This window comes from Amblyomma maculatum, chromosome 1 (genome assembly GCF_055883805.1).
Source record: "Amblyomma maculatum isolate TAMU_Amacu chromosome 1, ASM5588380v1, whole genome shotgun sequence".
Lineage (NCBI taxonomy): Eukaryota > Metazoa > Arthropoda > Arachnida > Ixodida > Ixodidae > Amblyomma > Amblyomma maculatum.
The window spans coordinates 497,687,116-497,758,281 of NC_139344.1; the positions used below are offsets into that span (position 1 = coordinate 497,687,116).

A 71,166-nucleotide genomic window follows, 5' to 3' on the forward strand; every position below is an offset into this window, starting at 1 on the left:
GCACTTTTAGGCATGATGTGCAAAACGTGGTCATCCAGCTTGCGCGGGTTAGGCTGAGAACTGCGACTCAAGTTAGCACATAGCGGCTAAAGCGAATCGCAACAAGTTAATACACACAAAGCCTTACAATCACTTTTAGGCATGATGTGAAAAACGAGGTCATCCAGCTTGCGCGGGTTAGGCTGAGAACTGCGATTCAAGTTCGCACATAGCGGCTAAAGCGAATCGCAACAAGTTAATACACACAAAGCCTTACAGGCACTTCTAGGCATGATGTGCATAACGCGGTCATCCAGCTTGCGCGGGTTAGGCTCAGAACTGCGATTCAAGTTTGCACGTAGCGGCTCAAACGAAGCGCCACAAGTTAATACACACAACGCCTTAAAGGCACTTTTAGGCATGATGTGCAAAACGTGGTCAACCAGCTTGCGCGGGTTAGGCTCAGAACTGCGATTCAAGTTTGCACCTAGCGGCTCAAACGAATCGCAACAAGTTAATACACACAACGCCTTACAGGAACTTTTACGCATTATTTGCAAAACGCGGTCATCCAGCTTGCGCTGGTTAGGCTCTGAACTGCGACTCAAGTTTGCACGTAGCGGCTCAAACGAATCGCAACAAGTTAATACACACAACGCCTTACAGGCAATTTAGGCATGATATGCAAATAGGCGTCACTCAAGCTTGCGAGGGTTAGGCACAGAACTGCGATTCAAGTTCGCACATAGCGGCTAAAGCGAATCGCAACAAGTTAATACACACAAAGCCTTACAGGAACTTTTAGGCATGATGTGAAAAACGAGGTCATCCAGTTTGCGCGGGTTAGGCTGACAATTGCGATTCAAGTTCGCACATAGCGGCTAAAGCGAATCGCAACAAGTTAATACACACAAAGCTTTACAGGCACTTCTAGGCATGATGTGCATAACGCGGTCATCCAGCTTGCGCGGGTTAGGCTCAGAAATGCGATTCAAGTTTGCACGTAGCGGCTCAAACGAATCGCAACAAGTTAATACACACAACGCCTTAAAGGCACTTTTAGGCATGATGTGCAAAACGTGGTCATCCAGCTTGCGCGGGTTAGGCTGAGAACTGCGATTCAAGTTCGCACATAGCGGCTAAAGCGAATCGCAACAAGTTAATACACACAAAGCCTTACAGGCACTTTTAGGCATGATGTGAAAAACGAGGTCATCCAGCTTGCGCGGGTAAGGCTGAGAAAAGCGATTCAAGTTCGCACATAGCGGCTAAAGCGAATCGCAACAAGTTAATACACACAAAGCCTTACAGGCACTTCTAGGCATGATGTGCATAACGCTGTCATCCAGCTTGCGCGGGTTAGGCTCAGAACTGCGATTCAAGTTTGCACGTAGCGGCTCAAACGAATCGCAACAAGTTAATACACACAACGCTTTAAAGGCACTTTTAGGCATGATGTGCAAAACGTGGTCATCCAGCTTGCGCGGGTTAGGCTGAGAACTGCGATTCAAGTTCGCACATAGCGGCTAAAGCGAATCGCAACAAGTTAATACACACAAAGCCTTACAGGCACTTTTAGGCATGATGTGAAAAACGAGGTCATCCAGCTTGCGCGGGTTAGGCTGAGAACTGCGATTCAAGTTCGCACATAGCGGCTAAAGCGAATCGCAACAAGTTAATACACACAAAGCCTTACAGGCACTTCTAGGCATGATGTGCATAACGCGGTCATCCAGCTTGAGCGGGTTAGGCTCAGAACTGCGATTCAAGTTTGCACGTAGCGGCTCAAACGAATCGCAACAAGTTAATACATACAACGCCTTAAAGGCACTTTTAGGCATGATGTGCAAAACGAGGTCATCCAGCTTGCGCGGGTTAGGCTCAGAACTGCGATTCAAGTTTGCACGTAGCGGCTCAAACGAATCGCAACAAGTTAATACACACAAAGCCTTACAGGCACTTCTAGGCATGATGTGCAAAACGTGGTCATCCAGCTTGCGCGGGTTAGGCTGAGAACTGCGATTCAAGTTCGCACATAGCGGCTAAAGCGAATCGCAACAAGTTAATACACACAAAGCCTTACAGGCACTTTTAGGCATGATGTGAAAAACGAGGTCATCCAGCTTGCGCGGGTTAGGCTGAGAACTGCGATTCAAGTTCGCACATAGCGGCTAAAGCGAATCGCAACAAGTTAATACACACAAAGCCTTACAGGCACTTCTAGGCATGATGTGCATAACGCGGTCATCCAGTTTGCGCGGGTTAGGCTCAGAACTGCGATTCAAGTTTGCACGTAGCGGCTCAAACGAATCGCAACAAGTTAATACACACAACGCCTTACAGGCACTTTTACGCATTATTTGCAAAACGTGGTCATCCAGCTTGCGCGGGTTAGGCTGAGAACTGCGAATCAAGTTCGCACATAGCGGCTAAAGCGAATCGCAACAAGTTAATACACACAAAGCCTTACAGGCACTTTTAGGCATGATGTGAAAAACGAGGTCATCCAGCTTGCGCGGGTTAGGCTGAGAACTGCGATTCAAGTTCGCACATAGCGGCTAAAGCGAATCGCAACAAGTTAATACACACAAAGCCTTACAGGCACTTCTAGGCATGATGTGCATAACGCGGTCATCCAGTTTGCGCGGGTTAGGCTCAGAACTGCGATTCAAGTTTGCACGTAGCGGCTCAAACGAATCGCAACAAGTTAATACACACAACGCCTTACAGGCACTTTTACACATTATTTGCAAAACGTGGTCATCCAGCTTGCGCGGGTTAGGCTGAGAACTGCGAATCAAGTTCGCACATAGCGGCTAAAGCGAATCGCAACAAGTTAATACACACAAAGCCTTACAGGCACTTTTAGGCATGATGTGAAAAACGAGGTCATCCATCTTGCGCGGGTTAGGCTGAGAACTGCGATTCAAGTTCGCACATAGCGGCTAAAGCGAATCGCAACAAGTTAATACACACAAAGCCTTACAGGCACTTCTAGGCATGATGTGCATAACGCGGTCATCCAGCTTGCGCGGGTTAGGCTCAGAACTGCGATTCAAGTTTGCACGTAGCGGCTCAAACGAATCGCAACAAGTTAATACACACAACGCCTTACAGGCACTTTTACGCATTATTTGCAAAACGTGGTCATCCAGCTTGCGCGGGTTAGGCTGAGAACTGCGAATCAAGTTCGCACATAGCGGCTAAAGCGAATCGCAACAAGTTAATACACAAAAAGCCTTACAGGCACTTCTAGGCATGATGTGCATAACGCGGTCATCCAGCTTGCGCGGGTTAGGCTCAGAACTACGATTCAAGTTTGCACGTAGCGGCTCAAACGAATCGCAACAAGTTAATACACACAAAGCCTTACAGGCACTTCTAGGCATGATGTGCATAACGCGGTCATCCAGCTTGCGCGGGTTAGGCTCAGAATTGCGATTCAAGTTTGCACGTAGAGGCTCAAACGAATCGCAACAAGTTAATACACACAACGCCTTAAAGGCACTTTTAGGCATGATGTCCAAAACGTGGTCATCCAGCTTGCGCGGGTTAGGCTCAGAACTGCGATTCAAGTTCGCACGTAGCACCTCAAACGAATCGCAACAAGTTAATACACACAACGCCTTAAAGGCACTTTTAGGCATGATGTGCAAAACGTGGTCATCCAGCTTGCGCGGGTTAGGCTGAGAACTGCGACTCAAGTTAGCACATAGCGGCTAAAGCGAATCGCAACAAGTTAATACACACAAAGCCTTACAATCACTTTTAGGCATGATGTGAAAAACGAGGTCATCCAGCTTGCGCGGGTTAGGCTGAGAACTGCGATTCAAGTTCGCACATAGCGGCTAAAGCGAATCGCAACAAGTTAATACACACAAAGCCTTACAGGCACTTCTAGGCATGATGTGCATAACGCGGTCATCCAGCTTGCGCGGGTTAGGCTCAGAACTGCGATTCAAGTTTGCACGTAGCGGCTCAAACGAAGCGCCACAAGTTAATACACACAACGCCTTAAAGGCACTTTTAGGCATGATGTGCAAAACGTGGTCAACCAGCTTGCGCGGGTTAGGCTCAGAACTGCGATTCAAGTTTGCACGTAGCGGCTCAAACGAATCGCAACAAGTTAATACACACAACGCCTTACAGGAACTTTTACGCATTATTTGCAAAACGCGGTCATCCAGCTTGCGCTGGTTAGGCTCTGAACTGCGACTCAAGTTTGCACGTAGCGGCTCAAACGAATCGCAACAAGTTAATACACACAACGCCTTACAGGCAATTTAGGCATGATATGCAAATAGGCGTCACTCAAGCTTGCGAGGGTTAGGCACAGAACTGCGATTCAAGTTCGCACATAGCGGCTAAAGCGAATCGCAACAAGTTAATACACACAAAGCCTTACAGGAACTTTTAGGCATGATGTGAAAAACGAGGTCATCCAGTTTGCGCGGGTTAGGCTGACAACTGCGATTCAAGTTCGCACATAGCGGCTAAAGCGAATCGCAACAAGTTAATACACACAAAGCTTTACAGGCACTTCTAGGCATGATGTGCATAACGCGGTCATCCAGCTTGCGCGGGTTAGGCTCAGAAATGCGATTCAAGTTTGCACGTAGCGGCTCAAACGAATCGCAACAAGTTAATACACACAACGCCTTAAAGGCACTTTTAGGCATGATGTGCAAAACGTGGTCATCCAGCTTGCGCGGGTTAGGCTGAGAACTGCGATTCAAGTTCGCACATAGCGGCTAAAGCGAATCGCAACAAGTTAATACACACAAAGCCTTACAGGCACTTTTAGGCATGATGTGAAAAACGAGGTCATCCAGCTTGCGCGGGTAAGGCTGAGAAAAGCGATTCAAGTTCGCACATATCGGCTAAAGCGAATCGCAACAAGTTAATACACACAAAGCCTTATAGGCACTTCTAGGCATGATGTGCATAACGCTGTCATCCAGCTTGCGCGGGTTAGGCTCAGAACTGCGATTCAAGTTTGCACGTAGCGGCTCAAACGAGTCGCAACAAGTTAATACACACAACGCCTTAAAGGCACTTTTAGGCATGATGTGCAAAACGTGGTCATCCAGCTTGCGCGGGTTAGGCTCAGAACTGCGATTCAAGTTCGCACATAGTGGCTAAAGCGAATCGCAACAAGTTAATACACACAAAGCCTTACAGGCACTTCTAGGCATGATGTGCATAACGCGGTCATCCAGCTTGCGCGGGTTAGGCTCAGAACTGCGATTCAAGTTTGCACGTAGCGGCTCAAACGAATCGCAACAAGTTAATACACACAACGCTTTAAAGGCACTTTTAGGCATGATGTGCAAAACGTGGTCATCCAGCTTGCGCGGGTTATGCTGAGAACTGCGATTCAAGTTCGCACATAGCGGCTAAAGCGAATCGCAACAAGTTATTACACACAAAGCCTTACAGGCACTTCTAGGCATGATGTGCATAACGCGGTGATCCAGCTTGAGCGGGTTAGGCTCAGAACTGCGATTCAAGTTTGCACGTAGCGGCTCAAACGAATCGCAACAAGTTAATACATACAACGCCTTAAAGGCACTTTTAGGCATGATGTGCAAAACGTGGTCATCCAGCTTGCGCGGGTTAGGCTCAGAACTGCGATTCAAGTTTGCACGTAGCGGCTCACACGAATCGCAACAAGTTAATACACACAAAGCCTTACAGGCACTTCTAGGCATGATGTGCATAACGCTGTCATCCAGCTTGCGCGGGTTAGGCTCAGAACTGCGATTCAAGTTTGCACGTAGCGGCTCAAACGAATCGCAACAAGTTAATACACACAACGCTTTAAAGGCACTTTTAGGCATGATGTGCAAAACGTGGTCATCCAGCTTGCGCGGGTTAGGCTGAGAACTGCGATTCAAGTTCGCACATAGCGGCTAAAGCGAATCGCAACAAGTTAATACACACAAAGCCTTACAGGCACTTTTAGGCATGATGTGAAAAACGAGGTCATCCAGCTTGCGCGGGTTAGGCTGAGAACTGCGATTCAAGTTCGCACATAGCGGCTAAAGCGAATCGCAACAAGTTAATACACACAAAGCCTTACAGGCACTTCTAGGCATGATGTGCATAACGCGGTCATCCAGCTTGAGCGGGTTAGGCTCAGAACTGCGATTCAAGTTTGCACGTAGCGGCTCAAACGAATCGCAACAAGTTAATACATACAACGCCTTAAAGGCACTTTTAGGCATGATGTGCAAAACGAGGTCATCCAGCTTGCGCGGGTTAGGCTCAGAACTGCGATTCAAGTTTGCACGTAGCGGCTCAAACGAATCGCAACAAGTTAATACACACAAAGCCTTACAGGCACTTCTAGGCATGATGTGCAAAACGTGGTCATCCAGCTTGCGCGGGTTAGGCTGAGAACTGCGATTCAAGTTCGCACATAGCGGCTAAAGCGAATCGCAACAAGTTAATACACACAAAGCCTTACAGGCACTTTTAGGCATGATGTGAAAAACGAGGTCATCCAGCTTGCGCGGGTTAGGCTGAGAACTGCGATTCAAGTTCGCACATAGCGGCTAAAGCGAATCGCAACAAGTTAATACACACAAAGCCTTACAGGCACTTCTAGGCATGATGTGCATAACGCGGTCATCCAGTTTGCGCGGGTTAGGCTCAGAACTGCGATTCAAGTTTGCACGTAGCGGCTCAAACGAATCGCAACAAGTTAATACACACAACGCCTTACAGGCACTTTTACGCATTATTTGCAAAACGTGGTCATCCAGCTTGCGCGGGTTAGGCTGAGAACTGCGAATCAAGTTCGCACATAGCGGCTAAAGCGAATCGCAACAAGTTAATACACACAAAGCCTTACAGGCACTTTTAGGCATGATGTGAAAAACGAGGTCATCCAGCTTGCGCGGGTTAGGCTGAGAACTGCGATTCAAGTTCGCACATAGCGGCTAAAGCGAATCGCAACAAGTTAATACACACAAAGCCTTACAGGCACTTCTAGGCATGATGTGCATAACGCGGTCATCCAGTTTGCGCGGGTTAGGCTCAGAACTGCGATTCAAGTTTGCACGTAGCGGCTCAAACGAATCGCAACAAGTAATACACACAACGCCTTACAGGCACTTTTACACATTATTTGCAAACGTGGTCATCCAGCTTGCGCGGGTTAGGCTGAGAACTGCGAATCAAGTTCGCACATAGCGGCTAAAGCGAATCGCAACAAGTTATACACACAAAGCCTTACAGGCACTTTTAGGCATGATGTGAAAAACGAGGTCATCCATCTTGCGCGGGTTAGGCTGAGAACTGCGATTCAAGTTCGCACATAGCGGCTAAGCGAATCGCAACAAGTTAATACACACAAAGCCTTACAGGCACTTCTAGGCATGATGTGCATAACGCGGTCATCCAGCTTGCGCGGGTTAGGCTCAGAACTGCGATTCAAGTTTGCACGTAGCGGCTCAAACGAATCGCAACAAGTTAATACACACAACGCCTTACAGGCACTTTTACGCATTATTTGCAAAACGTGGTCATCCAGCTTGCGCGGGTTAGGCTGAGAACTGCGAATCAAGTTCGCACATAGCGGCTAAAGCGAATCGCAACAAGTTAATACACAAAAAGCCTTACAGGCACTTCTAGGCATGATGTGCATAACGCGGTCATCCAGCTTGCGCGGGTTAGGCTCAGAACTACGATTCAAGTTTGCACGTAGCGGCTCAAACGAATCGCAACAAGTTAATACACACAAAGCCTTACAGGCACTTCTAGGCATGATGTGCATAACGCGGTCATCCAGCTTGCGCGGGTTAGGCTCAGAATTGCGATTCAAGTTTGCACGTAGAGGCTCAAACGAATCGCAACAAGTTAATACACACAACGCCTTAAAGGCACTTTTAGGCATGATGTCCAAAACGTGGTCATCCAGCTTGCGCGGGTTAGGCTCAGAACTGCGATTCAAGTTCGCACGTAGCACCTCAAACGAATCGCAACAAGTTAATACACACAACGCCTTAAAGGCACTTTTAGGCATGATGTGCAAAACGTGGTCATCCAGCTTGCGCGGGTTAGGCTGAGAACTGCGACTCAAGTTAGCACATAGCGGCTAAAGCGAATCGCAACAAGTTAATACACACAAAGCCTTACAATCACTTTTAGGCATGATGTGAAAAACGAGGTCATCCAGCTTGCGCGGGTTAGGCTGAGAACTGCGATTCAAGTTCGCACATAGCGGCTAAAGCGAATCGCAACAAGTTAATACACACAAAGCCTTACAGGCACTTCTAGGCATGATGTGCATAACGCGGTCATCCAGCTTGCGCGGGTTAGGCTCAGAACTGCGATTCAAGTTTGCACGTAGCGGCTCAAACGAAGCGCCACAAGTTAATACACACAACGCCTTAAAGGCACTTTTAGGCATGATGTGCAAAACGTGGTCAACCAGCTTGCGCGGGTTAGGCTCAGAACTGCGATTCAAGTTTGCACGTAGCGGCTCAAACGAATCGCAACAAGTTAATACACACAACGCCTTACAGGAACTTTTACGCATTATTTGCAAAACGCGGTCATCCAGCTTGCGCTGGTTAGGCTCTGAACTGCGACTCAAGTTTGCACGTAGCGGCTCAAACGAATCGCAACAAGTTAATACACACAACGCCTTACAGGCAATTTAGGCATGATATGCAAATAGGCGTCACTCAAGCTTGCGAGGGTTAGGCACAGAACTGCGATTCAAGTTCGCACATAGCGGCTAAAGCGAATCGCAACAAGTTAATACACACAAAGCCTTACAGGAACTTTTAGGCATGATGTGAAAAACGAGGTCATCCAGTTTGCGCGGGTTAGGCTGACAACTGCGATTCAAGTTCGCACATAGCGGCTAAAGCGAATCGCAACAAGTTAATACACACAAAGCTTTACAGGCACTTCTAGGCATGATGTGCATAACGCGGTCATCCAGCTTGCGCGGGTTAGGCTCAGAAATGCGATTCAAGTTTGCACGTAGCGGCTCAAACGAATCGCAACAAGTTAATACACACAACGCCTTAAAGGCACTTTTAGGCATGATGTGCAAAACGTGGTCATCCAGCTTGCGCGGGTTAGGCTGAGAACTGCGATTCAAGTTCGCACATAGCGGCTAAAGCGAATCGCAACAAGTTAATACACACAAAGCCTTACAGGCACTTTTAGGCATGATGTGAAAAACGAGGTCATCCAGCTTGCGCGGGTAAGGCTGAGAAAAGCGATTCAAGTTCGCACATATCGGCTAAAGCGAATCGCAACAAGTTAATACACACAAAGCCTTATAGGCACTTCTAGGCATGATGTGCATAACGCTGTCATCCAGCTTGCGCGGGTTAGGCTCAGAACTGCGATTCAAGTTTGCACGTAGCGGCTCAAACGAGTCGCAACAAGTTAATACACACAACGCCTTAAAGGCACTTTTAGGCATGATGTGCAAAACGTGGTCATCCAGCTTGCGCGGGTTAGGCTCAGAACTGCGATTCAAGTTCGCACATAGTGGCTAAAGCGAATCGCAACAAGTTAATACACACAAAGCCTTACAGGCACTTCTAGGCATGATGTGCATAACGCGGTCATCCAGCTTGCGCGGGTTAGGCTCAGAACTGCGATTCAAGTTTGCACGTAGCGGCTCAAACGAATCGCAACAAGTTAATACACACAACGCTTTAAAGGCACTTTTAGGCATGATGTGCAAAACGTGGTCATCCAGCTTGCGCGGGTTATGCTGAGAACTGCGATTCAAGTTCGCACATAGCGGCTAAAGCGAATCGCAACAAGTTAATACACACAAAGCCTTACAGGCACTTTTAGGCATGATGTGAAAAACGAGGTCATCCAGCTTGCGCGGGTTATGCTGAGAACTGCGATTCAAGTTCGCACATAGCGGCTAAAGCGAATCGCAACAAGTTATTACACACAAAGCCTTACAGGCACTTCTAGGCATGATGTGCATAACGCGGTGATCCAGCTTGAGCGGGTTAGGCTCAGAACTGCGATTCAAGTTTGCACGTAGCGGCTCAAACGAATCGCAACAAGTTAATACATACAACGCCTTAAAGGCACTTTTAGGCATGATGTGCAAAACGTGGTCATCCAGCTTGCGCGGGTTAGGCTCAGAACTGCGATTCAAGTTTGCACGTAGCGGCTCACACGAATCGCAACAAGTTAATACACACAAAGCCTTACAGGCACTTCTAGGCATGATGTGCAAATAGGCGTCACTCAAGCTTGCGAGGGTTAGGCACAGAACTGCGATTCAAGTTTGCAGGTAGCGGCTCAAACGAATCGCAACAAGTTAATACACACAAAGCCTTACAGGCACTTCTAGGCATGATGTGCATAACGCGGTCATCCAGCTTGCGCGGGTTAGGCTCAGAACTGCGATTCAAGTTTGCACGTAGCGGCTCAAACGAATCGCAACAAGTTAATACACACAACGCTTTAAAGGCACTTTTAGGCATGATGTGCAAAACGTGGTCATCCAGCTTGCGCGGGTTAGGCTGAGAACTGCGATTCAAGTTCGCACATAGCGGCTTAAGCGAATCGCAACAAGTTAATACACACAAAGTCTTACAGGCACTTTTAGGCATGATGTGAAAAACGAGGTCATCCAGCTTGCGCGGGTTATGCTGAGAACTGCGATTCAAGTTCGCACATAGCGGCTAAAGCGAATCGCAACAAGTTAATACACACAAAGCCTTACAGGCACTTCTAGGCATGATGTGCATAACGCGGTCATCCAGCTTGAGCGGGTTAGGCTCAGAACTGCGATTCAAGTTTGCACGTAGCGGCTCAAACGAATCGCAACAAGTTAATACATACAACGCCTTAAAGGCACTTTTAGGCATGATGTGCAAAACGTGGTCATCCAGCTTGCGAGGGTTAGGCACAGAACTGCGATTCAAGTTCGCACATAGCGGCTAAAGCGAATCGCAACAAGTTAATACACACAAAGCCTTACAGGCACTTTTAGGCATGATGTGAAAAACGAGGTCATCCTGCTTGCGCGGGTTAGGCTGAGAACTGCGATTCAAGTTCGCACATAGCGGCTAAAGCGAATCGCAACAAGTTAATACACACAAAGCCTTACAGGCACTTCTAGGCATGATGTGCATAACGCGGTCATCCAGCTTGCGCGGGTTAGGCTCAGAACTGCGATTCAAGTTTGCACTTAGCGGCTCAAACGAATCGCAACAAGTTAATACACACAACGCCTTACAGGCACTTTTACGCATTATTTGCAAAACGTGGTCATCCAGCTTGCGCGGGTTAGGCTCAGAACTGCGATTCAAGTTCGCACATAGTGGCTAAAGCGAATCGCAACAAGTTAATACACAAAAAGCCTTACAGGCACTTCTAGGCATGATGTGCATAAGGCGGTCATCCAGCTTGCGCGGGTTAGGCTCAGAACTGCGATTCAAGTTGCACATAGTGGCTAAAGCGAATCGCAACAAGTTGATACACAAAAAGCCTTACAGGCACTTTTAGGCATGATGTGAAAAACGAGGTCATCCAGCTTGCGCGGGTTAGGCTGAGAACTGCGATTCAAGTTCGCACATAGCGGCTAAAGCGAATCGCAACAAGTTAATACACACAAAGCCTTACAGGCACTTCTAGGCATGATGTGCATAACGCGGTCATCCAGCTTGCGCGGGTTAGGCTCAGAACTGCGATTCAAGTTTGCACGTAGCGGCTCAAACGAATCGCAACAAGTTAATACACACAACGCCTTACAGGCACTTTTACGCATTATTTGCAAAACGTGGTCATCCAGCTTGCGCGGGTTAGGCTCAGAACTGCGATTCAGGTTCGCACATAGTGGCTAAAGCGAATCGCAACAAGTTAATACACAAAAAGCCTTACAGGCACTTCTAGGCATGATGTGCATAAGGCGGTCATCCAGCTTGCGCGGGTTAGGCTCAGAACTGCGATTCAAGTTCGCACATAGTGGCTAAATCGAATCGCAACAAGTTAATACACAAAAAGCCTTACAGGCACTTCTAGGCATGATGTGCAAAACGTGGTCATCCAGCTTGCGCGGGTTAGGCTCAGAACTGCGATTCAAGTTTGCACGTAGCGGCTCAAACGAATCGCAGGCACTTTTACGCATTATTTGCAAAACGCGGTCATCCAGCTTGCGCGGGTTAGGCTCAGAACTGCGATTCAAGTTCGCACATAGTGGCTAAAGCGAATCGCAACAAGTTAATACACAAAAAGCCTTACAGGCACTTCTAGGCATGATGTGCATAACGCGGTCATCCAGCTTGCGCGGGTTAGGCTCAGAACTGCGATTCAAGTTTGCACGTAGCGGCTAAAGCGAATCGCAACAAGTTAATACACACAAAGCCTTACAGGCACTTCTAGGCATGATGTGCATAACGCGGTCATCCAGCTTGCGCGGGTTAGGCTCAGAATTGCGATTCAAGTTTGCACGTAGCGGCTCAAACGAATCGCAACAAGTTAATACACACAACGCCTTACAGGCACTTTTACGCATTATTTGCAAAACGCGGTCATCCAGCTTGCGCGGGTTAGGCTCAGAACTGCGATTCAAGTTCGCACATAGTGGCTAAAGCGAATGGCAACAAGTTAATACACAAAAAGCCTTACAGGCACTTCTAGGCATGATGTGCATAAGGCGGTCATCCAGCTTGCGCGGGTTAGGCTCAGAACTGCGATTCAAGTTCGCACATAGTGGCTAAATCGAATCGCAACAAGTTAATACACAAAAAGCCTTACAGGCACTTCTAGGCATGATGTGCAAAACGTGGTCATCCAGCTTGCGCGGGTTAGGCTCAGAACTGCGATTCAAGTTTGCACGTAGCGGCTCAAACGAATCGCAACAAGTTAATACACACAACACCTTAGAGGCACTTTTACGCATTATTTGCAAAACGCGGTCATCCAGCTTGCGCGGGTTAGGCTCAGAACTGCGATTCAAGTTCGCACATAGCGGCTAAAGCGAATCGCAACAAGTTAATACACACAAAACCTTACAGGCACTTTTAGGCATGATGTGAAAAACGAGGTCATCCAGCTTGCGCGGGTAAGGCTGAGAAAAGCGATTCAAGTTCGCACATAGCGGCTAAAGCGAATCGCAACAAGTTAATACACACAAAGCCTTACAGGCACTTCTAGGCATGATGTGCATAACGCTGTCATCCAGCTTGCGCGGGTTAGGCTCAGAACTGCGATTCAAGTTTGCACGTAGCGGCTCAAACGAATCGCAACAAGTTAATACACACAACGCTTTAAAGGCACTTTTAGGCATGATGTGCAAAACGTGGTCATCCAGCTTGCGCGGGTTACACTGAGAACTGCGATTCAAGTTCGCACATAGCGGCTAAAGCGAATCGCAACAAGTTAATACACACAAAGCCTTACAGGCACTTTTAGGCATGATGTGAAAAACGAGGTCATCCAGCTTGCGCGGGTTAGGCTGAGAACTGCGATTCAAGTTCGCACATAGCGGCTAAAGCGAATCGCAACAAGTTAATACACACAAAGCCTTACAGGCACTTCTAGGCATGATGTGCATAACGCGGTCATCCACCTTGAGCGGGTTAGGCTCAGAACTGCGATACAAGTTTGCACGTAGCGGCTCAAACGAATCGCAACAAGTTAATACATACAACGCCTTAAAGGCACTTTTAGGCATGATGTGCAAAACGAGGTCATCCAGCTTGCGCGGGTTAGGCTCAGAACTGCGATTCAAGTTTGCACGTAGCGGCTCAAACGAATCGCAACAAGTTAATACACACAAAGCCTTACAGGCACTTCTAGGCATGATGTGCAAAACGTGGTCATCCAGCTTGCGCGGGTTAGGCTGAGAACTGCGATTCAAGTTCGCACATAGCGGCTAAAGCGAATCGCAACAAGTAAATACACACAAAGCCTTACAGGCACTTTTAGGCATGATGTGAAAAACGAGGTCATCCAGCTTGCGCGGGTTAGGCTGAGAACTGCGACTCAAGTTCGCACATAGCGGCTAAAGCGAATCGCAACAAGTTAATACACACAAAGCCTTACAGGCACTTCTAGGCATGATGTGCATAACGCGGTCATCCAGTTTGCGCGGGTTAGGCTCAGAACTGCGATTCAAGTTTGCACGTAGCGGCTCAAACGAATCGCAACAAGTTAATACACACAACGCCTTACAGGCACTTTTACGCATTATTTGCAAAACGTGGTCATCCAGCTTGCGCGGGTTAGGCTGAGAACTGCGAATCAAGTTCGCACATAGCGGCTAAAGCGAATCGCAACAAGTTAATACACACAAAGCCTTACAGGCACTTTTAGGCATGATGTGAAAAACGAGGTCATCCAGCTTGCGCGGGTTAGGCTGAGAACTGCGATTCAAGTTCGCACATAGCGGCTAAAGCGAATCGCAACAAGTTAATACACACAAAGCCTTACAGGCACTTCTAGGCATGATGTGCATAACGCGGTCATCCAGTTTGCGCGGGTTAGGCTCAGAACTGCGATTCAAGTTTGCACGTAGCGGCTCAAACGAATCGCAACAAGTTAATACACACAACGCCTTACAGGCACTTTTACGCATTATTTGCAAAACGTGGTCATCCAGCTTGCGCGGGTTAGGCTGAGAACTGCGAATCAAGTTCGCACATAGCGGCTAAAGCGAATCGCAACAAGTTAATACACACAAAGCCTTAAAGGCACTTTTAGGCATGATGTCCAAAACGTGGTCATCCAGCTTGCGCGGGTTAGGCTCAGAACTGCGATTCAAGTTCGCACGTAGCGCCTCAAACGAATCGCAACAAGTTAATACACACAACGCCTTAAAGGCACTTTTAGGCATGATGTGCAAAACGTGGTCATCCAGCTTGCGCGGGTTAGGCTGAGAACTGCGACTCAAGTTAGCACATAGCGGCTAAAGCGAATCGCAACAAGTTAATACACACAAAGCCTTACAATCACTTTTAGGCATGATGTGAAAAACGAGGTCATCCAGCTTGCGCGGGTTAGGCTGAGAACTGCGATTCAAGTTCGCACATAGCGGCTAAAGCGAATCGCAACAAGTTAATACACACAAAGCCTTACAGGCACTTCTAGGCATGATGTGCATAACGCGGTCATCCAGCTTGCGCGGGTTAGGCTCAGAACTGCGATTCAAGTTTGCACGTAGCGGCTCAAACGAAGCGCCACAAGTTAATACACACAACGCCTTAAAGGCACTTTTAGGCATGATGTGCAAAACGTGGTCAACCAGCTTGCGCGGGTTAGGCTCAGAACTGCGATTCAAGTTTGCACGTAGCGGCTCAAACGAATCGCAACAAGTTAATACACACAACGCCTTACAGGAACTTTTACGCATTATTTGCAAAACGCGGTCATCCAGCTTGCGCTGGTTAGGCTCTGAACTGCGACTCAAGTTTGCACGTAGCGGCTCAAACGAATCGCAACAAGTTAATACACACAACGCCTTACAGGCAATTTAGGCATGATATGCAAATAGGCGTCACTCAAGCTTGCGAGGGTTAGGCACAGAACTGCGATTCAAGTTCGCACATAGCGGCTAAAGCGAATCGCAACAAGTTAATACACACAAAGCCTTACAGGAACTTTTAGGCATGATGTGAAAAACGAGGTCATCCAGTTTGCGCGGGTTAGGCTGACAACTGCGATTCAAGTTCGCACATAGCGGCTAAAGCGAATCGCAACAAGTTAATACACACAAAGCTTTACAGGCACTTCTAGGCATGATGTGCATAACGCGGTCATCCAGCTTGCGCGGGTTAGGCTCAGAAATGCGATTCAAGTTTGCACGTAGCGGCTCAAACGAATCGCGACAAGTTAATACACACAACGCCTTAAAGGCACTTTTAGGCATGATGTGCAAAACGTGGTCATCCAGCTTGCGCGGGTTAGGCTGAGAACTGCGATTCAAGTTCGCACATAGCTTCTCAAACGAATCGCTACAAGTTAATACACACAAAGCCTTACAGGCACTTCTAGGCATGATGTGCATAACGCGGTCATCCAGCTTGCGCGGGTTAGGCTCAGAACTGCGATTCAAGTTTGCACGTAGCGGCTCAAACGAATCGCAACAAGTTAATACACACAACGCCTTACAGGCACTTTTACGCATTATTTGCAAAACGTGGTCATCCAGCTTGCGCGGGTTAGGCTGAGAACTGCGAATCAAGTTCGCACATAGCGGCTAAAGCGAATCGCAACAAGTTAATACACAAAAAGCCTTACAGGCACTTCTAGGCATGATGTGCATAACGCGGTCATCCAGCTTGCGCGGGTTAGGCTCAGAACTGCGATTCAAGTTTGCACGTAGCGGCTCAAACGAATCGCAACAAGTTAATACACACAAAGCCTTACAGGCACTTCTAGGCATGATGTGCATAACGCGGTCATCCAGCTTGCGCGGGTTAGGCTCAGAATTGCGATTCAAGTTTGCACGTAGAGGCTCAAACGAATCGCAACAAGTTAATACACACAACGCCTTACAGGCACTTTTACGCATTATTTGCAAAACGCGGTCATCCAGCTTGAGCGGGTTAGGCTCAGAACTGCGATTCAAGTTGCACATAGTGGCTAAAGCGAATCGCAACAAGTTAATACACAAAAAGCCTTACAGGCACTTCTAGGCATGATGTGCAAATAGGCGTCACTCAAGCTTGCGAGGGTTAGGCACAGAACTGCGATTCAAGTTCGCACATAGCGGCTAAAGCGAATCGCAACAAGTTAATACACACAAAGCCTTACAGGCACTTTTAGGCATGATGTGAAAAACGAGGTCATCCAGTTTGCGCGGGTTAGGCTGACAACTGCGATTCAAGTTCGCACATAGCGGCTAAAGCGAATCGCAACAAGTTAATACACACAAAGCTTTACAGGCACTTCTAGGCATGATGTGCATAACGCGGTCATCCAGCTTGCGCGGATTAGGCTCAGAAATGCGATTCAAGTTTGCACGTAGCGGCTCAAACGAATCGCAACAAGTTAATACACACAACGCCTTAAAGGCACTTTTAGGCATGATGTGCAAAACGTGGTCATCCAGCTTGCGCGGGTTGGGCTGAGAACTGCGATTCAAGTTCGCACATAGCGGCTAAAGCGAATCGCAACAAGTTAATACACACAACGCCTTACAGGCACTTTTACGCATTATTTGCAAAACGCGGTCATCCAGCTTGCGCGGGTTAGGCTCAGAACTGCGATTCAAGTTGCACATAGTGGCTAAAGCGAATCGCAACAAGTTAATACACAAAAAGCCTTACAGGCACTTCTAGGCATGATGTGCAAATAGGCGTCACTCAAGCTTGCGAGGGTTAGGCACAGAACTGCGATTCAAGTTCGCACATAGCGGCTAAAGCGAATCGCAACAAGTTAATACACACAAAGCCTTACAGGCACTTTTAGGCATGATGTGAAAAACGACGTCATCCAGCTTGCGCGGGTTAGGCTGAGAACTGCGATTCAAGTTCGCACGTAGCGGCTAAAGCGAATCGCAACAAGTTAATACACACAAAGCCTTACAGGCACTTCTAGGCATGATGTGCATAACGCGGTCATCCAGCTTGCGCGGGTTAGGCTCAGAACTGCGATTCAAGTTTGCACGTAGCGCCTCAAACGAATCGCATCAAGTTAATACACACAACGCCTTAAAGGCACTTTTAGGCATGATGTGCAAAACGTGGTCATCCAGCTTGCGCGGGTTAGGCTCAGAAATGCGATTCAAGTTTGCACGTAGCGGCTCAAACGAATCGCAACAATTTAATACACACAACGCCTTACAGGCACTTTAGGCATGATGTGCAAATAGGCGTCACTCAAGCTTGCGAGGGTTAGGCACAGAACTGCGATTCAAGTTCGCACATAGCGGCTAAAGCGAATCGCAACAAGTTAATACACACAAAGCCTTAAAGGCACTTTTAGGCATGATGTCCAAAACGTGGTCATCCAGCTTGCGCGGGTTAGGCTCAGAACTGCGATTCAAGTTTGCACGTAGCGCCTCAAACGAATCGCAACAAGTTAATACACACAACGCCTTAAAGGCACTTTTAGGCATGATGTGCAAAACGTGGTCATCCAGCTTGCGCGGGTTAGGCTGAGAACTGCGATTCAAGTTAGCACATAGCGGCTAAAGCGAATCGCAACAAGTTAATACACACAAAGCCTTACAATCACTTTTAGGAATGATGTGAAAAACGAGGTCATCCAGCTTGCGCGGGTTAGGCTGAGAACTGCGATTCAAGTTCGCACATAGCGGCTATAGCGAATCGCAACAAGTTAATACACACAAAGCCTTGCAGGCACTTCTAGGCATGATGTGCATAACGCGGTCATCCAGCTTGCGCGGGTTAGGCTCAGAACTGCGATTCAAGTTTGCACGTAGCGGCTCAAACGAAGCGCCACAAGTTAATACACACAACGCCTTAAAGGCACTTTTAGGCATGATGTGCAAAACGTGGTCAACCAGCTTGCGCGGGTTAGGCTCAGAACTGCGATTCAAGTTTGCACGTAGCGGCTCAAACGAATCGCAACAAGTTAATACACACAACGCCTTACAGGCACTTTTACGCATTATTTGCAAAACGCGGTCATCCAGCTTGCGCTGGTCAGGCTCTGAACTGCGACTCAAGTTTGCACGTAGCGGCTCAAACGAATCGCAACAGTTAATACACACAACGCCTTACAGGCAATTTAGGCATGATATGCATTTGCATATCATAACCCACCGCCGGACACCCACCGGTAAAAATGGGTACAAGCGTCCCCCGGCCTGGTGCTCGGCTTTTACAGGGGTGTGCGTTTGGGAGAAGCTCCGTAAACCCCGCTGCGCGCCCCTCCTCCGCAGTGGGCCCAAACCCAGTTTCGAACCTCGCAGCCTGCAAAGGTGGTTCTGTTTGTCTTGCAAAGGTACTTCCTTTGACCCTCACCTGAAGTGCTCCCTTAGAGCCTCAGCTGCAGCAGTCCTAAAAAAAAATTATTCGGGAGGTACCGGGTTCGATCCCTGGTGCCGCCGGGTACCCACCGGTTATAAAATGGGTACAAGCTATCCCCCGGCCTGGTGCTCGGCTCTTCTGGGGTGAAATGCTTGGGAAAAGGGGTCACGGCCCAAATAGTTGCGCCGATGTGGCAGTGATTCGTTCCGCCATCGGACAACAATAAGTCCGCCTTGCGCGGCAACAGCCCATTATGTGGCCCTTTTTTTTTTTTTTTTTTTTCGTTTTGTTTTTTTTTAGGACTGCTGCAGCTGAGGCTCTAAGGGAGCACTTCAGGTGAGGGTCAAAGGAAGTACCTTTGCAAGACAAACAGAACCACCTTTGCAGGCTGCGAGGTTCGAAACTGGGTTTGGGCCCACTGCGGAGGAGGGGCGCGCAGCGGGGTTTACGGAGCTTCTCCCAAACGCACACCCCTGTAAAAGCCGAGCACCAGGCCGGGGGACGCTTGTACCCATTTTTACCGGTGGGTGTCCGGCGGTGGGTTAGCATGCAAATGCAAATAGGCGTCACTCAAGCTTGCGAGGGTTAGGCACAGAACTGCGATTCAAGTTCGCACATAGCGGCTAAAGCGAATCGCAACAAGTTAATACACACAAAGCCTTACAGGAACTTTTAGGCATGATGTGAAAAACGGGGTCATCCAGTTTGCGCGGGTTAGGCTGACAACTGCGATTCAAGTTCGCACATAGCGGCTAAAGCGAATCGCAACAAGTTAATACACACAAAGCTTTACAGGCACTTCTAGGCATGATGTGCATAACGCGGTCATCCAGCTTCGCGGGTTAGGCTCAGAAATGCGATTCAAGTTTGCACGTAGCGGCTCAAACGAATCGCAACAAGTTAATACACACAACGCCTTAAAGGCACTTTTAGGCATGATGTGCAAAACGTGGTCATCCAGCTTGCGCGGGTTAGGCTGAGAACTGCGATTCAAGTTCGCACATAGTGGCTAAAGCGAATCGCAACAAGTTAATACACAAAAAGCCTTACAGGCACTTCTAGGCATGATGTGCATAACGCGGTCATCCAGCTTGCGCGGGTTAGGCTCAGAACTGCGATTCAAGTTTGCACGTAGCGGCTCAAACGAATCGCAACAAGTTAATACACACAGCGCCTTAAAGGCACTTTTAGGCATGATGTGCAAAACGTGGTCATCCAGCTTGCGCGGGTTAGGCTCAGAACTGCGATTCAAGTTTGCACGTAGCGGCTCAAACGAATCGCAACAAGTTAATACACACAAAGCCTTACAGGCACTTCTAGGCATGATGTGCATAACGCGGTCATCCAGCTTGCGCGGGTTAGGCTCAGAATTGCGATTCAAGTTTGCACGTAGCGGCTCAAACGAATCGCAACAAGTTAATACACACAACGCCTTACAGGCACTTTTACGCATTATTTGCAAAACGCGGTCATCCAGCTTGAGCGGGTTAGGCTCAGAACTGCGATTCAAGTTGCACATAGTGGCTAAAGCGAATCGCAACAAGTTAATACACAAAAAGCCTTACAGGCACTTCTAGGCATGATGTGCAAATAGGCGTCACTCAAGCTTGCGAGGGTTAGGCACAGAACTGCGATTCAAGTTCGCACATAGCGGGTAAAGCGAATCGCAACAAGTTAATACACACAAAGCCTTACAGGCACTTTTAGGCATGATGTGAAAAACGAGGTCATCCAGCTTGCGCGGGTTAGGCTCAGAACTGCGATTCAAGTTTGCACGTAGCGGCTCAAACGAATCGCAACAAGTTAATACACACAAAGCCATACAGGCACTTTTACGCATTATTTGCAAAACGCGGTCATCCAGCTTGCGCTGGTTAGGCTCTGAACTGCGACTCAAGTTTGCACGTAGCGGCTCAAACGAATCGCAACAAGTTAATACACACAACGCCTTACAGGCAATCTAGGCATGATATGCAAATAGGCGTCACTCAAGCTTGCGATGGTTAGGCACAGAACTGCGATTCAAGTTCGCACATAGCGGCTAAAGCGAATCGCAACAAGTTAATACACACAAAGCCTTACAGGAACTTTTAGGCATGATGTGAAAAACGAGGTCATCCAGTTTGCGCGGGTTAGGCTGACAACTGCGATTCAAGTTCGCACATAGCGGCTAAAGCGAATCGCAACAAGTTAATACACACAAAGCTTTACAGGCACTTCTAGGCATGATGTGCATAACGCGGTCATCCAGCTTCGCGGGTTAGGCTCAGAAATGCGATTCAAGTTTGCACGTAGCGGCTCAAACGAATCGCAACAAGTTAATACACACAACGCCTTAAAGGCACTTTTAGGCATGATGTGCAAAACGTGGTCATCCAGCTTGCGCGGGTTAGGCTGAGAACTGCGATTCAAGTTCGCACATAGTGGCTAAAGCGAATCGCAACAAGTTAATACACAAAAAGCCTTACAGGCACTTCTAGGCATGATGTGCATAACGCGGTCATCCAGCTTGCGCGGGTTAGGCTCAGAACTGCGATTCAAGTTTGCACGTAGCGGCTCAAACGAATCGCAACAAGTTAATACACACAGCGCCTTAAAGGCACTTTTAGGCATGATGTGCAAAACGTGGTCATCCAGCTTGCGCGGGTTAGGCTCAGAACTGCGATTCAAGTTTGCACGTAGCGGCTCAAACGAATCGCAACAAGTTAATACACACAAAGCCTTACAGGCACTTCTAGGCATGATGTGCATAACGCGGTCATCCAGCTTGCGCGGGTTAGGCTCAGAATTGCGATTCAAGTTTGCACGTAGCGGCTCAAACGAATCGCAACAAGTTAATACACACAACGCCTTACAGGCACTTTTACGCATTATTTGCAAAACGCGGTCATCCAGCTTGAGCGGGTTAGGCTCAGAACTGCGATTCAAGTTGCACATAGTGGCTAAAGCGAATCGCAACAAGTTAATACACAAAAAGCCTTACAGGCACTTCTAGGCATGATGTGCAAATAGGCGTCACTCAAGCTTGCGAGGGTTAGGCACAGAACTGCGATTCAAGTTCGCACATAGCGGGTAAAGCGAATCGCAACAAGTTAATACACACAAAGCCTTACAGGCACTTTTAGGCATGATGTGAAAAACGAGGTCATCCAGCTTGCGCGGGTTAGGCTCAGAACTGCGATTCAAGTTTGCACGTAGCGGCTCAAACGAATCGCAACAAGTTAATACACACAAAGCCATACAGGCACTTTTACGCATTATTTGCAAAACGCGGTCATCCAGCTTGCGCTGGTTAGGCTCTGAACTGCGACTCAAGTTTGCACGTAGCGGCTCAAACGAATCGCAACAAGTTAATACACACAACGCCTTACAGGCAATCTAGGCATGATATGCAAATAGGCGTCACTCAAGCTTGCGATGGTTAGGCACAGAACTGCGATTCAAGTTCGCACATAGCGGCTAAAGCGAATCGCAACAAGTTAATACACACAAAGCCTTACAGGAACTTTTAGGCATGATGTGAAAAACGAGGTCATCCAGTTTGCGCGGGTTAGGCTGACAACTGCGATTCAAGTTCGCACATAGCGGCTAAAGCGAATCGCAACAAGTTAATACACACAAAGCATTACAGGCACTTCTAGGCATGATGTGCATAACGCGGTCATCCAGCTTGCGCGGGTTAGGCTCAGAAATGCGATTCAAGTTTGCACGTACAGGCTCAAACGAATCGCAACAAGTTAATACACACAACGCCTTAAAGGCACTTTTAGGCATGATGTGCAAAACGTGGTCATCCAGCTTGCGCGGGTTAGGCTGAGAACTGCGATTCAAGTTCGCACATAGCGGCTAAAGCGAATCGCAACAAGTTAATACACACAAAGCCTTACAGGCACTTTTAGGCATGACGTGAAAAACGAGGTCATCCAGCTTGCGCGGGTAAGGCTGAGAAAAGCGATTCAAGTTCGCACATAGCGGCTAAAGCGAATCGCAACAAGTTAATACACACAAAGCCTTACAGGCACTTCTAGGCATGATGTGCATAACGCTGTCATCCAGCTTGCGCGGGTTAGGCTCAGAACTGCGATTCAAGTTTGCACGTAGCGGCTCAAACGAGTCGCAACAAGTTAATACACACAACGCCTTAAAGGCACTTTTAGGCATGATGTGCAAAACGTGGTCATCCAGCTTGCGCGGGTTAGGCTCAGAACTGCGATTCAAGTTCGCACATAGTGGCTAAAGCGAATCGCAACAAGTTAATACACACAAAGCCTTACAGGCACTTCTAGGCATGATGTGCATAACGCGGTCATCCAGCTTGCGCGGGTTAGGCTCAGAACTGCGATTCAAGTTTGCACGTAGCGGCTCAAACGAATCGCAACAAGTTAATACACACAATGCCTTAAAGGCACTTTTAGGCATGATGTCCAAAACGTGGTCATCCAGCTTGCGCGGGTTAGGCTCAGAACTGCGATTCAAGTTTGCACGTAGCGCCTCAAACGAATCGCAACAAGTTAATACACACAACGCCTTAAAGGCACTTTTAGGCATGATGTGCAAAACGTGGTCATCCAGCTTGAGCGGGTTAGGCTCAGAACTGCGATTCAAGTTTGCACGTAGCGGCTCAAACGAATCGCAACAAGTTAATACATACAACGCCTTAAAGGCACTTTTTGGCATGATGTGCAAAACGTGGTCATCCAGCTTGCGCGGGTTAGGCTCAGAACTGCGATTCAAGTTTGCACGTAGCGGCTCAAACGAATCGCAACAAGTTAATACACACAAAGCCTTACAGGCACTTCTAGGCATGATGTGCATAACGCGGTCATCCAGCTTGCGCGGGTTAGGCTGAGAACTGCGATTCAAGTTCGCACGTAGCGGCTAAAGCGAATCGCAACAAGTTAATACACACAAAGCCTTACAGGCACTTTTAGGCATGATGTGAAAAACGAGGTCATCCAGCTTGCGCTGGTTAGGCTCTGAACTGCGATTCAAGTTCGCACATAGCGGCTAAAGCGAATCGCAACAAGTTAATACACACAAAGCCTTACAGGCACTTCTAGGCATGATGTGCATAACGCGGTCATCCAGCTTGCGCGGGTTAGGCTCAGAACTGCGATTCAAGTTTGCACGTAGCGGCTCAAACGAATCGCAACAAGTTAATACACAAAAAGCCTTACAGGCACTTCTAGGCATGATGTGCAAAACGTGGTCATCCAGCTTGCGCGGGTTAGGCTCAGAACTGCGATTCAAGTTTGCACGTAGCGGCTCAAACGAATCGCAACAAGTTAATACACACAACACCTTACAGGCACTTTTACGCATTATTTGCAAAACGCGGTCATCCAGCTTGCGCGGGTTAGGCTCAGAACTGCGATTCAAGTTCGCACATAGTGGCTAAAGCGAATCGCAACAAGTTAATACACAAAAAGCCTTACATGCACTTCTAGGCATGATGTGCATAACGCGGTCATCCAGCTTGCGCGGGTTAGGCTCAGAACTGCGATTCAAGTTTGCACGTAGCGGCTCAAACGAATCGCAACAAGTTAATACACACAACGCCTTAAAGGAACTTTTAGGCATGATGTGCAAAACGTGGTCATCCAGCTTGCGCGGGTTAGGCTCAGAACTGCGATTCAAGTTTGCACGTAGCGGCTCAAACGAATCACAACAAGTTAATACACACAAAGCCTTAAAGGCACTTTTAGGCATGATGTGCAAAACGTGGTTATCCAGCTTGCGCGGGTTAGGCTCAGAACTGCGATTCAAGTTCGCACATAGTGGCTAAAGCGAATCGCAACAAGTTAATACACACAAAGCCTTACAGGCACTTCTAGGCATGATGTGCATAACGCGGTCATCCAGCTTGCGCGGGTTAGGCTCAGAATTGCGATTCAAGTTTGCACGTAGCGGCTCAAACGAATCGCAACAAGTTAATACACACAAAGCCTTACAGGCACTTTTACGCATTATTTGCAAAACGCGGTCATCCAGCTTGCGCGGGTTAGGCTCAGAACTGCGATTCAAGTTGCACATAGTGGCTAAAGCGAATCGCAACAAGTACCTGGTAATACACAAAAAGCAGACGTGCGCAGTCACGACACACAGGTAGCCGCGGCAGGTTGTTGCGTGCAAGCTTTTATTTTTTTGGTCAGCTCAGGAAGGGACTGAGATGGAGAGAGAGACTGCATGGGCACATTAGGGTATGGAAATTGGAACGAGAGTGAATAAAAGTCAAAGTAGCAGCCTGCACGGCGCCCGAAAACGCACGCTTGCTAGTGAAGTGGTAAGTCACTGACATGGCCAAATGTTTCGTAAGACTAGTGTCGCACCAGTAGTAGGTGGCATAAAAGTAGTTGGAACGGATAGACACACAACGCCAATGAAGTTGGTAATTATTACCTGGCCGCCCAAGAAAACAAAAGAGAGCAGCCACGTCTCGAGAGGCAGTGAAGTCAGCTCCGGCCAGCCAGGCAGGCAGGCGCCACACTTGGACCTTTACGCAGACATGCTTGGTGCAATTATTTTGCAAGCTAGCATGCACAAGAGCTCGTGGCATGCGGGAGTAAGAATGCCAAGCAAATTAATGCCGAAAATTTTTCTCCGTTCGCCATAGAGGTTCATCCACATGACCAGAGAGTGACAAAGGTTTCCACTTTGGCATTGCATACACCTGAAACGCAAAATAAAACGACATCGTAGGCAACTTAAGGCCCCTACTGCAACCTTTCAAGAATTAAAGCACGCGTTAGCACGTAAGTTAATGATGGCAAAGAACCATTACTACCAAGTTATTCTTCCTTCATATTTAAATACTTATCCTAGCAGATTTTGGAGACATCTAAGTAAGAGAAAGGAAGTGATAGATAGAGTGAAAACGGATGAAACTGTGTTACTTGATAGCCATAAAATTGCGGATTCTTTTAATCATTACTTTCAAAGCGTTTTCACATTGAAACCTGTCCTTACTAAACCGAAAGAATGTATAGATCCTAGTAGTATTCCTTCCATCTCAACAGAAGGCGTATTATCATTGCTACGCCAACTTGACACAAAGAAAGGCTGTGGAGTGGACGGCATTCGAAACACTTTTTTAAAACGCTATGCTTCACAGATTGCTGAGTATTCAGCCAACATGTTTTCAGTTTCCTTCCGTACAAGCGATTTACCTTTTGACTGGAAAGTAGCACGTGTAGTGCCTATTCACAAATCAGGTGATCGATCAATACTATCCAATTACCGTCCTATATCAATAACTAGCAGCTGTTGCAAAATTATAGAACACATTCTGGCGGGTATCGTTAGGGATTTTCTCAGTGACAAAAACATTTTATCACCTTTCCAACATGGATTCCGAAAAGGAATGTCAACAGTTACCCAACTTGTGTCAACTGTTCATGAATTATCCTCTGCCCTTGACAATTCCGGCCTTCGATACGGTCGCACACAATAAACTTATTCGTAAATTAGAGCTAATATGTCTTCCACAATATATAGTTCAATGGATAGAGGCATACTTGGAAAAGAGAAGTCAGTTTGTTGAGGTGAATGGTGCCATTTCCGAATCACTGTGTGTCACTTCGGGTGTACCGCAGGGAAGCGTGTTGGGTCCATTATATATATAAATGATTTGCCTGATGTTATTCCAAATTCTGTATCCATACGATTATTTGCAGATGATTGCATAGTGTTTAAGCAGATAAGGAAAACTTCTGATCATGGTATTCTTCAAGCCTCTTTGACAGCTATTGACAAATGGTGTGTGGAACGCAGCATGAAACTTAATGTCAAGAAAACTGTACTCCTACGTGTAACAAGGAAAAAACATTTTAGCCCATTTACTTATTCCCTACAAGGCTCCGATATTAAAGAAGTAGCAAGCCATAAGTATTTAGGGCTGACACTTACCAATCAATTGGACTGGTCACCGCATATCTCACAAATTTGTTCTTCGGCATTCTCGACACTCTGCTTCCTAAAACGCAAACTTAATCGCGCCCCCTCTAATATCAAATTTTTGGCATACAACACATTCATCCGAACTAAGCTCGAGTACGCCTCTATCATTTGGGACCCTCACACAAAAAAGAACATCACTGCTCTTGAAATGATACAAAGGAAAGCAGTCAGGTTTATTTTCCACAAGTACAGCAGATCTGATTCTCCCACACAGCTGATGGTAGAAAATGACATCCCGCTCCTTTCAGTCCGCCGCAAAATGAACACAATTTTGTTTCTTGGTAAGATTCTGTCACAGGAAGTTAATATTCCATTACCTAACTTTGTCCAACCTTCTACTGCCAGACGAACACGACACACTAGGGAACATATGCTGCAACCTGTCTTTGCCCGAACAAATTCATTTAAGTACAGTTTTTTCCCACGGACCATCTCTGATTGGAATTTGCTTTCAGAATTTCTTTTCCAAAGCAGTAATTTTAACAAGGCACTGGAAGGTCATTTGTTTGGTTAGGCTGCTCAACTTTTCAGTACTTTATATCTGTTTCCTTTGTTCATGCCGAATTGTGCTGTGTGTTATTGCCTATTTTTATTTCTTAGACTGTCAAATTGTTTAATAATTACTATTATGATTCCTTTTTTCTCGCCGAATTGTAGTGTGTATAGTATTTTTTTTTTTCTGTGTGTGATTGTTACCTGGTATGCCCCTCCTGCTTGGGTCATAAGGCCTGCAGTATTATGAAATAAATAAATAAATTTGCTTCTCTCCGTGCGCGAAGTTTGGAACGCCTCTAGCAGTAAGTAATAGCGGGTTAAGTCGCACAATCTTTTCATCACGCAGTATATCGTTTATGTACGTTTTATTGCAGCCGTAAACCGGTGGCATTAAGGGAACGGCGACAACACGCGTAGACAGGGAACGTAGAGCGGGAACATGACGCAAGCATTAAAATTTGGGCAGCCGTCGCAGTTTTCAGTCCCGCAAAAAACAGACAACGTGTCCACATCAACAGTGTCTGGCTAAAGGCTACTCACGTGTGACAATGCAGTGCAAGGAATACATGTGTACAAAGACGGTCACTAGCAAGCGATCGACACTCGCCAAGGTACGGATGATAGCTAGGCCTAGATTGAAAACCGCGCACGCTAGCTTTGCATGCTGACAGGAGAAGAGTGAACGCTGTAACGGCCCTTGCTCCGCATTTAGAATTTCGCTTCCAGCTGAGCAGTGTTCTTTTGGAAATAAATCGATAAGCTAGAGTTGGTGTGCCTTCAGCCAGACGTCGTGCTGCAAAAGCCTGTCTCAGGGCGGAAGAAACGCTTCGCATGCTTTGAAATCAACCTCACCTGAAGTACTCATTTAATATGAAATAAATATTAGGAAGAAGGCCGTCGCGCGAAGCAAAATCATGCACGTGCGCTCGGCAAGCAGGACAGGGGAAGTGAATGTGAGCCAAATTTTGCTACCTTGATACGGTGCACAAAGGACAAAGCTTCCCAGTAGGCGTATAAATGCATTACAGTAGCTGGCGCTTTATGCGGCCGCAGAATTGCACGGAGAAAACTCGAGCTCTTCGGTACCCAAGAGCGCGCGTGGGCGATGTAAACAGACCTGGCGCGGCAGCGGCGCCCTCTCGATGTCGCCTGGGGAAGTACGCGGCCCTCCGAGACAGTAGTCTGCGCAACAGATATCTCGGAGGCTGCAAGCACTTCCAATGCAAAAGTGAGCTGTCGATGTCCAGTTGCCCCTGAGCGGCCGCAAAGTTCCAGCTAGCGTCGAAGCGAAACGATTCGCAGCATTACGCAACCAGCACGCCTAACGACACATAAGGCGGGCACAATTAGCCTTCTGGGCCCAAAAAGACATGAAAAACAAGGTGATTGCAAATTAAGCTAACGCACGTCATTCGCTGATGCATAATATGCAGCTCTCCAATTAAGCGACCTTAGTGCACTGTCTTGGGAAACACCCGATGGAGGGAACACAGCCTCCGTTCAGAACGCGAGAAGATATGACGGTCCATGTTCTGCTAATAATCGAAGCATTAAATGGATAAATTGAGCAGCTGAAATCGAAATCGGCACCTCGCGTTATATTCGTATTCAAAGTGTATTTTTTTTTCTTTTTCCAGCTGACAACCGCTCCTGGCGAGACAATTTTTGCACTGTATTTACATTGAAAATACTGCCCAGCGTCCTCCTATCGAGAGAGGCACCAGTTTAATTGCGGTGAAAAATCTCGTAAACGATGCTTCCATACATAATCGCGCAATAGGCGCGGCGAATTCATGACAAGCAATCACTTATCGAAATATCGCATGCCGCTGCTCACCTGCAGTCCGTTCCGAACAGTTTCTTCTTCCACGAGCACCAACGGGAAAAAACAAAAACAAGGAAATAAAATAAAACAAGCGCGCGCATGAGAGGGATGAATGTGATCCGGAGCTGAGGAAAGCAACCAACGGCTGCCCATCCAGCACTTGGGTAGCCCTTAAGAGGGCTGTTTGTAGCGAGAAGCGGCCTTGCAGGGCTTGTAGCGAAGGAGGGCTGGCGACCACAACTTAGCCTCCGAAGCCGTACAGCGTGCGGCCCTGACGCTTGAGCGCATACACGACATCCATGGCAGTGACGGTCTTGCGCTTGGCGTGCTCCGTGTACGTGACTGCGTCACGAATGACGTTCTCGAGGAACACCTTGAGTACGCCGCGGGTCTCCTCGTAGATCAGGCCAGAAATGCGCTTGACACCGCCTCGGCGCGCCAGGCGACGGATGGCAGGCTTGGTGATGCCCTGGATGTTGTCTCGCAGGACCTTGCGGTGACGCTTGGCGCCTCCTTTGCCGAGCCCCTTGCCGCCCTTGCCACGTCCAGACATGATGAAGACGATGAAGAGAACGCGTCCGCTACGATCAGAGAAAGGAACGGGAATGACTTGTTTGCGCTCCTCCGGCGATCGCCAGAGTGAGTGCGGGCACGCCATTGGCTGGCTCCCTCGACCACTCACGGTCGATGCGCCGGCACGTAGCGCGCCAGCACCACTTACTCGTTTTGTAGGAGCCTCGGGCGAGCCAAAATAAGGGTAGAAGCCCAATATTAATTTTGCACGAGTGAGAAACTAAAAGCGGAGCCGCGACCCGTCTACTGCAATAGAAAATTGCCTTGCGCACGGTGGCTGTAAAAAAGTGCCCAGTGCGGCTTGCTTTCCGCTTTGCGAAGTAATCGCGTGTATTTTTCAAACTTTCGCGTTATTCTTCAATTCCAATTGCTCATAACCGTTTGTTTCAGTTTGCCTCGTACCAAGAGACGCTTTCTACGCCTGTTTCATATACGCTAATGCAATTTTCTTTTTACTTTTCAATTCTTGCTTACGCGGAAAAAATAAAAAATAAATACTACTATAGCTGTTTACATCAAATTCAGAGAACTCGTGCAGCCAGGCAGTGTGACAAGCACCGCAAGATATAGTATAAAAATAAATCGCAGAGTCCTTTCTCCCTGCTTTGTTTTCCGCGTTGCTGTTCGTTTCATTTCCGAAACCCGCCCAGGTTTGTCTGCTTCCGCTAATTGCGAAAACAGATATTGTAGCGTGCAAAAAAAAATTTTTTTTTTTTATTCCTATTGTGTCACTATTCAAAAACCAACAACCAGCAGCAACTGCTAAGGCAGCTCCCAACCTCATGCCGCTGATGGCGATTCGCCGCTTCCTGGTGATCTCCTGCCGTGCGCCAGAATGCTGGAATAGGGCGAGTTTTTGCGGCGGTCCAATTTGAGCTCCGCTTTTCTCCACAAGTACGGCACGCACGCAGTTGCAATTTTCCACACTAGTACGGACTCCTTTTAGGCCACTGGACAAAAAAGTTTAATGTCACTGCACCAATTTTCCAATGCGCTAGCGGGGCTTTTCTTTTCGCGACCATATGTCGGCAAGCGGGGCAAAAGGTGCTGCGACCGCCAAGAATCCCCAATACCGCTCGCGCGGCAGCTCCTGGCTCCCCTTATTTTTTTTTTTTACTTTCCCCTAGCTGCGAGCAGAGGAGACACACGAAAATACGAGCGAGCAGCGAGACCTACTACTCAGTCACTATTTTATCGCCTGGTCGAACTGCAATAGACATTGGACGCGGCAAATATACCTAACGTACTTCGTTCATAAAACATTATTCGCAACGCCTGTACGCGTAAGGCTTTGTAAACAAGCAGCTAGTACGCAAAAGTAGAATAATAATAATAATAAAGCAAACAAACACAGTCTGAGAGGGAAAATGGTTCCGAGCATTGTAGCGGATCGCTCACAGCATGTTTGCCAATGCAGGCATTGCGGTTGGCTCTGATAAGAGCCGTTGAGTTTGGCGCCGACGACGGGCTCAGTTGCGCGCCTACTTGGAGCTGGTGTACTTGGTGACAGCCTTGGTGCCTTCGGACACGGCATGCTTGGCCAGCTCGCCAGGCAGCAGAAGACGCACGGCAGTCTGGATCTCCCGGCTCGTGATGGTGGAGCGCTTGTTGTAGTGGGCAAGACGGGAGGACTCCGCTGCAATGCGTTCGAAGATGTCATTGACGAAGCTGTTCATGATGGACATGGCCTTGCTGGAAACTCCGGTGTCCGGGTGCACCTGCTTCAGCACCTTGTAAATGTAGATGGAGAAGCTCTCCTTCCTGCGGCGCTTCTTCTTCTTCTTATCGGTGGCGCGGACGTTCTTCTGCGCCTTTCCGGCTTTTCCGGACGGCTGAGGCGGCATGATGCGTTCTACGAGACCAACGGTGTCGAAAATGGTCCGCGCGGCGTTTTTATGCGGGCACCGTGGTGTTCAAGCGACCGAGGCGAGGCCGGCGCGCGATTGGTCGGCGCGCCGCGACCTCCTCCTCCTCGCGCCCGAAACGGGCCGCAGAATGCTGGTTCCGGCTTACACCGCAACGGGGCCGAGTAGAGGGGAAGGGGGAATGAAAGAGGGAAGAGGAAGGGGGAGTGAAAGCGTTGTCGTTGGTAGTCAATGTCCAGGACCCCTGGAGAAAAAATGCCAAACATGGAAGGGCAAATACTTGAGACAGTTATAGGGCCGTGTAATCCCCCCCTTCTCTTCCCCCCTCAACAAGAATCTCATTATTATTATTATTATTCCGGCTCATTCTGGCAGTGAACGTTGTCGCTGCTGCCCCTTGTCGATCTCCCCTGCGCAACAATGTCTGGACGTGGTAAGGGCGGCAAAGCCAAGGGCAAGAGCAAGACCCGCTCCAGCCGCGCGGGACTCCAGTTCCCAGTGGGCCGAATTCACCGTCTCCTGCGCAAGGGTAACTACGCCGAGCGCGTCGGAGCGGGCGCTCCCGTCTACCTGGCAGCCGTTCTCGAGTATCTGGCCGCCGAGGTGCTCGAGCTGGCTGGCAACGCCGCTCGCGACAACAAGAAGACTAGGATCATCCCTCGCCACCTGCAGCTGGCCATCCGCAATGACGAGGAGCTGAACAAGCTGCTCTCCGGAGTGACCATCGCGCAAGGCGGCGTACTGCCCAACATCCAGGCCGTGCTTCTTCCCAAGAAGACCGAGAAGAAGGCGTAAGCAGCGCTACGACCGTCTACGTAGGCACGCCAGCAGCGTCAGCTCGCGACTAACGGTCCTTCTCAGGACCAACCAAGCGCCTGCCTTGGCGGGGCATTGCTCTGCGATCCGTCTTCTCCGGACCGCTGAATCCCTCTCGACCAAGTTGCTGTTTGTTTATTTCGTGTCATTACCGGGCGCGGCGGTCTGCAATGAGTCCTCCGCACTGCACGCAAGTACGCTTACTATTGTGAGATTCGTTTACAGTGCAGACAGGCAAACATGGGAGGGAAGTGACATGACAGAGCGCTGAATGGTATATTTATATACTTTTATTGACCGATACAAACAGAATGGCGCACAGTGATTGAAACAACTAGTTGCATACCAATCGCAATATTAGTGTTTTGTTTTAATTTTCTTTCGCGGTTTCCGACACACGACCAATCACGCTTTAGTAATCCCGTGAGCGGCGATAATTTCCCTCCCCGTCTGCAGAACCCGCAGAACCCATTAGCGTGCCAAAAAAAAAAAAAAAACAACCAGACGCACACCCGCAGTCCCGCTTCTCATCACTGACGCGCTACGCGTGCGAGATGAAATAGTGTAAACAGGGGCAACTGCGACGCGAGCAAGCATGGAACGAAACCTGCGGTCTGATGTGATAGGGACGATTAAATGAATGGTGCGTGCACCTATTTAGTAGACGGCTCAGGGTACCAATCAAAACCACTTGCCTTTGCACAGGGACGATGCAGTTGAATGTTTCGCTGCTTTCCTCTAGCACGCATCGTGCGAGTGCAGCAGCTGTAATGTATGTCATCGACAAAGTGCGGCCAGCACGGAGCCGCAAGTGAAGGACGCGAGCAATCGCTTTCACAGCTACTCACCGGTTTCCAGCACGTACGAAACGAAACGTGCAGCATGTGAGAGAGAGAGAGGAACGTGGGTTCGGAGCTGTCCCGCTGTCCCGTGGCCAAAGCAGACGTTTTGGTGGTCCTGAGAAGGACCGTTGAAAAGCGTTGCTGCACAGGGGGCTCCGAAGCGGCTGCGCTTTTTAGGCGCGCTCTCCGCGGATGCGCCTCGCCAGTTGGATGTCCTTGGGCATGATGGTGACGCGCTTGGCGTGGATTGCGCACAGGTTGGTATCCTCAAAGAGGCCGACCAGGTACGCCTCGCTAGCCTCCTGAAGAGCCATGACGGCCGAGCTCTGGAAACGCAGGTCGGTCTTGAAATCCTGGGCGATTTCCCTCACCAGGCGCTGGAAGGGCAGCTTGCGGATGAGGAGCTCGGTGGATTTCTGATATCTGCGGATCTCTCGCAGGGCTACCGTTCCTGGTCTATAACGGTGAGGTTTCTTTACGCCTCCGGTGGCTGGGGCACTCTTACGAGCAGCCTTTGTAGCCAGTTGCTTGCGGGGAGCCTTCCCACCGGTGCTCTTGCGGGCAGTTTGCTTTGTGCCGTTGTCAGATGGGAGGAGGTTTGGCACCAGAAGGCACCGCACCTCAAGGTCTCACATAACCTATCTACCCATCATCATTCATACATCATCCCCGGCACTTCCCCCCCCTCCCGGATGTCCGGGAGGCGGAGGTATTTGTTTTGGGATGACGGCCATACCCTGGCAAGGGGGCAGTCGTGTGGTGACACGCACACAGCAGTCACCGAACACTATGCCAACTGCGTTTAAGGTCCCCGCTGTGCTAGCAGGCCAAACACAGGGAGACCGGACCTTCTTTGGACCTCGGATGTCCTGAAGGACAACACTAACTTTAAAGGGCTTCATATCGATACTGTTATGGTACGCCCAGAAACCTCGCAAATAATCGGTGGCCTGCTCCACATGTCTATGAAGTCTTGCTCGCTGAGGTGACGCTGCTCACGGCTTAGGTGAAACCAGACCTCCCTGCGGACTCGTGCGAGTACCTCATGAAGGCCTGGGACACTGCGCGAAAAAGCAGCGGCGCACCTGGCAGACCAGACTTGGTACATGCACTCAACGAGCAAGAGCACAAACTGTTTCACAGCATGCCTGGGTAACGGGTTGAGGTACCGGACAGTTTGATATGGCACTCCTGGAATGCTAAACAAGGTAGCCACTCGTCGAAGGAGGGCTGCTGGGAGAAGACATTGTGTAAAGATATGCACAAGGTCTTCACGACCACCACAGAACGGGCAGACTGGATGCAAGCTCGCTCGTGTGAATGCTTTGCTGCGGATGGGAAGCCGTCCGTGTGCAAAGCGATACATGAACGTTGCTCTGCTTGCATCCAAAAAGTCTGCCAGTATCAAATTCCAGCTTGGACGCATATTGGACAGATCTGTTTGAATATACCTAGGGGGGAGCTTCGGCGTCAAAAGATTGGCTAGATCTTTTAACGGTACTGCCAGAATATCTATGTCGGCCTGGAGGCCTCTGAGTCGCTCCAAGCAGTTAGCTGCTTGGGCGTAAAAGGGCGAAGGAGAGCCAGAACGGGGAACACAGTGGGAAAACGTGCTTTGCGAAAAAAGACGAAGGCGGGTGCTCAGGAAGAACGAGGTCAAGCTTCGAGTCAGGGACATGTCTGAATTCAGGGCTGTCTGGGTCCATCTGACGTGTAGCACTGCGGTTACTATGCCCAGGTCGGGTCCTAGCCATAGCGGCGGCAGACGAGCGTCAGACGCGAGCGACGGAAGCGCGCGCACTGAGCGGTGAGACGCGCTGCGCCGCTCCTCCTCGCCCTGTCCGCCTAGCTGATTGGTCGACGGAGGGACCGATGGCTTCCCTCCGTTCAGCGGCCCCGAGAATGCTGGAAATCGACACTTTTTGAGCGCGCGTTGGTTTCGCGCACCGCATGCGTGACAAACGTCTAGGTGTAACCGTGCTACACCAAGAGATTACGGTGCGCCTATCCTTTACCTTTGCCGGCCAAGCAAAAGCAGGCCTCTTGAGAGACGCGGGCATAGGCGGCAGCGTCGTCAGCGGCGCGTGTGCGCGCTGCTGGAAGGAGCCTGTGGGCCGGCAATTGCCTGCTCCCGGATTGTTTCCTTTTAAAATAAAATAAAACAAAATTTTAAATAATCGCAAACACCTCCCGGCGCACAGAGATAGGGGCCGTCGTCACAAGGTGTTAGCGCAAACGCTACGGCTGTCGGTATAGATCTCCGTTCGCCGTGAAGCTACGCGTGGTGCTTAAATTATTGAACGTTCAAGGTAGAGCGACGAAGCAAGAAAATAGCCCGAGAGCTAGGACGCTTTCAACTTGGTTGGTGTCGCCGCCGCTGGTATAAGCACAGATGGATCTGCAGACAGTGGGCAACAGATGTGGGTTTTATTACGATTGAACATGGCTGCCATTGCAGTGGTGTTTTTCTGTTTTCCTATTAAAGGCGACCTCGCACACAACAGCCTCTTTCCGAGACAGAAGCTCTAGTTGATACCGACAAGGCCTGTGCTGCAGCTCTATTAAGGTAGAGAGGAATCTAGCAAGATTGCGAGTGACGAGGTAAAGTGTCAGCAGCGCGATATGTACATGCTCTTCAGTACGGCAGACGTGCGCAGTCACGACACACAGGTAGCCGCGGCAGGTTGTTGCGTGCAAGCTTTTATTTTTTTGGTCAGCTCAGGAAGGGACTGAGATGGAGAGAGAGACTGCATGGGCACATTAGGGTATGGAAATTGGAACGAGAGTGAATAAAAGTCAAAGTAGCAGCCTGCACGGCGCCCGAAAACGCACGCTTGCTAGTGAAGTGGTAAGTCACTGACATGGCCAAATGTTTCGTAAGACTAGTGTCGCACCAGTAGTAGGTGGCATAAAAGTAGTTGGAACGGATAGACACACAACGCCAATGAAGTTGGTAATTATTACCTGGCCGCCCAAGAAAACAAAAGAGAGCAGCCACGTCTCGAGAGGCAGTGAAGTCAGCTCCGGCCAGCCAGGCAGGCAGGCGCCACACTTGGACCTTTACGCAGACATGCTTGGTGCAATTATTTTGCAAGCTAGCATGCACAAGAGCTCGTGGCATGCGGGAGTAAGAATGCCAAGCAAATTAATGCCGAAAATTTTTCTCCGTTCGCCATAGAGGTTCATCCACATGACCAGAGAGTGACAAAGGTTTCCACTTTGGCATTGCATACACCTGAAACGTAAAATAAAACGACATCGTAGGCAACTTAAGGCCCCTACTGCAACCTTTCAAGAATTAAAGCACGCGTTAGCACGTAAGTTAATGATGGCAAAGAACCATTACTACCAAGTTATTCTTCCTTCATATTTAAATACTTATCCTAGCAGATTTTGGAGACATCTAAGTAAGAGAAAGGAAGTGATAGATAGAGTGAAAACGGATGAAACTGTGTTATTTGATAGCCATAAAATTGCGGATTCTTTTAATCATTACTTTCAAAGCGTTTTCACATTGAAACCTGTCCTTACTAAACCGAAAGAATGTATAGATCCTAGTAGTATTCCTTCCATCTCAACAGAAGGCGTATTATCATTGCTACGCCAACTTGACACAAAGAAAGGCTGTGGAGTGGACGGCATTCGAAACACTTTTTTAAAACGCTATGCTTCACAGATTGCTGAGTATTCAGCCAACATGTTTTCAGTTTCCTTCCGTACAAGCGATTTACCTTTTGACTGGAAAGTAGCACGTGTAGTGCCTATTCACAAATCAGGTGATCGATCAATACTATCCAATTACCGTCCTATATCAATAACTAGCAGCTGTTGCAAAATTATAGAACACATTCTGGCGGGTATCGTTAGGGATTTTCTCAGTGACAAAAACATTTTATCACCTTTCCAACATGAATTCCGAAAAGGAATGTCAACAGTTACCCAACTTGTGTCAACTGTTCATGAATTATCCTCTGCCCTTGACAATTCCGGCCTTCGATACGGTCGCACACAATAAACTTATTCGTAAATTAGAGCTAATATGTCTTCCACAATATATAGTTCAATGGATAGAGGCATACTTGGAAAAGAGAAGTCAGTTTGTTGAGGTGAATGGTGCCATTTCCGAATCACTGTGTGTCACTTCGGGTGTACCGCAGGGAAGCGTGTTGGGTCCATTATATATATAAATGATTTGCCTGATGTTATTCCAAATTCTGTATCCATACGATTATTTGCAGATGATTGCATAGTGTTTAAGCAGATAAGGAAAACTTCTGATCATGGTATTCTTCAAGCCTCTTTGACAGCTATTGACAAATGGTGTGTGGAACGCAGCATGAAACTTAATGTCAAGAAAACTGTACTCCTACGTGTAACAAGGAAAAAACATTTTAGCCCATTTACTTATTCCCTACAAGGCTCCGATATTAAAGAAGTAGCAAGCCATAAGTATTTAGGGCTGACACTTACCAATCAATTGGACTGGTCACCGCATATCTCACAAATTTGTTCTTCGGCATTCTCGACACTCTGCTTCCTAAAACGCAAACTTAATCGCGCCCCCTCTAATATCAAATTTTTGGCATACAACACATTCATCCGAACTAAGCTCGAGTACGCCTCTATCATTTGGGACCCTCACACAAAAAAGAACATCACTGCTCTTGAAATGATACAAAGGAAAGCAGTCAGGTTTATTTTCCACAAGTACAGCAGATCTGATTCTCCCACACAGCTGATGGTAGAAAATGACATCCCGCTCCTTTCAGTCCGCCGCAAAATGAACACAATTTTGTTTCTTGGTAAGATTCTGTCACAGGAAGTTAATATTCCATTACCTAACTTTGTCCAACCTTCTACTGCCAGACGAACACGACACACTAGGGAACATATGCTGCAACCTGTCTTTGCCCGAACAAATTCATTTAAGTACAGTTTTTTCCCACGGACCATCTCTGATTGGAATTTGCTTTCAGAATTTCTTTTCCAAAGCAGTAATTTTAACAAGGCACTGGAAGGTCATTTGTTTGGTTAGGCTGCTCAACTTTTCAGTACTTTATATCTGTTTCCTTTGTTCATGCCGAATTGTGCTGTGTGTTATTGCCTATTTTTATTTCTTAGACTGTCAAATTGTTTAATAATTACTATTATGATTCCTTTTTTCTCGCCGAATTGTAGTGTGTATAGTATTTTTTTTTTTTCTGTGTGTGATTGTTACCTGGTATGCCCCTCCTGCTTGGGTCATAAGGCCTGCAGTATTATGAAATAAATAAATAAATTTGCTTCTCTCCGTGCGCGAAGTTTGGAACGCCTCTAGCAGTAAGTAATAGCGGGTTAAGTCGCACAATCTTTTCATCACGCAGTATATCGTTTATGTACGTTTTATTGCAGCCGTAAACCGGTGGCATTAAGGGAACGGCGACAACACGCGTAGACAGGGAACGTAGAGCGGGAACATGACGCAAGCATTAAAATTTGGGCAGCCGTCGCAGTTTTCAGTCCCGCAAAAAACAGACAACGTGTCCACATCAACAGTGTCTGGCTAAAGGCTACTCACGTGTGACAATGCAGTGCAAGGAATACATGTGTACAAAGACGGTCACTAGCAAGCGATCGACACTCGCCAAGGTACGGATGATAGCTAGGTCTAGATTGAAAACCGCGCACGCTAGCTTTGCATGCTGACAGGAGAAGAGTGAACGCTGTAACGGCCCTTGCTCCGCATTTAGAATTTCGCTTCCAGCTGAGCAGTGTTCTTTTGGAAATAAATCGATAAGCTAGAGTTGGTGTGCCTTCAGCCAGACGTCGTGCTGCAAAAGCCTGTCTCAGGGCGGAAGAAACGCTTCGCATGCTTTGAAATCAACCTCACCTGAAGTACTCATTTAATATGAAATAAATATTAGGAAGAAGGCCGTCGCGCGAAGCAAAATCATGCACGTGCGCTCGGCAAGCAGGACAGGGGAAGTGAATGTGAGCCAAATTTTGCTACCTTGATACGGTGCACAAAGGACAAAGCTTCCCAGTAGGCGTATAAATGCATTACAGTAGCTGGCGCTTTATGCGGCCGCAGAATTGCACGGAGAAAACTCGAGCTCTTCGGTACCCAAGAGCGCGCGTGGGCGATGTAAACAGACCTGGCGCGGCAGCGGCGCCCTCTCGATGTCGCCTGGGGAAGTACGCGGCCCTCCGAGACAGTAGTCTGCGCAACAGATATCTCGGAGGCTGCAAGCACTTCCAATGCAAAAGTGAGCTGTCGATGTCCAGTTGCCCCTGAGCGGCCGCAAAGTTCCAGCTAGCGTCGAAGCGAAACGATTCGCAGCATTACGCAACCAGCACGCCTAACGACACATAAGGCGGGCACAATTAGCCTTCTGGGCCCAAAAAGACATGAAAAACAAGGTGATTGCAAATTAAGCTAACGCACGTCATTCGCTGATGCATAATATGCAGCTCTCCAATTAAGCGACCTTAGTGCACTGTCTTGGGAAACACCCGATGGAGGGAACACAGCCTCCGTTCAGAACGCGAGAAGATATGACGGTCCATGTTCTGCTAATAATCGAAGCATTAAATGGATAAATTGAGCAGCTGAAATCGAAATCGGCACCTCGCGTTATATTCGTATTCAAAGTGTATTTTTTTTTCTTTTTCCAGCTGACAACCGCTCCTGGCGAGACAATTTTTGCACTGTATTTACATTGAAAATACTGCCCAGCGTCCTCCTATCGAGAGAGGCACCAGTTTAATTGCGGTGAAAAATCTCGTAAACGATGCTTCCATACATAATCGCGCAATAGGCGCGGCGAATTCATGACAAGCAATCACTTATCGAAATATCGCATGCCGCTGCTCACCTGCAGTCCGTTCCGAACAGTTTCTTCTTCCACGAGCACCAACGGGAAAAAACAAAAACAAGGAAATAAAATAAAACAAGCGCGCGCATGAGAGGGATGAATGTGATCCGGAGCTGAGGAAAGCAACCAACGGCTGCCCATCCAGCACTTGGGTAGCCCTTAAGAGGGCTGTTTGTAGCGAGAAGCGGCCTTGCAGGGCTTGTAGCGAAGGAGGGCTGGCGACCACAACTTAGCCTCCGAAGCCGTACAGCGTGCGGCCCTGACGCTTGAGCGCATACACGACATCCATGGCAGTGACGGTCTTGCGCTTGGCGTGCTCCGTGTACGTGACTGCGTCACGAATGACGTTCTCGAGGAACACCTTGAGTACGCCGCGGGTCTCCTCGTAGATCAGGCCAGAAATGCGCTTGACACCGCCTCGGCGCGCCAGGCGACGGATGGCAGGCTTGGTGATGCCCTGGATGTTGTCTCGCAGGACCTTGCGGTGACGCTTGGCGCCTCCTTTGCCGAGCCCCTTGCCGCCCTTGCCACGTCCAGACATGATGAAGACGATGAAGAAAACGCGTCCGCTACGATCAGAGAAAGGAACGGGAATGACTTGTTTGCGCTCCTCCGGCGCGCGCCAGAGTGAGTGCGGGCACGCCATTGGCTGGCTCCCTCGACCACTCACGGTCGATGCGCCGGCACGTAGCGCGCCAGCACCACTTACTCGTTTTGTAGGAGCCTCGGGCGAGCCAAAATAAGGGTAGAAGCCCAATATTAATTTTGCACGAGTGAGAAACTAAAAGCGGAGCCGCGACCCGTCTACTGCAATAGAAAATTGCCTTGCGCACGGTGGCTGTAAAAAAGTGCCCAGTGCGGCTTGCTTTCCGCTTTGCGAAGTAATCGCGTGTATTTTTCAAACTTTCGCGTTATTCTTCAATTCCAATTGCTCATAACCGTTTGTTTCAGTTTGCCTCGTACCAAGAGACGCTTTCTACGCCTGTTTCATATACGCTAATGCAATTTTCTTTTTACTTTTCAATTCTTGCTTACGCGGAAAAAATAAAAAATAAATACTACTATAGCTGTTTACATCAAATTCAGAGAACTCGTGCAGCCAGGCAGTGTGACAAGCACCGCAAGATATAGTATAAAAATAAATCGCAGAGTCCTTTCTCCCTGCTTTGTTTTCCGCGTTGCTGTTCGTTTCATTTCCGAAACCCGCCCAGGTTTGTCTGCTTCCGCTAATTGCGAAAACAGATATTGTAGCGTGCAAAAAAAAATTTTTTTTTTTTTATTCCTATTGTGTCACTATTCAAAAACCAACAACCAGCAGCAACTGCTAAGGCAGCTCCCAACCTCATGCCGCTGATGGCGATTCGCCGCTTCCTGGTGATCTCCTGCCGTGCGCCAGAATGCTGGAATAGGGCGAGTTTTTGCGGCGGTCCAATTTGAGCTCCGCTTTTCTCCACAAGTACGGCACGCACGCAGTTGCAATTTTCCACACTAGTACGGACTCCTTTTAGGCCACTGGACAAAAAAGTTTAATGTCACTGCACCAATTTTCCAATGCGCTAGCGGGGCTTTTCTTTTCGCGACCATATGTCGGCAAGCGGGGCAAAAGGTGCTGCGACCGCCAAGAATCCCCAATACCGCTCGCGCGGCAGCTCCTGGCTCCCCTTATTTTTTTTTTTTTTACTTTCCCCTAGCTGCGAGCAGAGGAGACACACGAAAATACGAGCGAGCAGCGAGACCTACTACTCAGTCACTATTTTATCGCCTGGTCGAACTGCAATAGACATTGGACGCGGCAAATATACCTAACGTACTTCGTTCATAAAACATTATTCGCAACGCCTGTACGCGTAAGGCTTTGTAAACAAGCAGCTAGTACGCAAAAGTAGAATAATAATAATAATAAAGCAAACAAACACAGTCTGAGAGGGAAAATGGTTCCGAGCATTGTAGCGGATCGCTCACAGCATGTTTGCCAATGCAGGCATTGCGGTTGGCTCTGATAAGAGCCGTTGAGTTTGGCGCCGACGACGAGCTCAGTTGCGCGCCTACTTGGAGCTGGTGTACTTGGTGACAGCCTTGGTGCCTTCGGACACGGCATGCTTGGCCAGCTCGCCAGGCAGCAGAAGACGCACGGCAGTCTGGATCTCCCGGCTCGTGATGGTGGAGCGCTTGTTGTAGTGGGCAAGACGGGAGGACTCCGCTGCAATGCGTTCGAAGATGTCATTGACGAAGCTGTTCATGATGGACATGACCTTGCTGGAAACTCCGGTGTCCGGGTGCACCTGCTTCAGCACCTTGTAAATGTAGATGGAGAAGCTCTCCTTCCTGCGGCGCTTCTTCTTCTTCTTATCGGTGGCGCGGACGTTCTTCTGCGCCTTTCCGGCTTTGCCGTTGTCAGATGGGGAGGGGGATTGACACCCGGAGGTGCCGTGCCCCAGAGTCACACATAACTCATCAGCCCATCATCATCCATTCAACACCTCCGGCAAAGTCCCCCCCAGGGCCAAGTGGGGTCTGGGAGAGTTTTTTAGTTCGAGGTGAGGGTCCTACCCGGACAAGGGGGCCGCCGCGCGATGCCCTCACAGGAGTGAGTGTCATCAAACGCAAAGACGGCCTGTAGCGCCATCGTGGCATCGAGCCGACGAGGCGAACCTTCATGACAGCACAAGTGTCACTAAGGACAACCAATCCCTGTGAGAAAATCATAATGACACAGAGAGTGTTCCACCCTTAACCGAAAAAATCACAGACGGTCCGCACCAAATCTTCGAGAACCTCTGCTCGCCAAGAATGCGACGTTCCCGCTGCAGGCAGAACCAGATCTCTTTCCGTACTTTTGCAATTACTTCATGGAGGCCTGGAACTCTGCTGTTGTATGCGGCCGCGCAGCGTGCCAGCCATACTTGGTACGCGCACTCCACGAGCAAGAGGACGAACTGGTTAACGGCCACGCCTGGCAACGGGTTCAGGTATTGCACGGTCTGGTACGGTATACCCGGAAGCTGGAAGAGGTTAGCTACACGACGGAGAAGCGCTTCAGGAAGGAGACACTGCGAGAATATGTGCACAGTGTCCTCTCTACCACCACAAGTCGGACAAGTTGGTCGCAGGCTGGTCCGTGTAAACGCTGGCGCCTTAATGGGGAGGACTCCCCTGGCGAAGCGGTACATAAAGGACGCTCTGCTTGCTTCCAAAAAATCCGCTGTGATATACCGCCAGCTGGGCTTAACATTAGCGAGGTCGTAAAGACGGAGGTGAGGGGGAAGACTAGGAGTCAAAAGCCTAACTAGTTCCTTTAGGGGAACCGGCCTCCTCCTTACGCAGACGCTCAAGGCAGGTAGCTGCCTGAGCATAAAAAGGGGAAGGAGAGCCCGATCGTGGCACGCAATGAGAATACGTGCTCTGGGCGAAAAGGCGGAGTCGAGTACTCAGAAAAAACGAAGTCAGGCTTTGAGTCAGAGGCATGTCCGAGTTCAATGCCACTTGGGTCCACCTGACGTGCAAGGCTGAGGCTACGATGCCAAGGTCGGAGATGCCGAGGCCTCCCCTCTCCCTAGGCAGCTTCACCACAAGTCTTTTGACCTTGTCAGGAGCTCCACTCCACAAGAAACGGAAAAGGATCCGCTCCAAGTGAAGCTTCGTCCGTGCTGACAAAGGTGTTACGCCAGCGACATAGGTCAGCACCGAGAACAGGAGGGACCGAGTGATAGTGGCTCGAGCCGTAAGCGGACACAAGAGCTTCTCATACTCTCTTGCCCTCGATTCAATTTTCTCTTGAGCAGAGGACCAATTCCTATCTGAAAGGCCTTGTGAATTGAAATAAAAACCAAGGAGACGGACTTCAGCCTTCACGGGAAGACCATGAGCGGGCTGAGGACTGGATGGTGCACACCCAAAATAGAGGGTGGCACTCTTCGACCTATTAACCTTAGCCCCACTCGCCTTACAGTACACCTCCATGACATCCAGAACGGAGGAGACAGAAGCCTCATCCGGGACGACAATGGTTAGGTCATCTGCATAGGCAAAGATGGGAGCTGGTGGAGAACCTGGCGGGAGCGGAAAGCGAGCTATGCGACTGTCTCGAGAGAGCCTTTGTAACAGGGGTTCAAATGCGAGCACGTAGAGGGCAGGAGATAGGGGACATCCCTGCCTGACTCCACGGCCCACGTCAAAAACTTCGGAGGTGCGTCCTAGCACAGTAACGGCTGAAACTGGCCTGGTATATAGAGCTCTGACCATGCGCTGGAAATCAGAGTCTATACCAGCTTCCTCCAGGACTTGGAATAAGTAGGAATGACTAACAACATCAAAAGCCTTCTCCTGATCAAACGAACAAAGAATACCCTGAAGATTTCTATGTTGAGCCCAGAGGAAAAGGTCCCTAAGGGCAAAACCGTGCAGCTGAGTGGAACGACCAGGAACACTACAAGCCTGATATGGACCTATAATGTCTGGAAGAAAAGAAGTTAACCGAGAGGACAGGCACTTGGCTATGAGCTTGTAGTCGACGTTCAGGAGCGTGATGGGACGCCAGGCTCGTAGGTCAGTGCGTCTCGACTCATCCTTACAAAGGAGAGTGATCCGCCCTTCCCTCTGAGTACCTGAGAGCGTCCCCTCACCCAGGAGCCTGTTTACAAGAGCGGTGAAAGGCTTCCCGAGCTGCTTCCAGAACTTGACATAAAACTCAACAGTCAGGCCGTCCGAACCTGGGCTACGATTTCTATGGAACGATTTGAGCGCCGCTTCTAATTCTGTCTCATCCAAGGGAGCTCCTGATAGGTGAACTGGTTTGGAGGGGGATTCAAGTGGAAAAGTAGCTGTGGTTGGAGCTGGAGCCTGATATAGGACGGAATAAAACTGCCGTGCTGCTTTAAGAACAGCATCCGGAGTGTTGGAGATGGACCCCGTAACCAGGTCTACCAATTCAGTGAGGGAAGTCTCTGTGCGCGCTAAGCGGCGTCGGAGGAGGTGTCTGCTGCACCAATGTTCCCTCTCCCACCGCTCAGCTCGCGCCATAGCCCTAAGACTATCCCAGCGTTGCTGGAGCAATTTTCGGAGCCGGATGCGCTGCGAGGCGAGTGCTTCGGTGACCCCTTGGCCAGCAGAAAGAGGCTTAGAAAGCAGGAGGATGACGTCAGAGACAATGGTGATCTCCTGCCGTTCCTCACGTGCCCGCCTCATTCCCGCTGCCTTGAAACAGTCACGCACATCTGCCTTAATGCCATCCCATCCGACACCGTCTAAGCCTAGTTTGGATTGCAGAGAGTTTCGAAGAATACCAGAGACCTCCTTAACAACCTCCTGGTCCTCTAAAAGCCGCGAGTTGAGGCGCCAGGTCCCCTTCTCGCGAGGGACCAGGATCCCATCACTGAAGCGAAGGATGACACACTTGTGATCGCTCAACGCGGAGGGGACCGACCACACGGAGTGCATGCCGGAGGCTAGTGTTGGAGAGACGTAGAAGCGGTCTAGCCTGCTCTGAAGGCGCCTCCCAGTCCAAGTCATCCCTGACTGTCCTGAGCGGAGCACCTTCCAGGCATCAACCAAATCTAGCTCCTCGACCAGCTCCCTAAGTGCACGCGCCCCCTGCCTATCCCGCTCCTTGGGCGGAGTGCCTCGAAAAGAGAGGCGATCCGCCCTGTCAAGGACACAGTTGAAATCACCCACTAGAACTAACTTGGATGGACCTATTAGCTGGGAGTCAAGGTGCTTGAAAAAGGCACCCAGATCACGACCTCTGTTCGGAGCATAAATGTTAACTATGCGAATGCCAGAATCAAGGTCTACAGACAGGACGCGGCCCTCAGCATCCCTGGAGTGGCGCAAAACCGAGCCGCGGAAGCGTGGCATAAGGATAATACCAACGCCGCGGGAACCCGACGCACCATAGCTCCAGTAAGACCTGGTGCCAAATGTTCTGTCAAAGCTCCTGATCTGGCCAAGGCGATGGATGTAGGTCTCTTGCAAGACCAAAATATCTATGTTTTTAGAGCGAGCAAGCTGAACGATCTCAGCCTGCTTGGGACGACGGGACATGCCACGACAGTTAAATGTAGCTAATGTGAGCGATGCCATGATGAATTGAGGAAGAAGCTGCCTAGAAACCTAATAAACAGAAAAGAAAGCCCGCGAAAGGCGGAACTAACGGAGCAAGAGACCTGGAAAAATAAACACCCTATTGAGAACCTGGGGCTGCCCCAACCTGACGGTCGGGGGGAGACTCCTCTTTAGCAGAGGAGTCGGAAGTGGAAAGGGAAGGAGACGAGGACGAGGAGGAACTGGAACGCTGAGAGCATTCGCAGTTAACCACGCCACAGAAGGAGCAAGCGGACCTTACGGACGGTGAGGACGAGGGGGGAAGCTCTGCCTCATCGGCCTCAGCAAAACACTCACAACCCTTACCCTTACATAGCAAACAGGGAGCTAGCTCAATGGGAGGAGAAATAGAATGCTGCCTCTCACCAATGCTGACTTCCTGCTCCATGTCTGAACCTTCGTCCTGGCTGGAAGATGTCGCGCCAGGTTCCTCGTCCCCGTCGGAGGGGTTCCGTGCCACCGCCACGACCACCCGCTTGGCAGCAGGCCGTCCGGTCTTAGCCTGGGAGGAGGTACCCTCGGAGTCGGTGTCGATCTCCGCTCCTTCTTGTTTTTGCGCGCGCTTCCTGCGCCGCTTCGTCTTTACCGCCACAAACCCCGCGTCGATAGCGGCGGTTTGTGTCGGCTCAGCAGCCGGGACCGCCGCAGCGGCCCTCTGCAAGGCTGCATCCTCAGGCTCCTTTTCAGCCTGTGCGGCGTCGGCAGCGGCCGCCGGCGCGGTCGCTTCCAATGCCGGCGCCGCATCGGGCGCGGGTGGAGCCCACCACTCGCACACCTCGGCCGAAGCGTGCGGGACGGGAAGCTCCTCCGCAGCAGCGGGCGCGGCGAGAACGGCCTCCTCACTCACGCCATCGCCAAGCTGCTCCTCCTCTCCGTTCTCCTTGGCTGGTGACTCAACAGCAACCTGCGCCAGGGATGGGGGCGGCAGCGGCGGCTGCCCCGCGGCGGCTGCCGGCCCGCTCGAAGCGGCGGCGACAGTCACCGAAGCAAACGACCGTTTCGTGCATGCGGAAATGGCGTGGTCACCACCGCAACGCGCGCAATCGGCGTCACAATCCTCATGTCCGTACTGCGCGCAGCGCTTGCACTTAGGAGTTGGGCACGCCGCCGCAAGATGCCCCACGCGCCTGCACAAGCGGCAAAGACGCGTAACTCCTTCGTACTCGCACTGAACGACCCTCTCGCCAACTTTCAAAAGGTTTGGAACTGGTCTAGCCATCTCCATCTTAATTCTGAGGTTACCGCTCTCAACATCAGGGAACCCCGGAACATTTTCCAACTGCCTAGTCTGTACCTTTCCGTACGCCTCGAGCTCAGACACGAGCGGGGCGGCCGGCAAGTCCGACGGGAAACCGAACACTCTCACGTACCGGGAGCGGACTCCGCGGTACTCAAACTTGATCTCGACATCCTTCACACGAACGACAGGATCTGCTAAAAAGCGATCAACCGCCTGTTTGGTCTTAAAGGTGACCTCGAACCTACCACCACCAAAATCCTGCACACACTTCAGCTCGTTCTTGTTAAACCTCTTAACAAGGTCCTCGCACAAGTGAACATTCAGAATGCCTTTCGGCACGCGCGAAAAGAACACATACGGCCGCAGCCGAGACGAAGAGGAAGGCGATGCCATAGCGGCCGCGCCGCCAGGCACCACGCGCACGCGTGCGTGCACGCCGCGCCGGAGGAAGGAGCGCTACCCGCCTGTCTCTACGATCTCAACAAAAACAGCAACAACGACTCACCGAAGCCGCGGGGGCGTCCCCAGCTCCACGGCGCAATAATCCAAACAGCACAAGCACGAGCGATGTTATTCCGAGCTGCGCATGGAGAATAGCTGCCGCAGGAAGCGATCCGAGAACCGACACGCTGGAGCTAGCCCTAACACTTCACGGCTTTTCCGGACGGCTGAGGCGGCATGATGCGTTCTACGAGACCAACGGTGTCGAAAATGGTCCGCGCGGCGTTTTTATGCGGGCACCGTGGTGTTCAAGCGACCGAGGCGAGGCCGGCGCGCGATTGGTCGGCGCGCCGCGACCTCCTCCTCCTCGCGCCCGAAACGGGCCGCAGAATGCTGGTTCCGGCTCATTCTGGCAGTGAACGTTGTCGCTGCTGCCCCTTGTCGATCTCCCCTGCGCAACAATGTCTGGACGTGGTAAGGGCGGCAAAGCCAAGGGCAAGAGCAAGACCCGCTCCAGCCGCGCGGGACTCCAGTTCCCAGTGGGCCGAATTCACCGTCTCCTGCGCAAGGGTAACTACGCCGAGCGCGTCGGAGCGGGCGCTCCCGTCTACCTGGCAGCCGTTCTCGAGTATCTGGCCGCCGAGGTGCTCGAGCTGGCTGGCAACGCCGCTCGCGACAACAAGAAGACTAGGATCATCCCTCGCCACCTGCAGCTGGCCATCCGCAATGACGAGGAGCTGAACAAGCTGCTCTCCGGAGTGACCATCGCGCAAGGCGGCGTACTGCCCAACATCCAGGCCGTGCTTCTTCCCAAGAAGACCGAGAAGAAGGCGTAAGCAGCGCTACGACCGTCTACGTAGGCACGCCAGCAGCGTCAGCTCGCGACTAACGGTCCTTCTCAGGACCAACCAAGCGCCTGCCTTGGCGGGGCATTGCTCTGCGATCCGTCTTCTCCGGACCGCTGAATCCCTCTCGACCAAGTTGCTGTTTGTTTATTTCGTGTCATTACCGGGCGCGGCGGTCTGCAATGAGTCCGCCGCACTGCACGCAAGTACGCTTACTATTGTGAGATTCGTTTACAGTGCAGACAGGCAAACATGGGAGGGAAGTGACATGACAGAGCGCTGAATGGTATATTTATATACTTTTATTGACCGATACAAACAGAATGGCGCACAGTGATTGAAACAACTAGTTGCATACCAATCGCAATATTAGTGTTTTGTTTTAATTTTCTTTCGCGGTTTCCGACACACGACCAATCACGCTTTAGTAATCCCGTGAGCGGCGATAATTTCCCTCCCCGTCTGCAGAACCCGCAGAACCCGTGCACGTGCACGGGTTCAGCGGCTCAAACGAATCGCAACAAGTTAATACACACAACGCCTTACAGGCACTTTTACGCATTATTTGCAAAACGCGGTCATCCAGCTTGAGCGGGTTAGGCTCAGAACTGCGATTCAAGTTGCACATAGTGGCTAAAGCGAATCGCAACAAGTTAATACACAAAAAGCCTTACAGGCACTTCTAGGCATGATGTGCAAATAGGCGTCACTCAAGCTTGCGAGGGTTAGGCACAGAACTGCGATTCAAGTTCGCACATAGCGGGTAAAGCGAATCGCAACAAGTTAATACACACAAAGCCTTACAGGCACTTTTAGGCATGATGTGAAAAACGAGGTCATCCAGCTTGCGCGGGTTAGGCTCAGAACTGCGATTCAAGTTTGCACGTAGCGGCTCAAACGAATCGCAACAAGTTAATACACACAACGCCTTACAGGCAATCTAGGCATGATATGCAAATAGGCGTCACTCAAGCTTGCGATGGTTAGGCACAGAACTGCGATTCAAGTTCGCACATAGCGGCTAAAGCGAATCGCAACAAGTTAATACACACAAAGCCTTACAGGAACTTTTAGGCATGATGTGAAAAACGAGGTCATCCAGTTTGCGCGGGTTAGGCTGACAACTGCGATTCAAGTTCGCACATAGCGGCTAAAGCGAATCGCAACAAGTTAATACACACAAAGCATTACAGGCACTTCTAGGCATGATGTGCATAACGCGGTCATCCAGCTTGCGCGGGTTAGGCTCAGAAATGCGATTCAAGTTTGCACGTACAGGCTCAAACGAATCGCAACAAGTTAATACACACAACGCCTTAAAGGCACTTTTAGGCATGATGTGCAAAACGTGGTCATCCAGCTTGCGCGGGTTAGGCTGAGAACTGCGATTCAAGTTCGCACATAGCGGCTAAAGCGAATCGCAACAAGTTAATACACACAAAGCCTTACAGGCACTTTTAGGCATGATGTGAAAAACGAGGTCATCCAGCTTGCGCGGGTAAGGCTGAGAAAAGCGATTCAAGTTCGCACATAGCGGCTAAAGCGAATCGCAACAAGTTAATACACACAAAGCCTTACAGGCACTTCTAGGCATGATGTGCATAACGCTGTCATCCAGCTTGCGCGGGTTAGGCTCAGAACTGCGATTCAAGTTTGCACGTAGCGGCTCAAACGAGTCGCAACAAGTTAATACACACAACGCCTTAAAGGCACTTTTAGGCATGATGTGCAAAACGTGGTCATCCAGCTTGCGCGGGTTAGGCTCAGAACTGCGATTCAAGTTCGCACATAGTGGCTAAAGCGAATCGCAACAAGTTAATACACACAAAGCCTTACAGGCACTTCTAGGCATGATGTGCATAACGCGGTCATCCAGCTTGCGCGGGTTAGGCTCAGAACTGCGATTCAAGTTTGCACGTAGCGGCTCAAACGAATCGCAACAAGTTAATACACACAATGCCTTAAAGGCACTTTTAGGCATGATGTCCAAAACGTGGTCATCCAGCTTGCGCGGGTTAGGCTCAGAACTGCGATTCAAGTTTGCACGTAGCGCCTCAAACGAATCGCAACAAGTTAATACACACAACGCCTTAAAGGCACTTTTAGGCATGATGTGCAAAACGTGGTCATCCAGCTTGCGCGGGTTAGGCTGAGAACTGCGACTCAAGTTAGCACATAGCGGCTAAAGCGAATCGCAACAAGTTAATACACACAAAGCCTTACAATCACTTTTAGGCATGATGTGAAAAACGAGGTCATCCAGCTTGCGCGGGTTAGGCTGAGAACTGCGATTCAAGTTCGCACATAGCGGCTAAAGCGAATCGCAACAAGTTAATACACACAAAGCCTTACAGGCACTTCTAGGCATGATGTGCATAACGCGGTCAACCAGCTTGCGCGGGTTAGGCTCAGAACTGCGATTCAAGTTTGCACGTAGCGGCTCAAACGAATCGCAACAAGTTAATACACACAACGCCTTACAGGAACTTTTACGCATTATTTGCAAAACGCGGTCATCCAGCTTGCGCTGGTTAGGCTCTGAACTGCGATTCAAGTTCGCACATAGCGGCTAAAGCGAATCGCAACAAGTTAATACACACAAAGCCTTACAGGCACTTCTAGGCATGATGTGCATAACGCGGTCATCCAGCTTGCGCGGGTTAGGCTCAGAACTGCGATTCAAGTTTGCACGTAGCGGCTCAAACGAATCGCAACAAGTTAATACACAAAAAGCCTTACAGGCACTTCTAGGCATGATGTGCAAAACGTGGTCATCCAGCTTGCGCGGGTTAGGCTCAGAACTGCGATTCAAGTTTGCACGTAGCGGCTCAAACGAATCGCAACAAGTTAATACACACAACACCTTACAGGCACTTTTACGCATTATTTGCAAAACGCGGTCATCCAGCTTGCGCGGGTTAGGCTCAGAACTGCGATTCAAGTTCGCACATAGTGGCTAAAGCGAATCGCAACAAGTTAATACACAAAAAGCCTTACATGCACTTCTAGGCATGATGTGCATAACGCGGTCATCCAGCTTGCGCGGGTTAGGCTCAGAACTGCGATTCAAGTTTGCACGTAGCGGCTCAAACGAATCGCAACAAGTTAATACACACAACGCCTTAAAGGAACTTTTAGGCATGATGTGCAAAACGTGGTCATCCAGCTTGCGCGGGTTAGGCTCAGAACTGCGATTCAAGTTTGCACGTAGCGGCTCAAACGAATCACAACAAGTTAATACACACAAAGCCTTAAAGGCACTTTTAGGCATGATGTGCAAAACGTGGTTATCCAGCTTGCGCGGGTTAGGCTCAGAACTGCGATTCAAGTTCGCACATAGTGGCTAAAGCGAATCGCAACAAGTTAATACACACAAAGCCTTACAGGCACTTCTAGGCATGATGTGCATAACGCGGTCATCCAGCTTGCGCGGGTTAGGCTCAGAATTGCGATTCAAGTTTGCACGTAGCGGCTCAAACGAATCGCAACAAGTTAATACACACAAAGCCTTACAGGCACTTTTACGCATTATTTGCAAAACGCGGTCATCCAGCTTGCGCGGGTTAGGCTCAGAACTGCGATTCAAGTTGCACATAGTGGCTAAAGCGAATCGCAACAAGTTAATACACAAAAAGCCTTACAGGCACTTCTAGGCATGATGTGCAAATAGGCGTCACTCAAGCTTGCGAGGGTTAGGCACAGAACTGCGATTCAAGTTCGCACATAGTTGCTAAAGCGAATCGCAACAAGTTAATACACACAAAGCCTTACAGGCACCTCTAGGCATGATGTGCATAACGCGGTCATCCAGCTTGCGCGGGTTAGGCTCAGAACTGCGATTCGTTTGCACGTAGCGCCTCAAACGAATCGCATCAAGTTAATACACACAACGCCTTAAAGGCACTTTTAGGCATGATGTGCAAAACGTGGTCATCCAGCTTGCGCGGGTTAGGCTCAGAAATGCGATTCAAGTTTGCACGTAGCGGCTCAAACGAATCGCAACAATTTAATACACACAACGCCTTACAGGCACTTTAGGCATGATGTGCAAATAGGCGTCACTCAAGCTTGCGAGGGTTAGGCACAGAACTGCGATTCAAGTTCGCACATAGCGGCTAAAGCGAATCGCAACAAGTTAATACACACAAAGCCTTAAAGGCACTTTTAGGCATGAAGGCATGATGTGCAAAACGTAGTCATCCAGCTTGCGCGGGTTAGGCTCAGAACTGCGATTCAAGTTTGCACGTAGCGCCTCAAACGAATCGCAACAAGTTAATACACACAACGCCTTAAAGGCACTTTTAGGCATGATGTGCAAAACGTGGTCATCCAGCTTGCGCGGGTTAGGCTGAGAACTGCGATTCAAGTTAGCACATAGCGGCTAAAGCGAATCGCAACAAGTTAATACACACAAAGCCTTACAATCACTTTTAGGCATGATGTGAAAAACGAGGTCATCCAGCTTGCGCGGGTAGGCTGAGAACTGCGATTCAAGTTCGCACATAGCGGCTAAAGCGAATCGCAACAAGTTAATACACACAAAGCCTTACAGGCACTTCTAGGCATGATGTGCTTAACGCGGTCATCCAGCTTGCGCGGGTTAGGCTCAGAACTGCGATTCAAGTTTGCACGTAGCGGCTCAAACGAAGCGCCACAAGTTAATACACATAACGCCTTAAAGGCACTTTTAGGCATGATGTGCAAAACGTGGTCATCCAGCTTGCGCGGGTTAGGCTCAGAACTGCGATTCAAGTTTGCACGTAGCGGCTCAAACGAATCGCAACAAGTTAATACACACAAAGCCTTAAAGGCACTTTTAGGCATGATGTGCAAAACGTGGTTATCCAGCTTGCGCGGGTTAGGCTCAGAACTGCGATTCAAGTTCGCACATAGTGGCTAAAGCGAATCGCAACAAGTTAATACACACAAAGCCTTACAGGCACTTCTAGGCATCATGTGCATAACGCGGTCATCCAGCTTGCGCGGGTTAGGCTCAGAATTGCGATTCAAGTTTGCACGTAGCGGCTCAAACGAATCGCAACAAGTTAATACACACAAAGTCTTACAGGCACTTTTACGCATTATTTGCAAAACGTGGTCATCCAGCTTGCGCGGGTTAGGCTCAGAACTGCGATTCAAGTTTGCACGTAGCGGCTCAAACGAATCGCAACAAGTTAATACACACAAAGCCTTAAAGGCACTTTTAGGCATGATGTGCAAAACGTGGTTATCCAGCTTGCGCGGGTTAGGCTCAGAACTGCGATTCAAGTTCGGACATAGTGGCTAAAGCGAATCGCAACAAGTTAATACACACAAAGCCTTACAGGCACTTCTAGGCATGATGTGCATAACGCGGTCATCCAGCTTGGGCGGGTTAGGCTCAGAATTGCGATTCAAGTTTGCACGTAGCGGCTCAAACGAATCGCAACAAGTTAATACACACAAAGCCTTACAGGCACTTTTACGCATTATTTGCAAAACGCGGTCATCCAGCTTGCGCGGGTTAGGCTCAGAACTGCGATTCAAGTTTGCACGTAGCGGCTCAAACGAATCGCAACAAATTATTACACACAACGCCTTACAGGCACTTTTACGCATTATTTGCAAAACGCGGTCATCCAGCTTGCGCTGGTTAGGCTCTGAACTGCGACTCAAGTTTGCACGTAGCGGCTCAAACGAATCGCAACAAGTTAATACACACAACGCCTTACAGGCAATTTAGGCATGATATGCAAATAGGCGTCACTCAAGCTTGCGAGGGTTAGGCACAGAACTGCGATTCAAGTTCGCACATAGCGGCTAAAGCGAATCGCATCAAGTTAATACACACAAAGCCTTACAGGAACTTTTAGGCATGATGTGAAAAACGAGGTCATCCAGTTTGCGCGGGTTAGGCTGACAACTGCGATTCAAGTTCGCACATAGCGGCTAAAGCGAATCGCAACAAGTTAATACACACAAAGCCTTACAGGCACTTCTAGGCATGATGTGCATAACGCGGTCATCCAGCTTGCGCGGGTTTTGCTCAGAACTGCGATTCAAGTTTGCACGTAGCGGCTCAAACGAATCGCAACAAGTTAATACACACAACGCCTTAAAGGCACTTTTAGGCATGATGTGCAAAACGTGGTCATCCAGCTTGCGCGGGTTAGGCTGAGAACTGCGATTCAAGTTCGCACATAGCGGCTAAAGCGAATCGCAACAAGTTAATACACACAAAGCCTTACAGGCACTTTTAGGCATGATGTGAAAAACGAGGTCATCCAGCTTGCGCGGGTAAGGCTGAGAAAAGCGATTCAAGTTCGCACATAGCGGCAAAAGCGAATCGCAACAAGTTAATACACACAAAGCCTTACAGGCACTTCTAGGCATGGTGTGCATAACGCTGTCATCCAGCTTGCGCGGGTTAGGCTCAGAACTGCGATTCAAGTTTGCACGTAGCGGCTCAAACGAATCGCAACAAGTTAATACACACAATGCCTTAAAGGCACTTTTAGGCATGATGTGCAAAACGTGGTCATCCAGCTTGCGCGGGTTAGGCTCAGAACTGCGATTCAAGTTCGCACATAGCGGCTAAAGCGAATCGCAACAAGTTAATACACACAAAGCCTTACAGGCACTTCTAGGCATGATGTGCAAAACGTGGTCATCCAGCTTGCGCGGGTTAGGCTCAGAACTGCGATTTAAGTTTGCACGTAGCGGCTCAAACGAATCGCAACAAGTTAATACACACAACACCTTACAGGCATTTTTACGCATTATTTGCAAAACGCGGTCATCCAGCTTGCGCGGGTTAGGCTCAGAACTGCGATTCAAGTTCGCACATAGTGGCTAAAGCGAATCGCAACAAGTTAATACACAAAAAGCCTTACAGGCACTTCTAGGCATGATGTGCATAACGCGGTCATCCAGCTTGCGCGGGTTAGGCTCAGAACTGCGATTCAAGTTTGCACGTAGCGGCTCAAACGAATCGCAACAAGTTAATACACACAAAGCCTTAAAGGCACTTTTAGGCATGATGTGCAAAACGTGGTCATCCAGCTTGCGAGGGTTAGGCTGAGAACTGCGATTCAAGTTCGCACATAGCGGCTAAAGCGAATCGCAACAAGTTAATACACACAAAGCCTTACAGGCACTTTTAGGCATGATGTGAAAAACGAGGTCATCCAGCTTGCGCGGGTTAGGCTGAGAACTGCGATTCAAGTTCGCACATAGCGGCTAAAGCGAATCTCAACAAGTTAATACACACAAAGCCTTACAGGCACTTCTAGGCATGATGTGCATAACGCGGTCATCCAGCTTGTGCGGGTTAGGCTCAGAACTGCGATTCAAGTTCGCACGTAGCGACTAAACGAATCGCAACAAGTTAATACACACAACGCCTTAAAGGCACTTTTAGGCATGATGGGCAAAACGTGGTCATCCAGCTTGCGCGGGTTAGGCTCAGAACTGCGATTCAAGTTTGCACGTAGCGGCTCAAACGAATCGCAACAAGTTAATACACACAAAGCCTTAAAGGCACTTTTAGGCATGATGTGCAAAACGTGGTTATCCAGCTTGCGCGGGTTAGGCTCAGAACTGCGAATCAAGTTCGCACATAGTGGCTAAAGCGAATCGCAACAAGTTAATACACACAAAGCCTTACAGGCACTTCTAGGCATGATGTGCATAACGCGGTCATCCAGCTTGCGCGGGTTAGGCTCAGAATTGCGATTCAAGTTTGCACGTAGCGGCTCAAACGAATCGCAACAAGTTAATACACACAAAGCCTTACAGGCACTTTTACGCATTATTTGCAAAACGCGGTCATCCAGCTTGCGCGGGTTAGGCTCAGAACTGCGATTCAAGTTGCACATAGTGGCTAAAGCGAATCGCAACAAGTTAATACACACAAAGCCTTACAGGCACTTCTAGGCATGATGTGCATAACGCGGTCATCCAGCTTGCGCGGGTTAGGCTCAGAACTGCGATTCAAGTTTGCATGTAGCGGCTCAAACGAAGCGCCACAAGTTAATACACACAACGCCTTAAAGGCACTTTTAGGCATGATGTGCAAAACGTGGTCAACCAGCTTGCGCGGGTTAGGCTCAGAACTGCGATTCAAGTTTGCACGTAGCGGCTCAAACGAATCGCAACAAATTAATACACACAACGCCTTACAGGCACTTTTACGCATTATTTGCAAAACGCGGTCATCCAGCTTGCGCTGGTTAGGCTCTGAACTGCGACTCAAGTTTGCACGTAGCGGCTCAAACGAATCGCAACAAGTTAATACACACAACGCCTTACAGGCAATTTAGGCATGATATGCAAATAGGCGTCACTCAAGCTTGCGAGGGTTAGGCACAGAACTGCGATTCAAGTTCGCACATAGCGGCTAAAGCGAATCGCATCAAGTTAATACACACAAAGCCTTACAGGAACTTTTAGGCATGATGTGCAAAACGTGGTCATCCAGCTTGCGCGGGTTAGGCTCAGAACTGCGATTTAAGTTTGCACGTAGCGGCTCAAACGAATCGCAACAAGTTAATACACACAACACCTTACAGGCATTTTTACGCATTATTTGCAAAACGCGGTCATCCAGCTTGCGCGGGTTAGGCTCAGAACTGCGATTCAAGTTCGCACATAGTGGCTAAAGCGAATCGCAACAAGTTAATACACAAAAAGCCTTACAGGCACTTCTAGGCATGATGTGCATAACGCGGTCATCCAGCTTGCGCGGGTTAGGCTCAGAACTGCGATTCAAGTTTGCACGTAGCGGCTCAAACGAATCGCAACAAGTTAATACACACAACGCCTTAAAGGCACTTTTAGGCATGATGTGCAAAACGTGGTCATCCAGCTTGCGCGGGTTAGGCTGAGAACTGCGATTCAAGTTCGCACATAGCGGCTAAAGCGAATCGCAACAAGTTAATACACACAAAGCCTTACAGGCACTTTTAGGCATGATGTGAAAAACGATGTCATCCAGCTTGCGCGGGTTAGGCTGAGAACTGCGATTCAAGTGCGCACATAGCGGCTAAAGCGAATCGCAACAAGTTAATACACACAAAGACTTACAGGCACTTCTAGGCATGATGTGCATAACGCGGTCATCCAGCTTGCGCGGGTTAGGCTCAGAACTGCGATTCAAGTTTGCACGTAGCGGCTCAAACGAATCGCAACAAGTTAATACACACAACACCTTACAGGCATTTTTACGCATTATTTGCAAAACGCGGTCATCCAGCTTGCGCGGGTTAGGCTCAGAACTGCGATTCAAGTTCGCACATAGTGGCTAAAGCGAATCGCAACAAGTTAATACACAAAAAGCCTTACAGGCACTTCTAGGCATGATGTGCATAACGCGGTCATCCAGCTTGCGCGGGTTAGGCTCAGAACTGCGATTCAAGTTTGCACGTAGCGGCTCAAACGAATCGCAACAAGTTAATACACACAAAGCCTTACAGGCACTTCTAGGCATGATGTGCAAAACGTGGTCATCCAGCTTGCGCGGGTTAGGCTGAGAACTGCGATTCAAGTTCGCACATAGCGGCTAAAGCGAATCGCAACAAGTTAATACACACAAAGCCTTACAGGCACTTTTAGGCATGATGTGAAAAACGATGTCATCCAGCTTGCGCGGGTTAGGCTGAGAACTGCGATTCAAGTTCGCACATAGCGGCTAAAGCGAATCGCAACAAGTTAATACACACAAAGCCTTACAGGCACTTCTAGGCATGATGTGCATAACGCGGTCATCCAGCTTGCGCGGGTTAGGCTCAGAACTGCGATTCAAGTTTGCACGTAGCGGCTCAAACGAATCGCAACAAGTTAATACACAAAAAGCATTACAGGCACTTCTAGGCATGATGTGCAAAACGTGGTCATCCAGCTTGCGCGGGTTAGGCTCAGAACTGCGATTCAAGTTTGCACGTAGCGGCTCAAACGAATCGCAACAAGTTAATACACACAACACCTTACAGGCACTTTTACGCATTATTTGCAAAACGCGGTCATCCAGCTTGCGCGGGTTAGGCTCAGAACTGCGATTCAAGTTCGCACATAGTGGCTAAAGCGAATCGCAACAAGTTAATACACAAAAAGCCTTACATGCACTTCTAGGCATGATGTGCATAACGCGGTCATCCAGCTTGCGCGGGTTAGGCTCAGAACTGCGATTCAAGTTTGCACGTAGCGGCTCAAACGAATCGCAACAAGTTAATACACACAACGCCTTAAAGGCACTTTTAGGCATGATGTGCAAAACGTGGTCATCCAGCTTGCGCGGGTTAGGCTCAGAACTGCGATTCAAGTTTGCACGTAGCGGCTCAAACGAATCGCAACAAGTTAATACACACAAAGCCTTACAGGCACTTCTAGGCATGATGTGCATAACGCGGTCATCCAGCTTGCGCGGGTTAGGCTCAGAATTGCGATTCAAGTTTGCACGTAGCGGCTCAAACGAATCGCAACAAGTTAATACACACAAAGCCTTACAGGCACTTTTACGCATTATTTGCAAAACGCGGTCATCCAGCTTGCGCGGGTTAGGCTCAGAACTGCGATTCAAGTTGCACATAGTGGCTAAAGCGAATCGCAACAAGTTAATACACACAAAGCCTTACAGGCACTTCTAGGCATGATGTGCATAACGCGGTCATCCAGCTTGCGCGGGTTAGGCTCAGAACTGCGATTCAAGTTTGCACGTAGCGGCTCAAACGAATCGCAACAAGTTAATACACAAAAAGCCTTACAGGCACTTCTAGGCATGATGCGCAAAACGTGGTCATCCAGCTTGCGCGGGTTAGGCTCAGAACTGCGATTCAAGTTTGCACGTAGCGGCTCAAACGAATCGCAACAAGTTAATACACACAACACCTTACAGGCACTTTTACGCATTATTTGCAAAACGCGGTCATCCAGCTTGCGCGGGTTAGGCTCAGAACTGCGATTCAAGTTCGCACATAGTGGCTAAAGCGAATCGCAACAAGTTAATACACAAAAAGCCTTACATGCACTTCTAGGCATGATGTGCATAACGCGGTCATCCAGCTTGCGCGGGTTAGGCTCAGAACTGCGATTCAAGTTTGCACGTAGCGGCTCAAACGAATCGCAACAAGTTAATACACACAAAGCCTTAAAGGCACTTTTAGGCATGATGTGCAAAACGTGGTTATCCAGCTTGCGCGGGTTAGGCTCAGAACTGCGATTCAAGTTCGCACATAGTGGCTAAAGCGAATCGCAACAAGTTAATACACACAAAGCCTTACAGGCACTTCTAGGCATGATGTGCATAACGCGGTCATCCAGCTTGCGCGGGTTAGGCTCAGAATTGCGATTCAAGTTTGCACGTAGCGGCTCAAACGAATCGCAACAAGTTAATACACACAAAGCCTTACAGGCACTTTTACGCATTATTTGCAAAACGCGGTCATCCAGCTTGCGCGGGTTAGGCTCAGAACTGCGATTCAAGTTGCACATAGTGGCTAAAGCGAATCGCAACAAGTTAATACACAAAAAGCCTTACAGGCACTTCTAGGCATGATGTGCAAATAGGCGTCACTCAAGCTTGCGAGGGTTAGGCACAGAACTGCGATTCAAGTTCGCACATAGCGGCTAAAGCGAATCGCAACAAGTTAATACACACAAAGCCTTACAGGCACTTCTAGGCATGATGTGCATAACGCGGTCATCCAGCTTGCGCGGGTTAGGCTCAGAACTGCGATTCAAGTTTGCACGTAGCGCCTCAAACGAATCGCATCAAGTTAATACACACAACGCCTTAAAGGCACTTTTAGGCATGATGTGCAAAACGTGGTCATCCAGCTTGCGCGGGTTAGGCTCAGAAATGCGATTCAAGTTTGCACGTAGCGGCTCAAACGAATCGCAACAATTTAATACACACAACGCCTTACAGGCACTTTAGGCATGATGTGCAAATAGGCGTCACTCAAGCTTGCGAGGGTTAGGCACAGAACTGCGATTCAAGTTCGCACATAGCGGCTAAAGCGAATCGCAACAAGTTAATACACACAAAGCCTTAAAGGCACTTTTAGGCATGAAGGCATGATGTGCAAAACGTAGTCATCCAGCTTGCGCGGGTTAGGCTCAGAACTGCGATTCAAGTTTGCACGTAGCGCCTCAAACGAATCGCAACAAGTTAATACACACAACGCCTTAAAGGCACTTTTAGGCATGATGTGCAAAACGTGGTCATCCAGCTTCCGCGGGTTAGGCTCAGAACTGCGATTCAAGTTCGCACATAGTGGCTAAAGCGAATCGCAACAAGTTAATAAACACAAAGCCTTACAGGCACTTCTAGGCATGATGTGCATAACGCGGTCATCCAGCTTGCGCGGGTTAGGCTCAGAACTGCGATTCGTTTGCACATAGCGGCTCAAACGAATCGCAACAAGTTAATACACACAACGCTTTAAAGGCACTTTTAGGCATGATGTGCAAAACGTGGTCATCCAGCTTGCGCGGGTTAGGCTGAGAACTGCGATTCAAGTTCGCACATAGCGGCTAAAGCGAATCGCAACAAGTTAATACACACAAAGCCTTACAGGCACTTTTAGGCATGATGTGAAAAACGAGGTCATCCAGCTTGCGCGGGTTAGGCTGAGAACTGCGATTCAAGTTCGCACATAGCGGCTAAAGCGAATCGCAACAAGTTAATACACACAAAGCCTTACAGGCACTTCTAGGCATGATGTGCATAACGCGGTCATCCAGCTTGAGCGGGTTAGGCTCAGAACTGCGATTCAAGTTTGCACGTAGCGGCTCAAACGAATCGCAACAAGTTAATACATACAACGCCTTAAAGGCACTTTTAGGCATGATGTGCAAAACGTGGTCATCCAGCTTGCGCGGGTTAGGCTCAGAACTGCGATTCAAGTTTGCACGTAGCGGCTCAAACGAATCGCAACAAGTTAATACACACAAAGCCTTACAGGCACTTCTAGGCATGATGTGCAAAACGTGGTCATCCAGCTTGCGCGGGTTAGGCTGAGAACTGCGATTCAAGTTCGCACATAGCGGCTAAAGCGAATCGCAACAAGTTAATACACACAAAGCCTTACAGGCACTTTTAGGCATGATGTGAAAAACGAGGTCATCCAGCTTGCGCGGGTTAGGCTGAGAACTGCGATTCAAGTTCGCACATAGCGGCTAAAGCGAATCGCAACAAGTTAATACACACAAAGCCTTACAGGCACTTCTAGGCATGATGTGCATAACGCGGTCATCCAGCTTGCGCGGGTTAGGCTCAGAACTGCGATTCAAGTTTGCACGTAGCGGCTCAAACGAATCGCAACAAGTTAATACACAAAAAGCCTTACAGGCACTTCTAGGCATGATGTGCAAAACGTGGTCATCCAGCTTGCGCGGGTTAGGCTCAGAACTGCGATTCAAGTTTGCACGTAGCGGCTCAAACGAATCGCAACAAGTTAATACACACAACACCTTACAGGCACTTTTACGCATTATTTGCAAAACGCGGTCATCCAGCTTGCGCGGGTTAGGCTCAGAACTGCGATTCAAGTTCGCACATAGTGGCTAAAGCGAATCGCAACAAGTTAATACACAAAAAGCCTTACATGCACTTCTAGGCATGATGTGCATAACGCGGTCATCCAGCTTGCGCGGGTTAGGCTCAGAACTGCGATTCAAGTTTGCACGTAGCGGCTCAAACGAATCGCAACAAGTTAATACACACAACGCCTTAAAGGCACTTTTAGGCATGATGTGCAAAACGTGGTCATCCAGCTTGCGCGGGTTAGGCTCAGAACTGCGATTCAAGTTTGCACGTAGCGGCTCAAACGAATCGCAACAAGTTAATACACACAAAGCCTTAAAGGCACTTTTAGGCATGATGTGCAAAACGTGGTTATCCAGCTTGCGCGGGTTAGGCTCAGAACTGCGATTCAAGTTCGCACATAGCGGCTAAAGCGAATCGCAACAAGTTAATACACACAAAGCCTTACAGGCACTTCTAGGCATGATGTGCATAACGCGGTCATCCAGCTTGCGCGGGTTAGGCTCAGAATTGCGATTCAAGTTTGCACGTAGCGGCTCAAACGAATCGCAACAATTTAATACACACAACGCCTTACAGGCACTTTAGGCATGATGTGCAAATAGGCGTCACTCAAGCTTGCGAGGGTTAGGCACAGAACTGCGATTCAAGTTCGCACATAGCGGCTAAAGCGAATCGCAACAAGTTAATACACACAAAGCCTTAAAGGCACTTTTAGGCATGAAGGCATGATGTGCAAAACGTAGTCATCCAGCTTGCGCGGGTTAGGCTCAGAACTGCGATTCAAGTTTGCACGTAGCGCCTCAAACGAATCGCAACAAGTTGATACACACAACGCCTTAAAGGCACTTTTAGGCATGATGTGCAAAACGTGGTCATCCAGCTTGCGCGGGTAGGCTGAGAACTGCGATTCAAGTTCGCACATAGCGGCTAAAGCGAATCGCAACAAGTTAATACACACAAAGCCTTACAGGCACTTCTAGGCATGATGTGCATAACGCGGTCATCCAGCTTGCGCGGGTTAGGCTCAGAACTGCGATTCAAGTTTGCACGTAGCGGCTCAAACGAAGCGCCACAAGTTAATACACATAACGCCTTAAAGGCACTTTTAGGCATGATGTGCAAAACGTTGTCATCCAGCTTGCGCGGGTTAGGCTCAGAACTGCGATTCAAGTTTGCACGTAGCGGCTCAAACGAATCGCAACAAGTTAATACACACAAAGCCTTACAGGCACTTCTAGGCATGATGTGCATAACGCGGTCATCCAGCTTGCGCGGGTTAGGCTCAGAACTGCGATTCAAGTTTGCACGTAGCGGCTCAAACGAAGCGCCACAAGTTAATACACATAACGCCTTAAAGGCACTTTTAGGCATGATGTGCAAAACGTTGTCATCCAGCTTGCGCGGGTTAGGCTCAGAACTGCGATTCAAGTTTGCACGTAGCGGCTCAAACGAATCGCAACAAGTTAATACACACAAAGCCTTAAAGGCACTTTTAGGCATGATGTGCAAAACGTGGTTATCCAGCTTGCGCGGGTTAGGCTCAGAACTGCGATTCAAGTTCGCACATAGTGGCTAAAGCGAATCGCAACAAGTTAATACACACAAAGCCTTACAGGCACTTCTAGGCATCATGTGCATAACGCGGTCATCCAGCTTGCGCGGGTTAGGCTCAGAATTGCGATTCAAGTTTGCACGTAGCGGCTCAAACGAATCGCAACAAGTTAATACACACAAAGTCTTACAGGCACTTTTACGCATTATTTGCAAAACGTGGTCATCCAGCTTGCGCGGGTTAGGCTCAGAACTGCGATTCAAGTTTGCACGTAGCGGCTCAAACGAATCGCAACAAGTTAATACACACAAAGCCTTAAAGGCACTTTTAGGCATGATGTGCAAAAAGTGGTTATCCAGCTTGCGCGGGTTAGGCTCAGAACTGCGATTCAAGTTCGCACATAGTGGCTGAAGCGAATCGCAACAAGTTAATACACACAAAGCCTTACAGGCACTTCTAGGCATGATGTGCATAACGCGGTCATCCAGCTTGGGCGGGTTAGGCTCAGAATTGCGATTCAAGTTTGCACGTAGCGGCTCAAACGAATCGCAACAAGTTAATACACACAAAGCCTTACAGGCACTTTAGGCATGATGTGCAAATAGGCGTCACTCAAGCTTGCGAGGGTTAGGCACAGAACTGCGATTCAAGTTCGCACATAGCGGCTAAAGCGAATCGCAACAAGTTAATACACACAAAGCCTTAAAGGCACTTTTAGGCATGAAGGCATGATGTGCAAAACGTAGTCATCCAGCTTGCGCGGGTTAGGCTCAGAACTGCGATTCAAGTTTGCACGTAGCGCCTCAAACGAATCGCAACAAGTTAATACACACAACGCCTTAAAGGCACTTTTAGGCATGATGTGCAAAACGTGGTCATCCAGCTTGCGCGGGTTAGGCTGAGAACTGCGACTCAAGTTAGCACATAGCGGCTAAAGCGAATCGCAACAAGTTAATACACACAAAGCCTTACAATCACTTTTAGGCATGATGTGAAAAACGAGGTCATCCAGCTTGCGCGGGTAGGCTGAGAACTGCGATTCAAGTTCGCACATAGCGGCTAAAGCGAATCGCAACAAGTTAATACACACAAAGCCTTACAGGCACTTCTAGGCATGATGTGCATAACGCGGTCATCCAGCTTGCGCGGGTTAGGCTCAGAACTGCGATTCAAGTTTGCACGTAGCGGCTCAAACGAAGCGCCACAAGTTAATACACATAACGCCTTAAAGGCACTTTTAGGCATGATGTGCAAAACGTTGTCATCCAGCTTGCGCGGGTTAGGCTCAGAACTGCGATTCAAGTTTGCACGTAGCGGCTCAAACGAATCGCAACAAGTTAATACACACAAAGCCTTAAAGGCACTTTTAGGCATGATGTGCAAAACGTGGTTATCCAGCTTGCGCGGGTTAGGCTCAGAACTGCGATTCAAGTTCGCACATAGTGGCTAAAGCGAATCGCAACAAGTTAATACACACAAAGCCTTACAGGCACTTCTAGGCATCATGTGCATAACGCGGTCATCCAGCTTGCGCGGGTTAGGCTCAGAATTGCGATTCAAGTTTGCACGTAGCGGCTCAAACGAATCGCAACAAGTTAATACACACAAAGTCTTACAGGCACTTTTACGCATTATTTGCAAAACGTGGTCATCCAGCTTGCGCGGGTTAGGCTCAGAACTGCGATTCAAGTTTGCACGTAGCGGCTCAAACGAATCGCAACAAGTTAATACACACAAAGCCTTAAAGGCACTTTTAGGCATGATGTGCAAAAAGTGGTTATCCAGCTTGCGCGGGTTAGGCTCAGAACTGCGATTCAAGTTCGCACATAGTGGCTGAAGCGAATCGCAACAAGTTAATACACACAAAGCCTTACAGGCACTTCTAGGCATGATGTGCATAACGCGGTCATCCAGCTTGGGCGGGTTAGGCTCAGAATTGCGATTCAAGTTTGCACGTAGCGGCTCAAACGAATCGCAACAAGTTAATACACACAAAGCCTTACAGGCACTTTTACGCATTATTTGCAAAACGCGGTCATCCAGCTTGCGCGGGTTAGGCTCAGAACTGCGATTCAAGTTTGCACGTAGCGGCTCAAACGAATCGCAACAAATTAATACACACAACGCCTTACAGGCACTTTTACGCATTATTTGCAAAACGCGGTCATCCAGCTTGCGCTGGTTAGGCTCTGAACTGCGACTCAAGTTTGCACGTAGCGGCTCAAACGAATCGCAACAAGTTAATACACACAACGCCTTACAGGCAATTTAGGCATGATATGCAAATAGGCGTCACTCAAGCTTGCGAGGGTTAGGCACAGAACTGCGATTCAAGTTCGCACATAGCGGCTAAAGCGAATCGCATCAAGTTAATACACACAAAGCCTTACAGGAACTTTTAGGCATGATGTGAAAAACGAGGTCATCCAGTTTGCGCGGGTTAGGCTGACAACTGCGATTCAAGTTCGCACATAGCGGCTAAAGCGAATCGCAACAAGTTAATACACACAAAGCCTTACAGGCACTTCTAGGCATGATGTGCATAACGCGGTCATCCAGCTTGCGCGGGTTTTGCTCAGAACTGCGATTCAAGTTTGCACGTAGCGGCTCAAACGAATCGCAACAAGTTAATACACACAACGCCTTAAAGGCACTTTTAGGCATGATGTGCAAAACGTGGTCATCCAGCTTGCGCGGGTTAGGCTGAGAACTGCGATTCAAGTTCGCACATAGCGGCTAAAGCGAATCGCAACAAGTTAATACACACAAAGCCTTACAGGCACTTTTAGGCATGATGTGAAAAACGAGGTCATCCAGCTTGCGCGGGTAAGGCTGAGAAAAGCGATTCAAGTTCGCACATAGCCGCAAAAGCGAATCGCAACAAGTTAATACACACAAAGCCTTACAGGCACTTCTAGGCATGGTGTGCATAACGCTGTCATCCAGCTTGCGCGGGTTAGGCTCAGAACTGCGATTCAAGTTTGCACGTAGCGGCTCAAACGAATCGCAACAAGTTAATACACACAATGCCTTAAAGGCACTTTTAGGCATGATGTGCAAAACGTGGTCATCCAGCTTGCGCGGGTTAGGCTCAGAACTGCGATTCAAGTTCGCACATAGCGGCTAAAGCGAATCGCAACAAGTTAATACACACAAAGCCTTACAGGCACTTCTAGGCATGATGTGCATAACGCGGTCATCCAGCTTGCGCGGGTTAGGCTCAGAACTGCGATTCAAGTTTGCACGTAGCGGCTCAAACGAATCGCAACAAGTTAATACACACAACGCCTTACAGGCACTTTTACGCATTACTTGCAAAACGCGGTCATCCAGCTTGCGCGGGTTAGGCTCAGAACTGCGATTCAAGTTCGCACATAGTGGCTAAAGCGAATCGCAACAAGTTAATACACAAAAAGCCTTACAGGCACTTCTAGGCATGATGTGCATAACGCGGTCATCCAGCTTGCGCGGGTTAGGCTCAGAACTGCGATTCAAGTTCGCACATAGTGGCTAAATCGAATCGCAACAAGTTAATACACAAAAAGCCTTACAGGCACTTCTAGGCATGATGTGCAAAACGTGGTCATCCAGCTTGCGCGGGTTAGGCTCAGAACTGCGATTTAAGTTTGCACGTAGCGGCTCAAACGAATCGCAACAAGTTAATACACACAACACCTTACAGGCATTTTTACGCATTATTTGCAAAACGCGGTCATCCAGCTTGCGCGGGTTAGGCTCAGAACTGCGATTCAAGTTCGCACATAGTGGCTAAAGCGAATCGCAACAAGTTAATACACAAAAAGCCTTACAGGCACTTCTAGGCATGATGTGCATAACGCGGTCATCCAGCTTGCGCGGGTTAGGCTCAGAACTGCGATTCAAGTTTGCACGTAGCGGCTCAAACGAATCGCAACAAGTTAATACACACAACGCCTTAAAGGCACTTTTAGGCATGATGTGCAAAACGTGGTCATCCAGCTTGCGCGGGTTAGGCTGAGAACTGCGATTCAAGTTCGCACATAGCGGCTAAAGCGAATCGCAACAAGTTAATACACACAAAGCCTTACAGGCACTTTTAGGCATGATGTGAAAAACGAGGTCATCCAGCTTGCGCGGGTTAGGCTGAGAACTGCGATTCAAGTTCGCACATAGCGGCTAAAGCGAATCGCAACAAGTTAATACACACAAAGCCTTACAGGCACTTCTAGGCATCATGTGCATAACGCGGTCATCCAGCTTGTGCGGGTTAGGCTCAGAACTGCGATTCAAGTTCGCACGTAGCGACTAAACGAATCGCAACAAGTTAATACACACAACGCCTTAAAGGCACTTTTAGGCATGATGGGCAAAACGTGGTCATCCAGCTTGCGCGGGTTAGGCTCAGAACTGCGATTCAAGTTTGCACGTAGCGGCTCAAACGAATCGCAACAATTTAATACACGCAAAGCCTTAAAGGCACTTTTAGGCATGATGTGCAAAACGTGGTTATCCAGCTTGCGCGGGTTAGGCTCAGAACTGCGATTCAAGTTCGCACATAGTGGCTAAAGCGAATCGCAACAAGTTAATACACACAAAGCCTTACAGGCACTTCTAGGCATGATGTGCATAACGCGGTCATCCAGCTTGCGCGGGTTAGGCTCAGAATTGCGATTCAAGTTTGCACGTAGCGGCTCAAACGAATCGCAACAAGTTAATACACACAAAGCCTTACAGGCACTTTTACGCATTATTTGCAAAACGCGGTCATCCAGCTTGCGCGGGTTAGGCTCAGAACTGCGATTCAAGTTGCACATAGTGGCTAAAGCGAATCGCAACAAGTTAATACACACAAAGCCTTACAGGCACTTCTAGGCATGATGTGCATAACGCGGTCATCCAGCTTGCGCGGGTTAGGCTCAGAACTGCGATTCAAGTTTGCACGTAGCGGCTCAAACGAAGCGCCACAAGTTAATACACACAACGCCTTAAAGGCACTTTTAGGCATGATGTGCAAAACGTGGTCAACCAGCTTGCGCGGGTTAGGCTCAGAACTGCGATTCAAGTTTGCACGTAGCGGCTCAAACGAATCGCAACAAATTAATACACACAACGCCTTACAGGCACTTTTACGCATTATTTGCAAAACGCGGTCATCCAGCTTGCGCTGGTTAGGCTCTGAACTGCGACTCAAGTTTGCACGTAGCGGCTCAAACGAATCGCAACAAGTTAATACACACAACGCCTTACAGGCAATTTAGGCATGATATGCAAATAGGCGTCACTCAAGCTTGCGAGGGTTAGGCACAGAACTGCGATTCAAGTTCGCACATAGCGGCTAAAGCGAATCGCATCAAGTTAATACACACAAAGCCTTACAGGAACATTTAGGCATGATGTGCAAAACGTGGTCATCCAGCTTGCGCGGGTTAGGCTCAGAACTGCGATTCAAGTTTGCACGTAGCGGCTCAAACGAATCGCAACAAGTTAATACACACAAAGCCTTACAGGCACTTCTAGGCATGACTGTGCATAACGCGGTCATCCAGCTTGCGCGGGTTAGGCTCAGAATTGCGATTCAAGTTTGACGTAGCGGCTCAAACGAATCGCAACAAGTTAATACACACAAAGCCTTACAGGCACTTTTACGCATTATTTGCAAAACGCGGTCATCCAGCTTGCGCGGGTTAGGCTCAGAACTGCGATTCAAGTTGCACATAGTGGCTAAAGCGAATCGCAACAAGTTAATACACACAAAGCCTTACAGGCACTTCTAGGCATGATGTGCATAACGCGGTCATCCAGCTTGCGCGGGTTAGGCTCAGAACTGCGATTCAAGTTTGCACGTAGCGGCTCAAACGAATCGCAACAAGTTAATACACAAAAAGCCTTACAGGCACTTCTAGGCATGATGCGCAAAACGTGGTCATCCAGCTTGCGCGGGTTAGGCTCAGAACTGCGATTCAAGTTTGCACGTAGCGGCTCAAACGAATCGCAACAAATTAATACACACAACGCCTTACAGGCACTTTTACGCATTATTTGCAAAACGCGGTCATCCAGCTTGCGCTGGTTAGGCTCTGAACTGCGACTCAAGTTTGCACGTAGCGGCTCAAACGAATCGCAACAAGTTAATACACACAACGCCTTACAGGCAATTTTAGGCATGATATGCAAATAGGCGTCACTCAAGCTTGCGAGGGTTAGGCACAGAACTGCGATTCAAGTTCGCACATAGCGGCTAAAGCGAATCGCATCAAGTTAATACACACAAAGCCTTACAGGAACTTTTAGGCATGATGTGCAAAACGTGGTCATCCAGCTTGCGCGGGTTAGGCTCAGAACTGCGATTCAAGTTTGCACGTAGCGGCTCAAACGAATCGCAACAAGTTAATACACACAAAGCCTTACAGGCACTTCTAGGCATGATGTGCATAACGCGGTCATCCAGCTTGCGCGGGTTAGGCTCAGAATTGCGATTCAAGTTTGCACGTAGCGGCTCAAACGAATCGCAACAAGTTAATACACACAAAGCCTTACAGGCACTTTTACGCATTATTTGCAAAAACGCGGTCATCCAAGCTTGCGCTGGGTTAGGCTCAGAACTGCGATTCAAGTTGCACATAGTGGCTAAAGCGAATCGCAACAAGTTAATACACACAAAGCCTTACAGGCACTTCTAGGCATGATGTGCATAACGCGGTCATCCAGCTTGCGCGGGTTAGGCTCAGAACTGCGATTCAAGTTTGCACGTAGCGGCTCAAACGAATCGCAACAAGTTAATACACAAAAAGCCTTACAGGCACTTCTAGGCATGATGCGCAAACGTGGTCATCCAGCTTGCGCGGGTTAGGCTCAGAACTGCGATTCAAGTTTGCACGTAGCGGCTCAAACGAATCGCAACAAGTTAATACACACAACACCTTACAGGCACTTTTACGCATTATTTGCAAAACGCGGTCATCCAGCTTTGCGCGGGTTAGGCTCAGAACTGCGATTCAAGTTCGCACATAGTGGCTAAAGCGAATCGCAACAAGTTAATACACAAAAAGCCTTACATGCACTTCTAGGCATGATGTGCATAACGCGGTCATCCAGCTTGCGCGGGTTAGGCTCAGAACTGCGATTCAAGTTTGCACGTAGCGGCTCAAACGAATCGCAACAAGTTAATACACACAAAGCCTTAAAGGCACTTTTAGGCATGATGTGCAAAACGTGGTTATCCAGCTTGCGCGGGTTAGGCTCAGAACTGCGATTCAAGTTCGCACATAGTGGCTAAAGCGAATCGCAACAAGTTAATACACACAAAGCCTTACAGGCACTTCTAGGCATGATGTGCATA

The 71,166-nt window shown here is 48.9% G+C and overlaps 7 protein-coding genes across 7 annotated transcripts; 2 read left to right on the forward strand and 5 right to left on the reverse strand.

Moving 5' to 3' along the window:
• Positions 1 to 29,360: 29,360 nt before the first annotated feature.
• LOC146210287 (histone H4) lies at positions 29,361 to 29,816 on the reverse strand. Its single transcript, XM_084608960.1, has one exon. It carries the CDS (start codon positions 29,747 to 29,749, stop codon positions 29,438 to 29,440), a length of 312 nt encoding a protein of 103 aa, XP_084465086.1. The 5' UTR covers positions 29,750 to 29,816; the 3' UTR covers positions 29,361 to 29,437.
• A 669-nt stretch (positions 29,817 to 30,485) lies between these two features.
• Positions 30,486 to 31,628, reverse strand: LOC146210288 (histone H2B-like). The gene has a single exon (XM_084608974.1). It carries the CDS (start codon positions 31,611 to 31,613, stop codon positions 31,251 to 31,253), a length of 363 nt encoding a protein of 120 aa, XP_084465100.1. The 5' UTR covers positions 31,614 to 31,628; the 3' UTR covers positions 30,486 to 31,250.
• Positions 31,629 to 31,996: 368 nt separating this feature from the next.
• On the forward strand, positions 31,997 to 32,522 carry LOC146210289 (histone H2A-like). Its single transcript, XM_084608967.1, has one exon. It carries the CDS (start codon positions 32,055 to 32,057, stop codon positions 32,427 to 32,429), a length of 375 nt encoding a protein of 124 aa, XP_084465093.1. The 5' UTR covers positions 31,997 to 32,054; the 3' UTR covers positions 32,430 to 32,522.
• An 874-nt stretch (positions 32,523 to 33,396) lies between these two features.
• Positions 33,397 to 33,921, reverse strand: LOC146210290 (histone H3-like; the record flags this gene model as incomplete). The annotated part of the gene is made up of 1 exon (XM_084608982.1): positions 33,397 to 33,921. A coding segment is annotated over one exon (456 nt), but the record flags the coding sequence as incomplete, so codon positions are not given.
• A 4,541-nt stretch (positions 33,922 to 38,462) lies between these two features.
• Positions 38,463 to 40,783, reverse strand: LOC146210291 (histone H4). Its single transcript, XM_084608990.1, has one exon. It carries the CDS (start codon positions 40,685 to 40,687, stop codon positions 40,376 to 40,378), a length of 312 nt encoding a protein of 103 aa, XP_084465116.1. The 5' UTR covers positions 40,688 to 40,783; the 3' UTR covers positions 38,463 to 40,375.
• Positions 40,784 to 41,805: 1,022 nt separating this feature from the next.
• Positions 41,806 to 42,755, reverse strand: LOC146210292 (histone H2B). Its single transcript, XM_084609012.1, has one exon. It carries the CDS (start codon positions 42,393 to 42,395, stop codon positions 42,192 to 42,194), a length of 204 nt encoding a protein of 67 aa, XP_084465138.1. The 5' UTR covers positions 42,396 to 42,755; the 3' UTR covers positions 41,806 to 42,191.
• Positions 42,756 to 48,309: 5,554 nt separating this feature from the next.
• LOC146210293 (histone H2A-like) lies at positions 48,310 to 49,206 on the forward strand. Its single transcript, XM_084609002.1, has one exon. The coding sequence runs from the start codon at positions 48,388 to 48,390 to the stop codon at positions 48,760 to 48,762; it is 375 nt and encodes a 124-aa protein (XP_084465128.1). The 5' UTR covers positions 48,310 to 48,387; the 3' UTR covers positions 48,763 to 49,206.
• Positions 49,207 to 71,166: the final 21,960 nt, after the last annotated feature.

Coding starts and splice junctions, on each gene's coding strand:
- LOC146210292 (XM_084609012.1), bottom strand. CDS start 42,395: ATGTCCATCATGAACAGCTTCGTCAATGACATCTTCGAACGCATTGCA.
- LOC146210291 (XM_084608990.1), bottom strand. CDS start 40,687: ATGTCTGGACGTGGCAAGGGCGGCAAGGGGCTCGGCAAAGGAGGCGCC.
- LOC146210289 (XM_084608967.1), top strand. CDS start 32,055: ATGTCTGGACGTGGTAAGGGCGGCAAAGCCAAGGGCAAGAGCAAGACC.
- LOC146210288 (XM_084608974.1), bottom strand. CDS start 31,613: ATGCCGCCTCAGCCGTCCGGAAAAGCCGGAAAGGCGCAGAAGAACGTC.
- LOC146210287 (XM_084608960.1), bottom strand. CDS start 29,749: ATGTCTGGACGTGGCAAGGGCGGCAAGGGGCTCGGCAAAGGAGGCGCC.
- LOC146210293 (XM_084609002.1), top strand. CDS start 48,388: ATGTCTGGACGTGGTAAGGGCGGCAAAGCCAAGGGCAAGAGCAAGACC.